At 35.1% G+C, this 72,089-nt stretch overlaps 1 protein-coding gene across 4 annotated transcripts; it reads left to right on the top strand.

The window, feature by feature from the left end:
- Positions 1 to 17,734: 17,734 nt before the first annotated feature.
- Positions 17,735 to 65,077, top strand: LOC145040349 (uncharacterized). 4 transcript variants are annotated; one of them, XM_078988294.1, is made up of 10 exons: positions 17,735 to 18,022; positions 18,201 to 18,252; positions 42,509 to 42,582; positions 50,981 to 51,049; positions 63,077 to 63,178; positions 63,437 to 63,568; positions 63,661 to 63,712; positions 63,904 to 63,977; positions 64,344 to 64,433; positions 64,907 to 65,077. In XM_078988294.1, exons 1-10 carry the CDS (start codon positions 17,892 to 17,894, stop codon positions 64,953 to 64,955), a joined length of 825 nt encoding a protein of 274 aa, XP_078844420.1. In that variant the 5' UTR covers positions 17,735 to 17,891; the 3' UTR covers positions 64,956 to 65,077. The 4 variants fall into 4 exon arrangements, with proteins under 4 accessions (XP_078844420.1, XP_078844422.1, XP_078844427.1 ...); XM_078988296.1 differs by lacking the exon at positions 50,981 to 51,049 and having other exon boundaries at positions 17,738 to 18,022; XM_078988301.1 differs by lacking the exons at positions 50,981 to 51,049; positions 63,077 to 63,178 and having other exon boundaries at positions 17,738 to 18,022.
- The last annotated feature ends 7,012 nt before the right edge of the window (positions 65,078 to 72,089 follow it).

Below are 72,089 nucleotides of genomic sequence, written 5' to 3'. Positions count from 1 at the left end.
TAATAAAAGGATTATCACTTAGAATTTCATTTCATTTTCTTTAAATTTCACCACATCTCCATCAAAATCCATAGAAAGTGTTTCATTATAAATATTTATTCTTGTTTTTGTAGTTTTCATGAATGCCTTCCTAAGATGATTATGTTTTTAACAAAAACATACACATTTACGATGTCCAAAATATAAAAATCAGCAAGAAAAATTAGTTCATTCAATGTCCTCCAATACACCTTTTCGGTATACTGTCCAGTGGCGAACCAACTAAATGATTTTCCCGGTCTTTTTCAATGTTCCCAACTTTAAATTTTCAAATGCAAATAAGGTATGGATATTGAATGAAGCACCTAAGTCAAACATGGATTATTAAAAATCAAGGCTTCTTAATTTATAAGGAATCGAGAAAATTGTCAGATCCTTGCACTTTGGGTTAAGCCTTTTTGTAAAATAGAAGAAATGTTTTCACTAGCTTTTATTGTTTCATTAGCTTTTAGCTTTTTCTTTGAAACACATATTTCTTTTTAAAACATAGCATAACAATGTGTTTGCTTAATAATATCTAGTAAACGAATATTTATCTCTACCTTCACGAAAGGTGTTAATGATTTCGTCATTCTCTCGTCCACGCTTTGTCCTCTTCAGTCGTGGTGGGAATTATGGAACTGGTTTGTACTCCTTGAAAATCGGTTTCACTAGTCTTGGAGTTTTTTTTTCTTCCACCATTTTAGCTTCTTTCTTACCAAAAATCTCTTCCCCAAGTTGTTCTTCAACCACACATTCTTCTTTTTCTTTTTCATCTTTTTCCTTTTATGCATCTGGTTTGCTTGGACCTTCACAAAAATTTCCACTCCACAAGGTAATCATGCTCACATTATGCTTTGGATTGGGTTCTATCTGAGCAGTTAGTTTCCCTTGAGACTCCAGTCGACCCACGGAAGTGGCAACTTGAGACATCTGTTGCTCCATATTTTAGATACTTCCTCTAGCTTCCTTATGGAACACTTGAGTGGTGGTGGCCAAAAATTTTACTATGTCTTCCAATGCCAAACTATTGTTGATTCAAAATTTTATTTTAAAACCGTTCTTGCTAATAATTTTTCTAGTGCAAACTATGATACTTTGGTTGTTGAAGTTGATTCTGGTGAAAATCCATCTACTGAAAACCCAACGAGTGCTAAAATTGTTGTCTTTGTTGATAATTACCATTCTGATAATAATTTGGAGGTTGGTTACAAATTTTCTATTGGTAACCTCCTACAACTTTCTCTAAAGAAACATCTTCTTGTAGTAGTAGACACATGTCAGTGAGATGTCCAATATTCAGAAAGATTTTGCATTGTTTCTTCGCAGCTACAACTCTTTTTTATTTTGTTAGCAGTAAAATAGCTTTTGTCAATTTAGAAATATGAGCTTCTAAATGGCGTGAGCTAATTTCTTTTACACCCCTTGGCTAGTCAATATACCACTCTTCTTCGTTATCGGAATGTTTTGATAAATAGCCAGCTTTTCTATCAGATCCTAAATTTATGTCGGTGTCATGTCGCTAAAGACCTGCTACGTGTTGTGGGCATCGATAAAGTGGGTCTTTTATGTGCTCCCAATACATGTGAGAAGTTTATTTTAGTCCTTCGTTTTTACCAAGGATCTCACAACGAAGGTTCTAAAATCGTGTTAATGCAAACTACTTTTCTAGAAACAATTTCTCGAGTTAAATCCACATGGTTATAGATACTGATGGGAGTTCATACAACCATTCTCTTGCTGCATCTTGAAGTGTAATAAGGAATTCCCTTAGATTAATTCCTTGAAGTGTTGCTTCATTCATGAGCAAACCACGTGAACTTCCTTGAGGAATTTATATGGGTCTTCATTTTCGAGGCCTCTGAAACTAGAAAGGAAGTGTATCAGCCCAGATTTCAGTTCAAAAATTTTGAGCTTCACAAAAGTTATTGCAAAGAAGTTGCTGAGTAACCTCTATGTGGCCCTCAATCATATAATTTTCTCTTTTCCTATCAAACCCCCGGCTGAGGTAGTGGAACATGTCAGGTTGTGCTACTAAGTTCATGGATCACAGGTAAACTAAATAGATAACACAAGTACAACAATAAACAAAATAACAATCGTGTTCCATCTTTATATTTGAATACAAGGTTTTTACAGATAAGAACAATACATGAAATGTCATAACAGATAGGCATATAATACTACAACAAGTAAACTAAGTCACCTACAATCTTATTCGTCTTAAATGTCTATTTAGTGGTTTCCTGATAATGCATGTAGTTTTAAGGGTCAACACAAGGTTAGTGAGAGTTACAGGCGTTCTGCTAATAGCAGTAATACTTTTAAAAAGTCAAACAAGTATTTTCTTTATATGCATAACAATATTTAAATTGTGTATGCAAAGAGTATTTGAAAGGCACAATGTATCTTTTTATAAGTAAATCCACACTTAAAACTATGTCTGCATGGAATCTTTGAAAGCTAAATTGTATGTTTGTATAAATAATTCATACTTAAAACTGTATTTGTAAGAATTCTTGAATACACTTGAAAACCAAGTTGTACTATGACATAACTAATTCCATACTTAAAATAGTTTTAAAACCAACTAAGCCCATGGTTTGTATTGAGATAGAGAAAGAGAGAGATAGAGAGAAATTCCAATTAATGTATATAGTGACTCCTATAACCGGGTTATGTGTCTGAATGTAACCTCGACAACACTTCATTAGATGTTGTAGTAAAAACTGTAGACACTTATCACTATCTTCGATTAATTGGTCGAGGTTGTAGCTAGCAATCGTAGGTGGGGACGTTAACCCAGTATAGATCTATATATATGTATCTCGCTCCGAAGATTTACGATTATAGTAGTATGGGTATGCTAAGTGTTTAGACTCAGCTAATGAATTTCATTGTATAAAGTTTATAAAATCCCTTAATTGAAGTGTGTGGATAGCTCTCAGCCCTAACGTAATTGTTGTTAAGTCACTAGGCATAATGAATTTCATTGTATAAAGTTTATAAAATCTGGGTATGCTTGGTATGTATGTAAACGTTTAATGGACTCTCTTTTTTAAGAGGTACGATCCAAATTAATGAACATATGTACATGTATAAAATTTATGTATTTAAACATATATATATATATATATATATATATATATATATATATATAATATTATATATATATATATATATATATATATATATATATATATATATAGTAATAGCTTGAATTCTTGAAATAACACAAAGTTTTATGACATGGTTCTTATAATATACAATGTCACATAAAAATCATATTTTTTTGTATAATGTAGCATTTGTTGTATGGACTAGTTATTTTACGATAAAATAGCCATAATAATTATACAAAAAAATTTATACTAGTTTATTGGTAACAATATGTTACATTGTTAAATAACATTTTTTATAAACTAGGATTATTGTATTTTCTCACAAAAGGATAATTTGTTTGAACAAATGAAGTATACAGACACATGTATTCCCCCCCCCCCCCCCCCCCCCCAATAATTAAAAAAAAAATAAAAAGGAGCTATAAGCACTCACCCTTGAAGAGTGAGTTTGATTTGTACAAAATCAGTTTATTTTTAGAAGCTTGACATTAGAAACTGTAAAAACCATAATTCTCGTAATGAATTTAAACTATTAGGGTCTATTTGGTAATTTAATTAACCATGTTAGGACTGATATGGTTAAAATAAATTAAGGATGGGACTGAAATGGTTTAAATGGGATTTAAGTTTAGGAATCAAAGTTGAAAGGAAATTAGGGATTTTTTTATACCCATGTTTTCTTTTGATCAAGTAAAGCTGGAACGAACGAAAGTAGTCTAACTCGTATGAAAGGAAAATTCAAAGGAACAATCAGCGGGCAAGCAGGAAGCATGAACGATCGTCGGAAGGGAACGGAAGCAGACAACACGCCTCCGTATGTACACATGAAAAGCAGACCCAAGGAGAAGTTTTCAGCCCAATAAGGCCTAAAGAGAAGTTTTCGGCCCAATAAGGCCCAAGGAGAAGTTTTCAGCCTAATAGGGTGGTGGGCTGAGGATTCTTCGACAAAGACCCAAAATGGATAAGGCTTAGCTATTAGATCAAGTTTTGAGCTTGTACGAGGCTATTTCAACTTGATGCTCAATGTATGTACGCATGAATTCAAATAACATTGTTGTTTGAATTTCGATAATTTGATGTTATAAAGTTAGATAGGGGAAATGGTTTTGTACGTGAATCACCCTCTCAACCCTAATTTTACTAGTTGTGACATCATCCCCCAGTTAGAGGGAATTTCGTCCCGAAATTCTTTCTAGAATAGCCTTCAAGACTAGGGAAAAGATGTGGATACTTTTGCATCATCTAGTCCTCGCGCTTCCAGGTGAACTCCGGTCCTCTTTTGGTGCTCCATCGAACCTTCACGATGGGAATACGGCTTTATTTCATTCATTTCACGTCACTATCCATAATTTCAACTGGTTCCTTGACAAAATGGAGATCTTCATTCACCTCAATTTCGTCAAGCATGAAAATAGATTTTTGTCATATAGGTATTTCTTCTAGTTTGACACAAGAAACACCGTGTGTACGTTGTTGAGCTCTAGCGGTAGCTGCAGCTTGTAAGCTACCGGACCGATCCTGGCAAGGATCTCGAATGGTCCGATGTATCTTGGATTCAACTTTTCACGCTTTCCAAAGCATATCATCCCTTTCCAGGGAGAAACCTTTATCAATATGTCATCACCGATTTGAAATTCTAGAGGCTTCCGTCATTTGTCAACATAGCTATTTTGTCGGTCTCGGGACGCCTAGAGTCATTCCCTAATCTGAACAAACTTTTCAGTTGTTTCCCAGATAATTTCAGAACCTGTGAAAGTGGTTTTGGGTACTAGCCCCTTTGCTAGTTGTATGTCTCTTACCTCCGCCCAACAGAGAGGTGATTAACATTTTCATCCATAAAGGGACTCAAAAGGAGCGACCTTGATGCTTGTGTGATAGCTATTGTTGTATGAGAATTCAATTAGTGACAAGTGGACATCCCATGCCTTGCCGAAGTCTATCACACACGCCCTTAGCATATCCTTCAATGTTCGGATGGTCCTCTCACTTTGCTCATTTGTATGGGGATTATAAGTCGTGCTCATATCGGGTTGGGTTCCCAACAACCTCTGTAGCGACTGCCAAAACCGAGAGGTATACCTAATATCTCTCTCCGAGATAATAGATATTGACACGCCATGTAATCTCAAAACCTCCTTTATGTAGATCCGGGTCAGCCTTTCCATCTCATGTGTTTCCTTTATTGGCAGGAAATGGGTTGATTTGGTTAATCGATTGACAATCACCCAAATGACATCCAGCCCGTCTACCCTCTTGGGTAACTTAGTTATAAAATCCATCATTATCCTCTCCCATTTCCACTCAGGTATTTCGGGTTGGTACAATAGACTCGACGGCTTCTGATACTCTACCATTACTTTGGCGCAAGTCAGTCACTTGCTCATATTCGGCCACCAATAACATTGTTTGGGATCCAGGTACATTTTATCAGAACCCAGATGGACGGAGTATCTTGTCTTGTGGGCCTCATTCAGGACCACATCTCTCAAAACTGCGAACTTAAGGATCCAGATCCGATCCATGAGGTAGTAGGCTCCATCATCCTTGATTATGAGGTTCTTATCCATTAGTTGTATGGCTTGGTTTGCGATGTTTTTTGGTTTCAAGGCTTCTAGCTGAGCCTCCGTGATTTATGAAGACAAGTCGGAATGGATGGTCAACATTAGTGTTCTCACTCGGCGACCCGGGTATTCTTTTTTGCTTAGGGCATCGGCCACCACATTGGCCTTGCCTGGATGATACTGGATCTCGCATTCCTAGTCATTCAGTAGCACAGCATATCGCTGCTGCCTCATTTTTAGTTCTTTTTGGTTTAGGATATGTTGGAGGCTTTTGTGGTCTGTGAAAATGGTTCACTTCGTCCAGTAGAGGTAGTACCTCCAAATATTTAGAGCGAAGACCATAGCTCCCAGCTCAAGATCATGAGTGGTATAGTTCACCTCATGGGTCATCAGTTGTCTCCTTTGCATGACTAACAATCTGATCTGGTACACAGCATATGATTGTCTGCTCACCCGATGTAAGGAGTATTCTGGAAGTCTTTGATTGTTGGGGCATATCAGGATGCGGAAAACACGCTCTAGTTCAATTAAAATTTAACACTCAAAGATTGTCTATAGATCTTGCTGCCCAATTTAGGTGGACAACAATATCCCAGGTCGTTGTTAGTTGAATGGTCCTAAAGATTTAATATCTAGGAACTTAGGATCACTTTGTCTTACAATTATTAGTATGTCCTAAAATTGTCACAATTTTTCGTGTTTAAGTGGACCACAATATCGACGATCGACCAAACAAATATGTGAATATGAAAGGTACTGACAAGTGGATTAAGGTTGTCTAACAACTTTGATCCCATCATCTTAAGAAAATTTCAGTAAATCTTGAGATAAATTTTTGTCCGTGTTTACTTTTATTTTTATTTTTATTTTTAATTTTTTTTTTATAATTGTCAAAATTTTATTTTTAAATATTTTAATTCTTAAATTTTAGAAATTAGTTTATTTTAGTTTTAGTTTATTTTTATTTTTATTTTAATGTCCTCAAAATGTTTTATTTTTTAAAGTTTAATCGAAATTTGGACTGGGTTTTTACACTGTGTGGGAGACAGGTAAATGTTAAGGGAGTATAAAAGGAAGAGTTTACTGGTATAAACCCTTTTCCTCTCCCACTTCTCCCTTTTAACAGCAGTAAGCCTCTTCCCTCTCTCTACTCTCTCTCCTCGAAAATTTTTAGAACATTTTTTCTGCGAAATCAACTGATTCACTTCAAAGTTGCGCCAAAACTGACTGGGGAAAAGCTACTTGTTCAACGATTCGACTTAAACTGGAGGAGTAATCGAAGTTTTAATGTTCGTCGGCGTTTACGGTTTTGGGAGGGTTTACAGTTTGGGGAGATTCAAGAACCATAAACCTGTTCTGGCCTTACGACCGTAAACGCATGTTGGTCTTACGACCGTAAACTCAGTTTACAGTCCGTTGACCAACTTTGACCATAAACCCCATTTTGTCACACTTTGACCGTAAACTCTTTATTTGACCAATTTTGACCATAAAAACTGTTTATCTGAGGAAACTTAAAACTTTAAATTGATAAATACTGGGTTTTCTTACTTGGCCTGTTTAGTGCAGATCAATGGCAAATCTCAAGTTTGTGGACATGCACAATCTGGCCATTGTTTTGGATGATCCTCCGGTCGCTCATGTAGAATTCAAATCAATGATCTACCAACTGATAGAGTGCTACTTGTCTTGTGCTATCACAGTGAATCCCATCATCTATCAGAACATTATTTTGGAATTTTGGCAAACGGCTAGGATGTCAAAGGTCAATGGAGAAATGTCAATCGAAGCTGTGGTTAAGGGCTGCAAGATCATAATAATGGAGCAGTACATCAAAGATACTTTCCTGGTTAATGACGAATCCAATTTTCCCACTGAAATTGGAATTGATGATGTACAACGGATCCTTGAGAGGATGGGATACGAGGGTACCTACCCTCCCACGGAGAAAAAGCTCCTGCCTCCATACTGGCGATTTTTAGCTCACGTGTTCATAAGCTGCATCTCAGGCAGGACATCAGGAGCTGACGAGATCTCTCTCAAAAACACAGGGTTGATTATCTCCTTGGCTGCTGGCATTAAATTCAACTTCTCGAAGTTCATTCTTGATGAGTTCTTGATGAACATTAATGCCATGACCCGGGGAACCAGAGATGCATTCTTGTTATATCAAAGGTTCATTCAAGCGTTCATCGACGATCAATTTCCATAGTTGGTCAAGGATGGTGACAAGTTGGACATAAAATCCTTGGGTCCTCACACTGTCGGTCTCATCAAATAGAATCAGAAGGGCAAGGTTGTTTTTCAAGGTTTACATCCCCTGGTGAAGTTTGGGAATTTTGCTGAACTTGATGAATCCTATGAGTCTCATGAAGTATCTGATGATGCATCATCTGAGCCCATTTCATCTGAAAGGGTTGTGTCGGATGATTTCATTACCATTTCAGATCATGATGCCAATGAAACTACTGCTGCAAATGCCTATGTTGCTGAGGAACACAAATTGCAATCGGTACAGGTCCAAGGGGATTACAATGTGGGGTCGAGAGCTGAGACTGAATTGTATGAGGATCTCGACCTTACAGGATTCGATAATGATGATATTCCCTTGAACTTCGGCGGTAATTAAGACTTTATGATCGGAGAAAGCCTCGACAAGCTGCTTGGTAATGTCGATGAAGTTGCTCATCTGGCAACAGAGACAAGGGAAGAAGAAGATGTTTTTGAAGCTACTTCCACTACGACCAATCCATCGGCAGAAATAGAAACTCCTATTGTGACAGTATCAGGGATTCCTCCCCCTTGATGTTGTCTTACCTACATCTGAGCCAGTGGAAAGTGATCACACCACTACTCAAGCCTTTCCTCCTCCAAGTAAAAGACGTAGACTCATCCTTAGACAGGCCACTCAAAGTGCTACAACTCCGCCAACAACTACACCTGCCATAGTCTCTTCTGAAGCCGTCAATGAAGGTCCTAGTACCTTCTTTGAAGCTGGTGGCCCTTCATTCCCAACAAGTTTCTCTCCTCCCGGAATAGAAGATGATGCTGCCTCGGTCAGGCTAGCTAGGATTTAGGCAGAAGAGCAATTTTCTACACCACTCCCATGTGACAAAGGAATTTTTGTTAGGGATGATAGCTCAGGATAAGAGATTCCTTTAGTTCTTGGACTCCAAAAATAGATCGGTGTTCTGAATCAGAAAAACATTGATCTTGATCAAAGAAATATTGAGCTGACTATCAAGGTTGCAGACCTTCAGACTAAAAACATAAAGCTCAGTATTCAAGTGGCCAAACTTAATGAGGATAAAGTTCTGAAGGCAAAGCAAGTTACAGATCTTCAGACATACTTTGGCCTATTTACCGCTAGCTACTACGAGTTGAAGAAAAATTTGGAAGAAAAACTTGGCGATGAATTCAAGTCATCCGTTGACGAACCGCAGATTTATCTTCCTAACCAAGATGTTCCCATTGTTCCTAAGCCTACCAGAACTACCATCATCGAAGACCGTTTTGAAATAGAACCCGCTCAAGCTCCAAGTGCAGCTACATTGAAACGAGCTAAATTGGACAATTCCTCTGACATAGGTCAATTGCTATTTATAAGGAGCGTGGATCATAAGGCACCCTGGGATAGTCTGCATATCACTGTTACGGATTTGAGCGTGCATCGTTTCAAAGACAGGTATGACGATAGGTCAGGAATCATTTCGTGGGGATTCCATGAAACCATGAACATGTTTATGGTAAGGAGAAAGAGCGGCAATAAAGAATTATACAAGGACGCTCACGACTTTCATTCTTTTACTAAGGTTGATCTCATTGAGTTGTCCAATGCTCCTTTCTCAAATCCATCAGGCAATCCTAGGGCAAGTCAGTTCAAATCCTTTTTGGAAGATCAAGTGGCCAAGGGCTTTCCGTCAATGAAGACTACAGAGTCTTTTATCAAGGTTCACAAAAAGGTTATTGATCCCAAAACAAGTCAGCCACTTCCTTCAGTGAGGTGGCCAAGAACTGCCCAAGTTAAGCACATCCCCGTTCTCCAAAATTACTCAGATGGTTCTCTCGCATCCATGCAATATTGGGTGTATGATGAATCTACAGATGCCGTTGTCATTAAGCTTAAAGAAGATTGCATCCGTCTGTATGACAAAAGGGATTTGCTTCAATTTGGCAAACGGGACATACATTATCTCGCGGCTCATCAGATTGTGGTGGCTGAGGATATTTTTGAACCCGCTGCAAAAGAATACACTTCAATGGTGGCTACAATTATCGAGAAGAAGATATGGAACGAAGCGATGGGAAAGTCTGATGTACTGGTGGTCAGCAACTGAGTCCAAGCTAGCACCAAACCAAGGGGGAGATTTAAGAGTCCAGTTAATGGTTTTGTCTAGGCTTTCAGTGTATATTGTTTTGGAAAGATTCTGTAATGTAGTTTATGAGTTGTATATATCTTTAGTTCATTTTGTGTCTTCACGACCGTAAACCCTTTTTATGGTAGAAAACTTAGCTTACGGTCAAAGTCAAGTATAAAAAGTGGAGGTGTTGGTTGTTTGTAGTTGTTGATGCCAGTGAGTCTGCAGAGCAGTCTATCGAGTTGTACCTGACGATTTGTTGAAATATAATCATGTGCAAGCTTGATTTCTTTTCATCTCATTCTCATTTCTATGATTGTTTACTGCTTGATTACTGGTGAAGATCCTGATTAGGACCTTACACCGCTCCACGTACCATGCTACATCTCGTTTCATGCAGGGCCACCAATAGTCCATGCGAAGATCCCTATACATCTTTGTCGCCCCAAGATGAATGGAGAATCGAGATTTGTGCTCCTCTTCCATCAGAACCTAATGCACACCCCCGTGGTATGGCACCCACACCCTACGGTGTAGTATCAATAACCCTCGGATGTCATAGTCGAAGGAGGAAAGTTGCCCCACAATCCGCTCGATCTTATGATGTTCCTCCTTCATGGCCTCCTATTGGGCCTCCTGAATCCACTGCAAAATCGGAGTCACCACTGTCATCCTCAGACAGATATCCCTGATCGGTGCTGCCTTGCGGCTAAGCGCATCAGCCACCACATTGGCCTTTCTCGGATGGTAAAGGATCTCGCAATCGTAATCCTTTACCACATCAAGCCACCGACGCTGCCTCATATTCAGATTTGGCTGGTCCATGAGATACCTCAGGTTCTTGTGGACCGTGTAAATCATACAACGAACCCCATATAGGTAATGACAGTAAATATTGAGGGCAAACACAATAGCCCCCCAGCTCCAAATCATGTTTCGGGTAATTCCCCTCGTGAGGCTTCAGCTACTTTGAAGCATAAGCAATGACATGCCCTCTGTGCATCAATACTACGCCCCAAACCCGAGATGGATGCATCACAGCACACGACAAAATCATCTATGCCCTCTGGCAGGGCTAAGATTGGCGCCTCGCACAATCTCTGTCTTAATGTCTCGTATGCAGCCTGCTGCTCAGGCCCCCAACGAAAGACCACAACCTTCCTTGTTAGCCTGGTCAGGGGCACGGCTATCTTGGATGAATCTCCGATAGTATCCGGCTAATCCTAGGAAACTTCGAATCTCAGATGGAGACCTCGGAACCTCCCATCTTATCACGGCCTCCACTTTGGCCGGATCTACCGAAATCCCGTTTTGGTTGACAAGGTGCCCAAAAAACTGCACCTCGTGCAACCAAAACTCACACTTGGATAACTTAGCATACAAGTTCTCCCTTCTCAAAGTCTCCAGAACCTCTTGCAGATGCTCCTCATGATCCTCCTACATCTTGGAATAGACCAAGATGTCATCGATGAAAACTATCACGGACCGATCCAACATCGGTCTACACACGCGGTTCATGAAATCCCTGAATGCGGCGGGAGCATTGGTTAGCCCGAAAGGCATCACCACGAACTCATAGTGGCCATAGCGTGTCCAAAATGTCTTCTTCTGTACATCCTCCTCTCTGACCCTCATCTGATGATATCCTGGGTGCAGATCAATCTTGGAGAACCAAGATGCTCCCTGTAACTGGTCAAAGAGGTCATCAATCCTCGGGAGTGGGTAACGGTTCTTCACTGTTACCTTATTTAACTCCCAATAATCTATACACATCCGAAGCGACCCGTCCTTCTTCTTCACAAACAAAATCGAGGCTCCCCAGGGTGAACTGCTCGGTCTAATGAATCCCTTGTCTAACAGTTCCTATAGCTATGTAGACAACTCCTGCATCTCAAGAGGAGCCAACGGATACGGTGCCTTAGCTATTGGAGCCGCACCAGGGACCAGGTTGATTGTGAATTCCACCTGCCTCTCTGGAGGTACCCCGGGCAACTCCTCGGGGAATACATCCTCAAACTCCCGTACTACGAGCACATCGCCCACCGTCGCCCTACCCGCCTCCCGGGTATCCATAATATAGGCGACATAACCCACACAACCCTGTTGAAGGTAGAGCTTAGCCCTCGCTGTTGAACATAAAGTTGGTCCTCGTTGTGGCCTTTCGCCCTGAACCACTAGCTCTCCCCCACTAGGGGTCCTAATCCGCACTGACTGCTGCGCGCAGTCGATCACTGTCCCATTCGGGCTCATCCAGTCTATACCAATAATGACCTTGTTCCCCCGCAAAGGTATGGGAACCAAGTCCACCAGGTAACGTTCCTCGAACAGCCTCAAAACACAATCTCGGTAGACCTCTGATGCTCGTACCGACCGGTCGTCCGCAATCTTGACCTCTAGAGAGCAATCCAACATGCCTAAAGACTCCGGAAACTTCTTGCTAAGCGCAAGAGAGACAAATGATCGAGTGGAACCCGAATCAAACAACACCTGAACTAGGATACCGTTCACATGGAACGATCCTAAGCAAGGCACATAATATATCAAAATCATAGCGACATAACATAAAAGCATAAAATAAGAAATCATACCCGTCACCACATCGGGTGCAGCGCGTGCCTCCTTGGCTGTCAGCTGAAATGCACGGCTCTGAACCACCGGAGCCTTTAACTTGGCCTTCCGGCCATCCACAACCCATGTTGTTGCTGGAGTCGGTGCCACCACCGGCGTCGCTGCTACTGGTGTCAATCTAGGGCAATTGGTCTTTTTATGGCCCATCTGATTGCAATGAAAGCAGATCAAGTCAGATATCTGAATCGCAAGAGTAGGGACAGTACAATCTCTGCCAAAATGTCCAACCTTACCACACTTATAGCAGCCTGAACCTTAACCAGTGTGACAAGCCCTCGTGTAACCAACCACATTTTCCACAGCGGTCCCGCCCTGACTGACCTTTCGGCCTACCATCAGATCCCTTAGGCTTCTTCCCCGAAGCCCCCATCGTCAGCCCCTCCGCTATCTTCCTCTTCCGGATGTGCTCCAGATCAATCTCCCTTTCCCTAGCCCTAAAAATCATGGAATCCAGGGTAGGGCAAGCTGAGAAACTGACATGCACTCGGATCTCAACTCATAGCATGTCGTGGTAATGGGCCCTCTTCATGTCCTCATCACCCGCATACTGGGCCACCAGCAATGCCCTCTCCCGAAACATGGCGGTGATCTCCGCCACAGTCTCCGTAGTCTGTATCATATCCAAGAACTCCATGGACAGCTGCCGAATCTCCACAGCTGGCACAAACTCCGCCCTGAATCTGGTCACAATGTCTGACTAGGTCATAGCCTCAACAGCCGAGGCTCCCAGAGAGTCACCAACCGACTCCCACCAATCTCTAGCGCTGTCTCTCAAACATCCTGCAGCGAAACGGACCTTCGACCCTTACGGGCAAAAGCTCGTTAGCTGCACAGACTCGATGTTTGTGACCATCTCCTAGCAGCAATGGGGTCCTTCACCCCATGGAAATCTGGCGCACCACTCCCTCTGAAGTCCTTAAAGGAAAGTGTGTGTGGCCCCGACTGGATGGTCGCCAAGTTACTCCTGAACGCCCTGAGGCGATCCTCCATCAGCTCAATGATCCCTCCCTTGATTGACCCGAAGATAACCGACATCGCATCAAGGATACCCCTCGTGATCTCGGACGTGATGACCTCGCGTAACCCATCATCCACATGCTCGGATCCTGTGCTCAATCCCGATCCTGACCCGGATCCTGAACCCCCTGCTCCATGTCGCGTGACCACCATTTTGAAAATAAACATATGATTGTCAGGGTCACATATACCTTTTAGAGGTCTCACACACTTTCCAAGTTTCCAGGTTCCATCTAGGCCCTCCTTGATTCGAGTACGGATCCTCTGCTTTCAGTAGTATAGGCCCATACTTCCACATCTACCCGTACTTTCCTCAAGGATTGCTTTGAATTCGCCAAGTCCCTTTTACCGATACCCTTTCCACTGACCTCATCCTAGGCTTCCTTAGGGCACTCTCTGACGTACTCTCCGCCATCAGCTGCACTAGGAGTCCCCACCACCTCCCCTAACTAGCTTGCGGATACTACTACATATCCGCTCCTTAGTTAGTTAGAGCTGGCCCGAACCCCCATATCACAAAGCAAGTAGCATTCGTGCATTGAGTAACAAAAACAGGAATAACCTACACAGGTCATCCTACTGCTGACTAAACAGCCCTAGCATACAGCTCATATAACAGGCATATAAGGCATCCTCCCTAGACCCTTAGCCCTAACTAGCATGAAATTCTCATAATCATAAATTAAGCACACAAGGCGTCCTCCTAGACCCTTAGTCCTATTCTAGCATGCAGTTTTTTGAATCAAAACCATATAACATAACATAATAAGTATGCGTATCTTGGGGAAAACTTACTTGAGCCCTGCCGGTCGCACACATCACACACTTTGTCTTTCCTAGAATTTCTCAATTTACATTTTAGAAAACCATTTTTCTTGTAAAAATATTTTAGTCCCATAGTTTGAGTCCAGACACCCTCGAGAGTGTGTTTGAACCACTCAAACCAGGGCTCTGATACCAACTTGTAACATCCGAAAATTCAAGCCCGAAAATTTCATTTTTAAGGTAACAATTCCATGAACATTTTTACCAAAATATTGTCAAATAAACAACACGTCACAAAATCATATTGTTGTGTCCCAAACCATAACGTCAAAAGTAATAAAAATTAGAGTACAATCCCAAAAACTCATTGAGGAAACCATGAGTGTGTGTGTGATGGGATGCTACACCATCGACTCCTTCCCCTTTGACGAAGAGGTACCTGAAACCAAAACCAAAACTGTAAGCACAAAGCTTAGTGAGTTCCCCCATCGTACCACATACCATACAACATCGTCGGCATCTTTCAACTGGTAACCTTCATCGGTATCTTTCAACCGGTAACCATCATCGGTATCTTTCAACCGTTACTCAACATCGGTATCTTTCAACCGGTATCCGTCATCGGTATCTTTCAACCGGTAACTGTGGACTATTCCACACCCTACCACTAGCATACGATCAACAGATATAAACATACAGTCAGGCATATCCGGGTACTGACCTACCCTTGGGTCCTAAGGACCACTGTTAGGGAAACTAATCCCTATTATACACATAACATATCATCTAGATAAATCTCACAACCAACGCATAACCAGACCAAGATAACTATCACAAAGACCATTATCTTCTAAATACCCCTTTTTGGTGGGCCGGCATTGTGGCCTTAGACCCACCCCTACTGGAAGGTAACTCACCTCAATGTCGTGCAGTATTTGAATTATCCTCGGCGGACAAGTCGACTCCCTTCGACTCCTCGATCCCTACACGACAACCTTCACGTCAACACACAACAAGTACAACCCAAAACAGGGTTAGTCAAAGTCAACCTCAAGTTAACCCGACTCGCCTAATTGGGTTGTCAACTCGCCAAGTCCCTCACCCTTTACTCGTCCTCATCCATAACCCGACTCGTCGAGTTGGGCCGTCAACTCGACGAGTTCCTCTCTCATATGAACATCGCATGAAAGTCATTTGACTCGCCGAGTTGATGAACAAATCGTCGAGTTCATCTTCATGAACCTCAAGTTAACCCGACTCGCCTAATTGCCTTGGACTCGCCGAGTCCCATGAACTCCAGGTCTAAAATCACGTCCAATGCATTAGGTAACTCTTTTTGTCCGGTTACAAACCTTCTAACACTCAACTAGGTTCCTTTGACCCTCAACAGATATGGGCTCAAAGCCTCGGACTCGTCGAGTCCAAGAACGGACTCGCCGAGTTGGTCACGTCCGCACTCTAAATCTTTCATTTTTGATGTACAACCTTTGATCAAAAGATAGATCCAAGCTTTTACAATCGATCTAGTACGTAAAGTTACAAACTTTACGTGCTTGCATGGGACTTTGAGCTCAAAAAGATGTAAAACACGCTCTTAAGATGCATGAGGCCTTTCATGGGTGCAAAAGCCACTCAAATCTGCCAAGTGACCCCTTAAATGATGTGATTCAAAAGCTTGAACCCCCAACCATGTTTGCAAACATGGTTGGCCACCAAAAATGGCTTATAAAAGCCCTAAATATCCCCAAATAAGGTTATAGCTTTTTACCTTCAATGAGCCGTAGAAAGTGCACAAATCCGGGTTCCCTTGGTCTCTACTTTCTTCCTCAATCTTTTCTCCTTCCTTCTTAAGACCACAAGCACCAAAATCGACCAACAAGGCTTAGATTGCTTCAATAACGTCTAGGGCTTCAATGAGGGGTGTTTTGGGAGCATAAGGGACGTTTTGGGTTGACATAACATTGTTTAAATAGGGTGCAAACCCTTGGATTAGGGTTTTTGTCCAGACAGCGTCTACTCGCCGAGTAGACGGCTTAAACCCTACGTCCCATTCTGCTTCTACTCGGCGAGTTGGTCCTTCAACTCGTCGAGTCCAAGGCGAAAAATGCAAAATACTTAGATAAATAATAAAAAAATGCGTACCAAGAACCAGGTGCTGCAGTGTAGTAACCCGGGTCGGCCGTATTCTTCTCTAAGGTGAACAGAACTCCTGAACCGGTGAGAGGTAGTGTTGTAGGGTTAGAGAAGTCGATGAAATCAGTGGTGGTATTTGAGGAAGAAGAGGCGGGGGGTCGACTGTTAAACATTCGAGAGTATAAGTCGGTAGAGAAGGCGGTGGAGTCGATGTTTTGGAAGGATTTCATTAGACCGAAAATAGTGAAACAATAAATTGAAACGTGTGTTAATGATGAAGACCAAATTAGAGGAGATTCCAAAAAAAAGTACCCAACAAACAAAAAAGAAAAAAAGATATCCAGCCGATCACAGTGAAGCATTGTTCACAAAAGGGACTTCGGATATATATATATATATATATATATATATATATATATATATATATATATATATATATATATATATATATATATAAATAAACGAGTAAACGTTAACATACAAACGAATGATGTAAACGAAAAACATATAAAAAATCAACATTAAATAATTATACTAGACGATTGGTAGTTTTCAGAGTTTATTTATATTTTAATTTGTTTGTTTGAACCAAAAAGTCATTAAAATATTATATAGTATAAATGAGTAAAAAAAACATTAAATAACATATTCAGATAAGTATCAAAAATATTAAAAGATTAGTAATCCACAAAAACAAAGATAAATAAATAAACCTAAGAATAAATAATAATATGATTGTATATAATTTAGCTAAATGATTTAAAAAAAAACTAACAATTAATTTATAAATAATCTATATTAATTCTATTAAATAGAAAACGATATATATATATATATATATATATATATATATATATATATATATATATATATATATATATATATATATATATATATATATATATATATATATATATATATATATATATATATATATATGAAATGATAAGATGGTCTTTTTATATAAAGCAACCACATTCGGTTCAATAAACCATATAATGTTTAAACTTACGGATAAAAACTACGAAAATGACCAAACTGACCATTTCTCTAATTTACTCCAAAATAAATACATAATTTTTTTATAAAGTAATATAAGTAAAATAATCGTACAAAAAGATAAGCATTTCGTATGTCTGAAATCTCCACCATAGGTAGAGATGATAGCTACAGTTTCCATTATAAAGCCTGGCTATGAAACCCACATAAAATAAACAATTAACTGCTTTATCATTCATCATACTATAAAAAGTTTACGTGCTTGCAACACATATATTGGAGCATTAATAATGACGACAACAGCAGCCGTGGGAGTGGCGGTGAGGGCGTTGTTGATCGTATTGTTTTGTGTGATGGTAGCTGTGTTTGTTAACCTATTCGCCATTGATGGTTTTATTTCTTGTTTTGACTTCAGCGCCAGGTAATTACGAGCGTAACCTATTTGCCATCTATCTCAATTAACGTTTTATTTTTGTGGTAAGAATTTTGAATCATATGTATATGGAAGAGATTTTCAAGATAGAAGTAAACGGTTGATGTTTTTGCTTCTTTAATTTTGAGTTTCCCGTGTAGTAATGTTTTTGTGAAATTTATTGCAGGTGGGGGGTGGCAATCCTGATGGAGTTTTCCGTATATCCTGTTGTTATGGGCGTAAGGATGTTAATCATTTATTAATTATTATGAGTTTCAGTCGTTGCTTTTTGCGCTTACGACTTTTTATGTGGAATTAATCAAAGGAACATAGAAAATGATAATAGACATTATTAAATTGAAAAATAATAGAGAAAATTATATATTTAGTCAATTTTTTTAACTTCGTTGTAAAAAATAGCAAAAAAAATTAAAATAAAATAAAAAACAAAAATAAAAAAGGAAAAAAATTAAATTATAAAATTAGTCATCAAAATCACAGATGTATGAGCTGTCTAAGATTTTGGCATTTGATCTACGAAGGTACAAATTTTTAAAATGTGGGCGTGCATTGAAGGTTGTACTTTCGCAGATGGAACATCAGAGAAAATCCCAGATTAACTTAGTTCATATGTGATTAAGTTCATCTGCGATTTCCTTTGATGTTTCGTCTGCGATTTTGAGCATACTTTTTTTAATTTTTTAAAATTTTGAATTTTTTTTTAAATTTTAACTACAAAAATGATAAGGTTTCACTGTTACATGAAATCCTCAATAGCTATCGATTATCGCGTCCAAAGAAAGTCCTTCCAACAAAAACCTTGCAAAATAAAAGCTAAAAAATATTAGGTATTTAAATCCTTAAAAGTCAAAATCACAGATCAACTAATAAAATCAAAGATGGAGTGGGTCCATCTACGAACATACAACTGTCAAAGCACGTCCACGCTTTAAACACTTGTATATTCGCAGATCAAATGCCGAAATTGCAGATGACTCTAATCCATCTGCGATTTTAGTGGCTAATATTTTAATTTGTTGTTGTTTTTTTTTTTTTTTGCTATTTTTTACAACGTAATTAAAAAATGGCTAAATTTGTAATTTTCGCAAAAATAATATCTTTTACACTAAAGTACATAGCTATTCCGAAATTTAGAGGGCATTTAGTAAATTCTAACGTTTAACAAAACACTCTGCTTTGAACAAAAAAGTTCTTTAGGTACTACAAACGATTAACATTTAATTTGAACAAATCGTTTAAAATCTAAAGGTATCTCACGTAGCATTTAACAAAACGTTATCAACTATCAGTTATCCGCTGTTTACTACTCGTTGTCATCTAGTTTTGTCTAACACACCTTTAATCTCTCTCTCTCTCTCTCTCTATATATATATATATATATATATATATATATATATATATATATATATATATATATATATATATATATATATATATATATATACATATATACACACACACACACACACAATTGAGTTATTGTGCGAACCAAAAAAAAAACGTAAGAACTTGCAAACTCATAATCTACTTATCTTTTTCAAAACCAAGAAGGATCAATCTTCTCTAAATGGTGTGTCTAAGTCTTATATATGTTAAAAAAATTAACAATTTTTTTTAATTATTTTAAAATTTTACATGTATGTACAATCAATAGTCATATGGACAACTGATAATGACAATCAACAATTATATAGATTATGGATAATAATATTTGTCGTTTCCAAAAAAATATAGACTATGGATATGCACACAATGAGCACTCATAACTGTTGATTGTGCACATTCTAACAATTATACACTATTGAGTTATTGTGCGAACAAAAAAATGTAAGAACTTTCAAATTCATAATCTACTTATATTTTTTCAAAACCAAAAAACATCAACCTTCTCCAAATGGTGTGTCTAAGCCTTATCTATGCTAAAAAATTGACGATTTTTTTATTTATTTTGGAAATTTACATGTATGCACAATTAGTAGTTATATGGACAACTGATAATGACAATCAACATTTATATAGACTACGAATATGCACACAATGAGCACTCATAACTGTTGATTATGCACATTCGCAATCTTATACACTACTATCTGTGTATAAATCCACATTTCCGAAAAATTTCGTCAATTTTTTTGAACCTAAATATAACTTAGACGCATATTTGGAGAAGTTTGTTGTTTTTTATTTTGAAATATGATGAGTTGATTATGTGTTTACATGTTTTCACCAATCTCTTAGTTCTCAAAAGAATATATATATATATATATATATATATATATATATATATATATATATATATATATATATATATATATATATATATATATATATATTTTAAATTTTGTATGTTTGGTTCTTATATTTTTCATTTCTATTCATATCGAATTTGAAATTACTATTTTAGTTTTATTATAATTCTTTAATATATTTTTATTTAGAAATTATGTTAAAACATACGTATCTATAAATTATAATAAATATAAAAATACTTCAATGATATTTATTTGAAACCTCTAAAATCTTTTATATCTTTTTTAATTAATAAATTAATCTCAAATATTTTTCTAACTTTAATGTTCACTTTTCACTTTCGAACATAAATACTTATTTAATTTATGTAAGTTGTATGTAAAATACGATCTTGCTACCATATTAACTATTAATATTATTTGTTAATTAAACTATAACATTTAACATAACATGTCTACTATCTATTATATTATAATAGATGATATTATTTTTACATCATATCCACTTAAAGACTACATAACTCAAGAACTTTCAATTATTATTTTAAACAAGGAAGACACACACCTATTAAACCATATTATTAAAAGGATAATAACCTCAAAAGATAAAACTACTCATTTAAAAAACTATTTGTTTTGTTCACCATATGACTTGTACCCTTAAATTTTTAAAAAGGAAGCATTTTAAACCCTTAACTTCAAACCCTTTGGTACTTTGAACCCTTTGGTACTTCCAACTAATTAACTGTGATTAGTTTAATTCTTTTTTGCAAATTGAACTCATTTGTAATTTTAAATTCAGGACTCTTTTCAGTTTTCAATATAAAATATACTTAAATTATTGATTTCTTCCATCATATTAACTATAAATGTACACAAGTACTTAACTTCCAACTAATTAACAATTATTAATTTTATTTTAAAATATCAAAATTATTTTAAATTTTATATTTAGTATTAACTATTCAATTTCAAAATAAAATATACTTAAAATTATTGATTTATGTCAAATAAACTTACAATTGATCAAAATACCTTTTTTTAAAAGAGTTACAAAATCAAAATATACAATTAAATGTAAAACCTAAATTGAAATGTAAAATTGAAGAAAATATTAACCAAATTTTATTTTTTATAATAATGAAATTTATTTAAGTAATATATTTCGAGTTATTTAATAATAACATTAGTTAAAATAAAAAAATATAGAAATAATATTACGTTTTTTATAAATGATGATTGATATTTGAAATAATAATCATAACCGAAACTAAAAAATGTCAAATATTTTGTTTTTTGATTATTAAACTAACAATATTAAAAAATAATATCGGTTCAAAACTTATATTTAGTTTTATTTGTACACAACCCGAGGCTAGAGACTATTCAAATGATATGGGTATAAAAGATACATTTAAACTAATTAAATTTAATAATAATCGAAATACTTATAAACCAAAATTTTAATTTAACTTTTCAGTACTTAACCTTGTAAAAAAGCTGATTAAGATCACATAGATTTACTATATTATTATCTTATCATATATTTAAGATAATAATTATGCTTTTTATCAACTTAATAATAAAATTATTATTTCATGATAACAAAAAAAAATTTATATATATATATATATATATATATATATATATATATATATATATATATATATATATATATATATATATTATTTGATACCATTCTAATTTTGTGAGATCGTAAGATTAAATCTAAAAATAATTTTAAAATGCAAAATAAAATGAAAAATCCAAAAATTCTTTTTTTAATTCGGAACTTTATTTAACTAAAAAAATAAAAATAATAAATAAATTACTGTTTTTCTTTTTGAAAAATATATCAAATATTCTAATAGAATATTACACTGTACATATTTTAATATGATTTTTAGAATGTTTAGAATATTCTACTTGATTTTCCAGATATGCAGAATATTCTAAATATTCTACTAAAATATGTAAAAAAAAATGTATTTTTTTTTTGTATTTATTTTTTTTTGTATTTATTTTTTTTTGTATTTTTTTATTATTTTTTTTTTTGGAAAATATATATTCCAAAAGTAATACTGGGAAAAAAATTCGAAAATTTTCAATTATTTTACATTTTAAAAATGTTTTTGTTTTATCTAATAAATGAGTGGTTAGAATTGCATCTCACGGTCTTATAAAATTAAGACGGCCGTCTCACATGTACTTAACCATATGCCATGAATGTAACACACATATTCATATAGTTGTTTATCTAAATAAAGTAATCCTACCCTTAATACCTACTCGTCCTTCATCTTATTCAAAATTTCTAGAATCAAGTTATGTGGCGGTGGCGTTCACTTATTCCTGCTACTACCTCCCCTTCCCCTGTTGATCAAATCATTTGAACGTGTTATTAGAACCAAACAACATGTTGTTGCCATCTGATTGTTTAGAAATTGAAGATGTGGTAAATGAAAAACTTTCAAATCATACCTATTCATTTTCTTAGTTCTCTAAATGGCAAATGGAAAACCAATAAACGGAACGGAAGGAGTGGGGATATTGATTTTTGGTTAGCTGTGAATGGAGGTATAGGTGTTGATATGTATGTGTATATTTTATGTATTTAATTAATTGATGGGCTTATGGCCCATAGTATGTGTTAGGTCCTTTGTATAGTATACTTTATATTGCCTTGATAATGAGAAGACGCATATGAATAATTCCCTAAGATAACATGATATTAGAGTAGGTAACTTAAAACTATCTTTTCTAAATAATCTCATTCACAACACCTTCTTACATCGGTTCCTTAAAGTCGCCACCCGGAAAAAAAACATTCTTTATCCATTCTTTCTTCATGACTACTGAAAAACCCTCTAAGAAACCCTATGACATCACTAACATAAAGTCATACATACCTCTAATATGTGATTTAGACTGTAACGACTGCATTTTAAGAATGTAGGCTCATGAGTATGATGAAATTTAGAAACCCTATTCTACTACAACAAGGACGCGAAGATGATTTTACTAGACAACGAGTTGTGGAATATCGTTATTGGTGACTTTTTGATTTCCATGTATTGCACCAAGATTAAAACAATTGACAATTTTGTTGAAAATATTAATGTCATCGTCCTGGAGAAAAATTCAGTATGATGGTATACGTTGTCGTACCCCTCATATGCAATCGTTCGGTCATTTCCTTTAGCGCCTCTCACTAGTGCCGATCATTAGGAGCCTCGTCTAGGTTGTTTAGGCTACTGGCTTCACCCATAGGTCCTAGCACCACTGTTTGGTCTAATTATCAGCTTAGTGCCTATATAACTTACGCCTACCCACTCATAATTCTCAGGCGACATCATGGGATAACCCACTTCAGTGATTCCATGGACATTACCTTCGATAAAGGGTCCAAATCAACCAACCAGTCTCACTAAAATGTTTAATGCCATGACATTACAAGACCCAGACTTTAACATGTGGTACATACATTCGAAGTCACTTCTCATCTACATGCTTATACATGTATACACACATCCCTTAGTAATAAAGTGCTTAATTCCTTCAGTTTAGTTGTACTGTCACCACGTTCAAAATTGCATCTTTGTCTCTGTATATCGCACTCTTACCTTAATTCTAGCCCATGTTACACCCAACATAATCAAAATTTTTATTTATGTTAGACATTTTACTCGTGGTAGCAGATGTACTATATAATTTGATGAATTTGGTTTTTCTATGACGGACTATCGGACTTGTCAAACTCTACTCTTATGTGATAGTATGAGTGTATTGTGTACAATCACTTCTCAAGTCATGCATCATGTTTTTCAATTTTTGTCTTCTCATAATTTAATTTTATGGCTACATATCCATTTCAAATTATTCATTTCTATGTTAAGACTTCAACAATATGTTGGTGTTTTAATGTATTATGTGGTGCTTCTTGATCAATATTCTCATTTTGTTTGGGTACCTTTTAGGGTAGAAATATGATGTGTTTTCAAAATGTGCTCATTTTCAAAAATATGTTAGAAAACAATTTAACGTCATATTCAAACTTTTCAATGTGATAACGGTTTCGAAATCACTCAACTCTAAACCTTTTGTAGCACCAACGGAATTCACCCGTGTTTTTTTGTGCCTATATACATTTAAAAAAAAAGGAAAATCCAAATACATCTTTAAAACCATCAATAATACAATTAGTAACCTATTATTTCATCCTTACTTACCTCTACCTATTAGCTTGAAGCCCTCATACACTCATTTATGCGTTTTTAGTTGCTTCTACTTCCTTACCTTCCTACGTCTCACAAACTAGCCCCCCCAAAGCACACATGACATTTTCCTTGGCTACGTCCCACACCATCGAGGGTACTATTGCCTCAACCTAGCAACAAAAAATAATATAATTTCCCATCATGTTAATTTTGATAACACCATCCTCTGTTTTAGCTCCATGTACCTTCAGTTATCCCTTCAAACTTCTATTATCTCTTTTGGTTCTCACCCCAACCCTAGTCTTATTAAAACGTAACCGTCTGATGATCCACCCTCATCATCGTCAATTGTATAACTCATTATCCCCTCGTTGATGTTGCTTCCCTTATCCACTATGGCAACCCCTTCCTTTACACCTACTTTAAAAAATCAATATCATGTTCATTCCTTCTCTCACCTTATGACAACTATATCACATAATGAGATCCTGAGACTGATCAAAAAGCTAAATCTCCACATATATTCTTCATATCTGGTCCCCCATTCGTATACTAAAAAATCTCATGAACCATATTGGCTTAACACTATGCAAGATGAATACACAACACTTACTTCTAATGAAACATGGGTTCTTGTTCCACCTCCAACTAATGCTTGTAGGGTTGTTATTCATAAAGTTAGTTTTAGCAACATAAGATTTAACAATATAAGACTTAAAAAATTAGAATAAAGATAAACCAAGTTTATACCCACCAAGGATCTTCTTGCAAAGTTTGGAAAGAAAACAAGCACCAAACATTTGTACACTTTGAATGCTCAAGGGGAGGCTTGGAATTTGATGGAAAATGCGGAAACTTTAAGACACCAACAAGTTGTCAACTTGATTTAAGATGTTAGTCTTGTAAGAAACTCATAACATTTAATCTTGAAGTTCATAACCAAAGTATGAACATCAAGAGAGTATAAAAGCAAGTAATATCTTCAAGAGGATGAACAAAATGGAAAGAGTATGCATACTCTCACAACTCATGGTTTTGTGTCCAAAAGAATAGCAAGAATGAAAGTCTGATGAAGCTAGTATTTATAGCATGAAGAAAAATTCTATAAGTCCTTAACCATTTAGCAGTTTAGACAAACATGTATCCCATGCTTGTAAGACTAGCCATGCTTTCATCTCTTTTTATTAAACAATCATGAAAGCCATGCTTTTATTTAAATAATCAATAGGCATGTCTTCTTTTTGTAATACTTTAATCCCATACTTCTAAAGTATGTTGCCTAGATTAAAATAAGCTAGAAACCATACCTTTCTTTCTTCTTCCTCAGTTTCGTAATTAAGAAGTCAAAAGAGAACAAAAACTTTATATTTTATAAACCAAGTTTATAAAGTATAAACTTTAAGTTTTTGGTACAAGAAAAAAGAATTTATCTAGTCCAAAATGTTGTGCGTGATTTATTAATTCATACCATATGAATTATGTAATGTTACATACTAATGAAAATTATTATTTCTTAGAAATAAATAATTCCCAATTTAATTATAAGAGTTTATTGAAAATTTATTAAAAACAATTTCTAATAAATAATCAGTTAGACTAAACTGCATAAATGGTCACTGTGGGTTGCTCAAAATTGCCACTTTGGTCCAAAAAGGTTTGGACTAGCACCAGCGGTCCAAAACTTTCATTTTGTTGCGTTTTTAGTCCAATATGTTCTGATTTTTTTTCAAAATGATGGATTTGTCTCTATTAATATGGTTTTCTCTTTTTTATTATTTGTTTCTAATTTTTAAATTAGAAAAAAACAAGAAAATAATATATATATATATATATATATATATATATATATATATATATATATATATATATATATATCTCGTTTTCTTCTTCCCCACTATTACCACATCGTCGCCTACCTGCCATTCTTGCTGGATAACACCGCCAACCACCATATCATTTTCACCAGAAACACTGTCGGCCATCTTTCCAGCCACCAAACAGATCAGAAGATGAAGCAACAAACAAATATTTCTTTATTTTAGGGTTTCAAGATCAGATGAGCTACATATCGGGGTTACAACACTACCTCAATCTCTCGTTCTCTGATGTGTCGCTAACGTTTGAAACATCGTGTTCATCGAACCAGTAAAGTAGATCTGGTTCTGTTCATTAATTGTTTACCAAGAGAAGAGAGGAAAAGGCCACAGTGGAGGGAGGTCTGATGCCACATCCATGATCTTCTCGATCTATCTATCTCTCTCACCATTATCGGAACATTCTTTTCGCCTAATTAGTTCATCACTAAAACCCCCCTTTTGCCTAAAAAAAACCATTGCCACAAACTCTATTTCTTTCTCCGACCAAGACATCTGTTTTTTGTAGATCTGGAGCACCACCACTATGAACCTGGAACCACAAGCCGCCGCCGAAACTAGGGTTTTCATAGCCACCGCTACTAGGGTTTCCGACAGTCATTTAGGAGGGAGGACGACGAGATGATGGTGTTCCAGAAGGTACAGGTGATGCGAAGGGAGATGGGATGTTGATCCAGCGGACAATAAATAGGGGTGGTTGGAACTCTCTCTACTAGAACGAGTCACCGGAAGCTAGTGGTGGTGGTGGTATTTTCGTTTTCTGAAAATCATGAAGGTGGAGATGGTTTTGTGAAGAGAGAGAAAAATAAGGGTAGGGGTGGTCTCCGGTGAGTAGGATAAGCCGACAGGTGGTGGCAGTCCGGTAGATGACAGTGATCCATCAAATGGTGGTGGTCCGACAACGGTGGTCGGCAGGAGGTGGTGGTTCGTCAGCAATGGAGAGAGAGAGAGAGAGAGAGGGAGAGAGAGAGAGAGATGGTATGTGAGCGAGGTAGGATATGATTGTATATATTTTTATTTACTTTTAAATAAAACATTAAATTAAATAAAAAAAGAAATAAAAAAGGAAATTAATAAGGGCAAATCTGTCATTTGAAAAAAAAAAGCAAATTTGACCAAACTCACAACAAAACGAAATGTTTGGACCTCTGGTGCTAGTCCAAACCTTTTTGGACCAAAGTGGCAATTTTGAGCTAACCACAGGGACCATTTGTGCAGTTTAGTCAATCAATTATATTAAGTTGTTGTTAGTGTGACCAATTAGCATCACATGTTAATTAGCAATATCACTTTAATATGATTATTGAGCATACTAGATCTTTCAATACTAATGTGGTTATTTTAATTTAGTTGTTTTAAAAGAAGCATAATGGATATGGATATCTAGCTCAATACAAGGCTTGGATAATAGCCATTGGAAAAAATCAATGTCCCTACATTGACTATGATTAGATGTTTAGCCATGTGGTCAAATAGGATACCATTCGTACAGCTCTCAACGTTATCATCTCGCAAAATTGGCAGATCTTTCAGCTTGATGTCAAGAATTTCTTTCCTCATGGTCATTTATAGGAACAGTTTACATAAAACAACCTCCATGATTTTGGGGACCCCAACCATCTAGATCATGTGTGCCTGCTTTAGCGGCGCCTATATGGCCTCAAACATGCCCCTAAAATCTAGTTTTAGTGATTTTCTCACTTTATAATGCATCATGGCTTCACACATAGAAAATGTAACTCTTCTTTATGCATATATTACCATGGTGCTAACATGGATTGTCTATTAATATATGTGGTGATATCATTCTTACTATACCATCGACCAAGTTACTCCGTTAGATCGCGTCAACCTTGGCCACCAAGCTCTTCAGGACTGATCTATGTGAGCCACCTTATTTACAAAGTATTGTTGTCTCCAAAGCTCATTATAACATGTTTTTGCATCAAAAAATATGTTTAAGATATTATTTAGTGTGCTGACATGCTTAATTACAAACTGACATGCACCCCAACTGATATTTCAACCACGCTTGACAGCTCTGGCCTACCTATTATGGACCCACTTTGTTTTGTAGTACCACAAGTGATATCTAATATCTAACGTTCACCAAACTAGATGTTACACATGCAATGTATCATATATATGTGGAACAAGAACCCACATATGCAGTGTATCATATATTTTTACACATGCATGACCCACAAAAACCACACTATATTCCTCTCAACCAGACACTTTGATACATTTATGATACCCCCACATAGTTCATCTCACTATTAAAACATGTGGTTATTGTTTATTTATTAGACACCCACATAGTTCATCTCTTTATTGAAATATCTGGTTATTATGTGTTTATTGGTCACAATATTTACTTCTTAATCCAAACGGAAAGAACCATAGCTTAGTCTAGTGTCGAATCCAGGTATTGCGAAGTTTCTAATAAAGTTGTAGAGACATGTTCCCTTCCCAACCTACTTTGGGAGCTTCAAAAACATCTCCATTCCACTATACTTGTCTATTACGATAATGTTAGTGCGGTACACTTATCGAACAATCCTATGGAACATCAGCACAACAAGCACATCGAGATTGACATAAATTTCAGTCGCGATTAAGTTGCAATGGGTTAGATCTGTGTGTTACATGTTACTTCGACTTCTTAATATGCTAATATCTTCACTAAGGGCATCTCTTACTTATTATTTCTCAAAATTTTCATCCAACTTGAGTGTTCACACACCTAATGACGTTCAAACTAATGAGAGTTGTTGAAGTGTACATGTGCTTGTATTTGAAGTAATTAATTAATTGATTGAATTTTCATTAATAATGAGGATATACAAACTAATAATTTCATAAGATAGTAGTAGGTAGACGTATAGGGTCGCATGGGAGAGAGGCAGTTCTGGAGGTATAGAGAGGTGAGTGTTGTTTAAGTTTTTCACCTTTTGCACCATTAATTTTTGTTAGAGCTTTTTTTTTGTAATTTTTCACATTTTACAACTAGTCAAAACCCAATGGAAGATACCTATTGTTGGTCTGGAATTGAAGAAACCATTGTTGATTGTTCTAGTGGATGTAATCTTGTTCACAATCTGGCTTATGCACTATTTATTTTGTTTGAGCTTTTATTGGAATCAATAAAACCCACAGATGATATCTATTTCCTGGTCTAGAAAAAACAATGTTGATTCAATTATTAGTACTCCTTAAATCGTATCAGAGAGATGTGTAAAAAAGCATGTTACCATAGCACGGGGACAAAAAGTTATGAAATACAAACCTAAAAACATTTCTTGGGTTTGTTCGCTACGATCCGATTCCCTCGCTCCTAATTTTGACGATGAATAGAAAAACTAAAGAAAATTTGATGGTGGTGGTGATCGTCATGTTTCTTGGATAAACTAAGAAATTTTTTTGATATGATTGTTGAGGTAATGATTTTCTTTTTATGGTGATATAGATAAAACAATGAATTTAATAGTCACCTCTAGCATGCGAAATGCCTCTTTTTTTAGATGATATAAAAATAATTTTGTAAGTAAAAGGATTAACCGATCAAACATGATGAACAAAAATTATCCTTTGATATGGTGAATACTCCTATTTCTCTCTCTTGTTTGACCTTAATATCTAGTAAATATATGTCAAATTCATTTTTAACATCTCGTTGTTGTTATCAACATTATGACATTTTAACATTTTTCAAGTCATAAGAGAGAACCATGTTTGTGGGCGGGATCATAATCAATGATGAGGCAAGTTTTATTGAATGGATCTCCATCAATAGGAATGGTTTTCGTTCTTTTCAATTCTTTGCTGATTTGGGTGATTGGAAATAGGCCATGGGTAGGTTTATTGTTTGTGCTTCCTGATAAATTTCATGGTACGTAATTTCATCATACTGAATTCCAAAGAGGCAACACCTTTTAAATACAAAAGATAATGAAAAAAGCTAGAAATCAGGAAGCATAAAAGGAAAATATCGATCTATATCTAGAACAGATAAGAGAATCTTTTAAATCCAATACTCCCCCTCAAGCTGGAGCATGAGGATTATAAGCGCCCATCTTGTCAAGTAGAAAATGAAAATGTTCAGTCCCTAATGCTTTAGTGAGGAGATCAACAATCTGTATGTGTAGGCGATAGGAAGAGGTTCAATCTCATGCGACTCTACTCTTTCACAAAAAAAAAAACAGTCCATCTCAACATGTTTTGTCCTTTCCATGAAAGACCGGATTGTTAGAAATATGGCATGCAACTTAGTTATCACAAAATAAGGGAGTTGGATTGGTAGAATGAACGTCCAGCTCACTTAGAAGCCATCGAACACAAAGCATTTCACTGATAGTAGACGTCATTGACCTGTATTGTACTTCAGTAGAAAAGTGAGAGATGGGCGATTGTTTTTTTTTGTTTTCCAAGAAATAGGGGAATTTACAAGTAAAGGAGGTATCCAGTCCTAGACTTTCACGTGAAGGGACATCCAAGCCTGTCCAAGTCACAGTATCCGATGAGATGATAACCTCCCTCATGTGGGAAAAGGACACCTTATCATGTTGTACCCTTCAAATAATGAAGAACCTTATGTGCAACATCCGGGTGGGGTCATTGATGGGCATCAACAAATTGACTCAGTAAATTAATACATTTACTGAGTATGTGATGTCAGTTCGTGTGGATTTCAAGTAGAGTAGTCTTCCAACTATGCAATGATACTAACCAACATCAACCCCTGGTTCCTTTTCACCTTTGTCAAGCTTCAAATTTTGTTTGATTGGAAACAAGCTCGGTTTGCATCCTTGTAATCCACAATCTTCTAGTATATTGAGTATGTTTTGATATTGATTCAAAACTAGTCCCTCGGGAGTGCGAGTGAAATCTATCCCAAGAAAGTATTTGAGGTTTCCTAGGTCCTTGATGCTGAATTTTTTATCCAACTCATCCTTTATGGATTGCATTTTCTGATTTTCATTTCCAACCAAAACGACATCATCAATGTGGATGAGTGCGTAAACAATATTTTTTCCTAGCTCGTATATAAAAAGATAATAGTTTACATGGGATTGTTTGAAACTAAGGTTGATTAAGGCATTAGAAAACTTCTGGAACCAGTTGTGTGAAGCTTGCTTTAGACCATATAAGGACTTTCATAAACGATAAACTCTAGTCTCTCCTTCCTTTTTTAATCCTTGAGGAATCTTCATGTAGATCTCTTTATTAAGATCACAAGCAAGAAAGCGTTGTTGACATCTAGTTGGTGGATATCCTAATTCCTTTTTACTACCACAACTAGGAGAGTTCTGACAGTGTCAAGATTTGCAACCAGTGCAAACGTGTCGTGATATTCCACACCATCTATTTGAGTGAACCTTTTGGCAACGAGACGAGCCTTGTATCTCTCCAGTTTTTCATTAGGTTTATACTTCGCTTTGTATACCTATTTCGAGTCAATAACATGTTTTCTTGTAGGAAGGTCTTCTAAAGTCCATTTCCGTTCTTTCTCAAAGGCTTGAATCTCCTTTTTCATCGCTTCTTTCCACTTGTCACTTTTAATGGCTTGATAAAAGGCCCTTGGGTCATCGTTAGAGTCAATGGCCATAAGGTAAGCCCTATCAGAATCAGAAAACTTTTGATATGAGACAAAATTGGATAAGGGATGTACCATGGAGGTTGCTTGACTTGGTGGAGCTTGTGCATGGTCTATCGAAGTGGGGAGTTGAACGTGATAATTGAAAAAGTGTTTTGGTTGGCTTTTGTTTATTTTCTCATGAGTTGTCGCGATTGGTTCTTGGGTGATACCATGTGGTCCTGTTTGGTATGTTGGTCACCTTCGACAGCGTCTAGATTGGTAGTAGACCTATTGGTTTCTAAAGGAGATATCTCTTTATCGAGATTTTGAATTGGTATTATCATTTCATCATGATCATGAACATCAACAGGCTGCGTATCATGATGGTCCCACGTATTCTAGTCATTATTGTGATGAGATGGCCTAAAGACTTTTGATGGATTGTCATCATTGGATGCATCGACTTTCTTGAGGAAATGGAAATGAATTTCATGGAACCTGACATCACGAGAAACAATAACCTTTTCTCTTTTCATATCAAAGATTTTGTAACCTTTGATCACTTGAGGATAACCTATGAACACGTTAGGCCTCCCACTTGCTTCAAAATTCTCTCCTTTTGTTTCATTACTTTTAAAATAGACTAAACACCCAAAAAAATTCATGTGCTCATTGTCCAAATCTTGTTTAAAAATAACTTTAAAAGGACTTTTGTTTCTTAAAACCTTAGAAGGTATTCTATATATAATATAGGCAGCATCTACGACACACTCACCCCAAAATCGTTTTAGTAAGTTTCCCTCACCCTAAAATCTTTTTAGTAAGTTTGCCTCAAATCTAAGGGCACGTACGGTTTCAAGAACTATGCTTTCTTTCAACAACCCTATTTTGTTGCAGGGTGTGAGGACAGGTGGTCTCAAGTAAGATTCCTTCCTTGTTATAGAAATGGATCATATCTTGATTGGTGAATTCCCCTTCGTTGTCACTTCTAATTTTCCTAACTTCTTTTCCAAATTGAGTTTTTATTAAGTTGTAGAAGTTAATAAGATATTTTCCAATTTCATCTTTGTGTTTGAGTAGAAAGACCAAAACACCCCTACTGAAGTCATCAACGATTGTTAAGAAATAGTTGGCTCCAAAAATAGAGTAAAAACAATACATTCCCTAAACATGACAATGTAATAATTCAAAATAATCAAGGGTCTTAATCTCACTGAATTAAAAAGGCATCCTATTATGATTGTCTTTGGAACAAGAATCACAATTATAATCAGATGGAACATTCTTAAGGAAATCGATTTGATTCATTTTATCACCAAAAGAGTAACCAAGCCTTTTATGCCAAATATCCATGGTTGCCATGCAATCCTTCTTCTCGGTTCCAAACATCGCCGTTCGATAAAGACCTTTTCTGCACCCACTCACACCAATCAAGCTCCTCGTGTGCACTTTCTACATTACACAAAATTCAGGAAAAAAAAGGTTGTAGTCGAACGAAGTCCTTTACTTAGACGACTAAATGAAAGAAGGTTACAATATGAAGAACATTTTTAGTTACAGCACCCTCTTGTAAGGTACATTCACCCTTACCTTTGATAGATATCAATTCTCTATTAGGAATAACAACATGAGTCTTATTCTTAGTTTGGACCACATTTTCAAGAATCTCAACATTGTGTGTAATGTGTATGGTGGATCCAGAATCGATTCCCCAATTTTCTTCAAGGTCACTTTTACGTTTCATGAAGGCGGTGGAAGTTTGATTACCCTCCGTGGTCTTTGATTTGCCTCCAAAATGCTTCAAGATGGTCTCATATTGTTCATTAGTCAAGCCAAGAACTGGACACATACCGAATTCAACACAAGCAACATTAGGTTTGGCATGATCTCGCCTTTTGTTTCCTAGCCACCAACTAGGATAACCAAATCCCTTGAAATAGCCTTTCCGATTATAACCATCCTTTCCACAAAAGTTTCAATTTTCTTGTGGCTCGCTGCATTTGTTGTCTTTGGTATAGCGTACGTTGTGTTGTTGATTAGGTTTACCTTCTTTTCGAGTTTGTGTGAAGGTTTTGAAAGCAACATATTTAGTCGTGGGTTTTATCTATCTGGATATAATTCTCTATTGCTCATCTTATGCAATAAGATGGTAGGCATTCCCCAAAATTGGAATAGGGTGCATGGAAAAGACTTGTGTTCGGATGACTGAGAATTCACTATTGAGTCCCATAAGGAACTCATATAGTTTTTGCTTCTCTCTAAGCTCCACCATTTTTCTTTCAATGTTGCATGTACAACCATGATTTGTACAACATGGAATTGCGAGTATTGATTGCATCTCATCCCAAATGCGTTGTAGCTTCGTGTAATAAGTGGATATCGTGGCCCCTACTTGGCTTGTTCTTATGATAATTTGTTTTGGTTCATATGCCTTAGGGTAATTTCCTTCCCAAAACATTCTAGAAGGCCGTTCAAGATTTCATTGGCAGTTCTTGCATACTTCGCACTACTTCGGATATTCGTTTCTATGTCTATTGTAACCCAAATTTTCACTATAGCATCACAATGCATCCATGTCATGTTGTCCGCATCAACCTTTTCTGGTCGTTTTATAGATCCATAAAAAAAACCGACTTTGCTTTTGGCAAAGAGGAAGTTCATCATCTCTTGTGACTACTCGATGTAATTTTTATCAGTTAAGGCATTTTTGACTTGTATTTGCTTTGAGTAATCTGATGGAAGTATGTAGAGCGGTGAGATTGCATCGGACCCATTGTCTTCTTTGACCCTTGGCTAGATCCTATTTCGTCGCCGACCATGGAAAGGGATGACAATTTTCAATGCTTTTAGGTTAGACCTGCTTTGATACCATGATAAATTTCATGGTATGTAATTTCATGATATTGAACTCCAAAGAGGCAAAGCCTTTTAAATACAAGAGATAACGAACAAATCTATATCTTAGCAAACAAAAAAGAAAAATAGAAATCTATATCTAGAACAAATAAGAGAATCTTTTAAATACAATACTTCCAACACTAAAAATCATATCATTTCAATCGACTAATTCGTCCGACATCCTATCTTTCAATATGTGACGCGCCCATCACATCCTCTTGAATCATCTCCAATTGGTGTTGGAATTAAGGATCAAATTTTATGCATATTAAAGGAAAATTTTAGTGCACCGAAAATGGTTATATTTGTAGGAAGTGGAGAGAACAATATTTACACCTAAAGCTTAAGTTTTTACACTTAAAAATAAAAGAATGGTTAAAACTTGATTTATCACAAAGCTTGAAAACTACTTTTATATATATATATATATAACCTAACTTTGATACATTTAAAATGGTAAAGGAATTGACCAAAGAATTCTCGAAATATTAAAGTAGAAAACACATCTCAAGAAAATCAGGGAAAGTGTTAAGTGATATATAATAATAAAAACAAGAAAGATATATAGATATCTTCATGTACATCCCGACACGAGAGCGAGATACAAATGGGTTGTGGATAGGAAACCAACCTCTTTTTTACTCAGAAGTTATTCAACCATTTTTTATAAGAATATGTAAACTTGAAACAATATTCGATTTAATTTCACATTCTCACCTTTAAATCAGACCAAACATGGTATGTCTCGCATCAAGCATATTTCTCATTTCTTCATGCTTCACATGTACTGAGGATTTTGTAAAAGTGGTTGATCATTGATGCTTAAAGTTGACATATTCCACTATGATTTTTCCTTGCTCAACACATTCATGTATTAAGTGAGAGTGAATGTCGATGTGCTTGCTTCTACTATGAAACATAAGATTATATGTCAAAGAAAATGATGAACTATTGTCAACATACAAAGTGAGTTGTGTGATTTTGGGTCTATTAAGCTCCTTTATGAGATTCCTAAGCCAAATGGCTTGATATGTCGTTGTCGTGGCTGCGATAAACTTAAAGCACCGATCTTTTGCTTTTGAGATTGCCACGTAACTGCATTCCCTCCAAGAAAAAAAATGATGCCACTTGTACTTTCTACGAATCGTGTCACCTCCAGAATCAGTGAACGCAAAATATGTTTTACTATTTGGAAATGCAACATAGTTGGGTTTTTTTTTATGAAATGGATTGAAATTCCAACCACATATGATAACTTCGTTTTACTTTGGGTCAACTCAAATAATCCACCACTCTCATATATTCAGTTGGGTTGACATTTTCATCATCTTCATCCTTCTTGATCTTTAAGTCGATTCCATTAGTGAAGTTACCGGGTTGCAATCTTGTAATATGAATTCCTGTAAAATTGTTTTTGCATACACTGTTTATTGCAAAGCTCCTCCGTGCATCCTTTGTAACACCTCAACTCTAAGGTAGTAAGAATGTAAATCGGAGTCACTATTTTTAAATTATTTTTTGATTTTTTGATTGAATTTGACAATGTCTTCAATGTTTTATCTAGTAATGATCAAGTCGTCAACATAGACACTAACAATGAGAATTTTATTATTTAGTTTCCTTTTGTAAACCGCCATGTTTTGTGAACATTTTTGAAAAACTAATCCCTTTAAAGATTTTTTATAAGGCGGTGTTCCATGCTCAAGGAGCTTAAAATAAACCATAAAGATATCTACAGAGCTATAACACCTTGTAACTATTTACTTTGTCAAGATATCCTTTCTATTGGGTGACATAGATCTCATCCTAGAGATGTCCATTGAGATAATCCTACTTGACATCAAGATGGTGGACAACCCACTCGCGTTGAGCCGCTAAAGAAGAATGAGCCTTATAGTGTTAAGTCGTTCCAGTAGTGCAAAAAACTTCATTAAATTTGACTCCTTTTTATGCACCAAACCTTTTGTGAGGAGTCCAACTTTATGTTTCATCATTTTCCCAAATTGTATTTTTTTCAGTTTAAAGACCCATCTTAAGTTGATTGCTTTGTGTTTGGATGAAAAATTGGTAATTTGCCACGTCTTGTTTTTCTCAGTTGCATTTAACTCCATTTGCATAGCCTCCTACCACACTTTAGATTATATGGATTGAAATCATCAAAAATTATCTAACTTCAAGGAACACATTTTCGACTTCTTCATAGGTATCGACTAGACATAGAATTCCTTAAGGACTAACCTTGATTGAAGGGATTTCTATGTGGATTAATGATAAAGAAATATGGGCTGAAATAAGGGTATTAAAAGATGTTTCGAGTTGGATAGATCAAGTATAGGGATGTTTGGTTTGGAAAACTTTGATTTTGGGGTTATCTGCTTGTTCGTGTTGCCTCTGAGGTTGTCTTGATGCTCCAGATTGACCATGGCGCTATCATATTTGATTATTACAATTTTTTTAGGAATCACAATATTTTCTTCCTTGTTTTATAACAATTCCATCTTTTTTCCAACAAAACAATATCACTATTAACACGCAATTTCCAATTTCCGGATCAAATAATTGCTTCCCTTTAGTTCAATCTTCTAACCCAAAATACAACTTTTTTTTGCTTTAGTCTTTAAGTTTCTTTAAATGAGAACCTAAAAATTTGGCAAAGACACCAAAATGAAAAACCTTTAAATGGTCAAGGTTTTTTTTCCTAAGCAAACTTTATAAGGTGTTCTTTTAGAAAGTTATTTTATAGGTAATTGGTTGAGAATATAAATTGTATGTCTAATGACTTCTTCCCAAAACTTACAGGCTACATTTCTTCTTTTATGAAGACTCCTCATAATGTCCATAGTGATAATATTTCACATTTCGACAACTTCAACTTGTTGAGGCGAATGTGGTGTCATAAGATGCATTTCTAAGGTAAAGTCCATCCTCGATCCGTACGAAGTGTCTAACTTCACAATCCATACTTTTCTGTATCATCAACTTGAACCGTTTGAAAGTACCCAAGGTTTCAAACTTCATGGATAACATATAAATCCCCATCCACTGACTAAATCATCTAGTAAAAGAATGAAATAATTTCTTCCTCCATTAGAGGTGGGTGTAATCGAAACAAATAAGTTTGCATAGACAAGTTGCAGAGGTTTTTGTGCTCAAAAACTATTTAATTTTGTAAAGGAATTTGGGATTGTTGGCAAGAACACATCCTTCAGAAACTTGGTTTGGGTATTCAACCCTTGGAACAACGATTTCCATATTAATTTCTAAAAACCTTTGTTAAGATATAAAAAATAACGTAACCAAGTCTAGAATCTCATATCCAAGTTGAGTTGTCATTTATGGCTAAAAGGTAAGTTGGTCTACAAGTTCTCAAAAGAGTTTTATATAATCAGTTTGGGGATATTTAAACTCTCAAACGTAGAATTTATTTTCTATCATATAATCTCAAGTATGACCCATCAATTATGACTCGCCTTCCTTCTTCTGTTACTAAGACTACTAATAGTTTTTAAAACATTGAGTGTAATCTACTTCACTAAGAAATATTTTGCCTCTATCTTTACAGTCAAATAAAATTGATCATTTCCTAAACAACGATAGTCGAACCATCACTAAATCATACATTATCCGTAATAATGGGTGGAACATAGATTTGTGTGGCCTCTACTAATATGGTTTCTCGTGCCGTTGTTGAGATAACATACCTCAGATTCGAATCCACTTTCTCTCATTGCAAGAAGATGAACACAAATCTTCTCTTTTAGCGACATCTTGTTGGGATTGTATTGTTGTGAGATTTCCAACATTAAGCTGAGATCTTATTCTTTGTCTTGTGTGAGTTTCACCTCTTCACCATTGTTTTTTGTGGGCACTCTTTGGTATAATGACCAAAATTTTCATTGCCATGCCTATGACCTTGACCTCAACCTCAACCTTTGTGACTTTCTCTTTCCTTTGAGGTGTTTGACTAGTTTCCATCTTTGATTTGCTTGGATCATGATGTACATTCGGCATACATAAGCAACAAGGAAGTTTTGTTTCCTTTTATCTCTATAACACTGTAGTCTCTTTTCATGGATTGTTAGGACGACCCACATTGTATTGCATCGCCATGTTATTTAAATCTCCAAACTATTCGATAGATGTTACGATTTAAATTTTATCAGGATGGATCAAAGAAACTTCTTCACCACCATAATCTCCTCATCTTTTTCCTATAAATATATACTACAAATCATGATAGTATTTAATCTCATGATAAAATCATTCTTCGATTCACTGTCTTTCTTGCAGATAACTTTGAAGTGACTTCTCAAGGTGTGTAATTTAGATCTGTTTACCCGATCAACTCCCATGTGCATCGTCTTAAGTGTTTACCATGCTTCTTTAGCTGTGTCATCCTGGGCCAACAATGGAAGTACGTACATCAAAATTGCTTGGTAGATAGCTACAATGACTATACGATCTTTCCGTTTTTCCACTTTTAAGCTTTCATTTGCATCCCACACTCCTTGTTCTTACAAATTGATTTTCATCTTTATAGCCTACATCGATTAATTTAAATTCGTTAGCATCGGACATTGTAAATGACACCTCCATCCTTCCTATTTTTTGAGCATTGTCATCTTCAATATTGGCCATTCTTGGCATACACTTAGGTATACAAATTACTAAGATTTGATACCGATTTTTGAAATTATGGATACAATTGTATGCTTATTAAAAGCAAAACTTAGTGCACAAAAATAGGTTATATTTGTGTGAATTAGAGAGAAAGGTACAACCAAAGTTAAGTTTTTACTCTTATAAATGAAAAATCAGTTACAACTTGATAGATTACAAAACTTGGAAACCACTTCTATATATAGCCCAACTTTTCAAGTTTACAAAGGTTGGAAACCACTTCTATATATAGCCTAACTTTTCTATTATTAAAATGGTAAAGGACTCCACCTACGCATTCTCTAAATAGAAAAGTACAAAACATATCTCAAGAATATCTAGAAAAATGTTGGGTGGTATCTAACAAAAAAATCAAGGAAGACATGGGGATATCTTCACATCCAGATATATAAAACGGTTGGATATGAAGCTAATTTATTTTTAACTTAGAACCTATTCGACATTTTGAAGAAGTATCCAAAAACTTGAAAATATATACAGTTTTTATGTCACAATTGCATCGATAGACCCACGAATAGATCTTAAAGAATAAGGTTTCATTATGTAAAGCATGTTATGTAATTTAAATGGTATGTCGTTTTCCCTAGTTTTATAAAAATTGGGTTGTATGGGTACACTAGGCCCTTCATTATAGTCGACCATCTTAGTTGGTCTCTGATATCAATTGATATAGAAAATATGAGGAAAGGAAATATATGGAAGCCATACCAAATTGCTTATAACTAACAAGAATAATTTATGCTCTTTGGAAAAATGAATTAATCACAATTCACTACCTTCTCAAATGGTTTTAAAATCAACTCAACTTAATAAACATAGAAAATACTAAAACCCAACAACCCCTAATAGTTAACATGGACCAAAATTACAAACTTTACCAGACACAAGTGGACCGTGTCCTCTTTGACCAAACAAATATGGTGGCTTATAAACACATGAAGGACCAATAAAAGAATTCTAATATACTATTTTTTTGAAATTATGTGATGGTCCGCCGAGTGGGCTAACAAGTAGAGATGCAGCCAATATAGAACAAGAATGGGCTTGGTTCATCCATACAAAATTAAGGTTATATATATATATATATATATATATATATATATATATATATATATATATATATATATTCATTTGCGATTCTATGTATTCATTTATGGAGAAATGATAAATTTTTACTCATTTAATTTCAATTGAAGAGAAAAAGCATATTCATGTTGATTGTGCGTAAAAATTCATCATTTTTCCACAAATGAATACATAGAATCACAAATGAATATACTTGTTCTCGCGTTCTCAACCTTTTAGGTGTTCTCATTTGATCCTTTCCCTATATATATATATATATATATATATATATATATATATATATATATATATATATATATATATATATATATATATATATATAATGGCTATATTTCTATTAAATAAAAGGAATTAGGATTGTGATATGACCTATTCCATTCAAAACATGAAATTAGTAAGAGAGAACACATTATTAACTATGTCGATTAAGCTCACTTTTATATTATTTTGATGATGTAAGACAATATCGTATGCAACTTAAAACAAACAATTTAATTAACAATGCATATATAGTTATATTTTATATATTATTTGGCATATCCTAAAACAAAATCTTTGCTACGCTAGTACTAATAAGTGGAATGTCCATCTACCGAAACATACCTTTTCAGGCTTATTTTGTTGGCTTATGATTTCCTACATTTACTTTGATACTAAAATATATATAATGTATAAAGTAAAAACAATCATCTAACATATGTGATCTACATCGATTTAGAAACTCGTATCTTTTCGGGTATTGATGAACATTGAGTAAAACTAGAGCACTATTTTTCATGGTGTATATTATATCTACTATAGTCATTTACAAATAACCAATGACCCCATCTATGTGAGGTGCATGGACCGCACGTTGGAATTGGGTCTCACACCATTTATTTTGTAAGGATCTTTAAACAAAATCTATTTCTAACAAACCATAATGCACTAATGTTTTAAAAACCCGTTTGAACCGGCCGGTCAAACCGGTTGCACTGGAAATCGAGCGAGGGAGCAGTTTAACTATCATCGGTTTTACATTGATTTTTTAACCGGTCAGTTTTTAGAAAAACCCGATTAAACACGTCAAAATAATCCGGTTGAACTGGTTAAACCGAATAAAAATATATGAAAAAGAACCATTTACATAATAAACTTTCGTGATATTTTTCAAATCTATTTAGTTTTCTTTAAATAAAAACATATGGTAAATGTTATAAAATTTTTTGATGTGTGTGTATTCATCTAAACATATATGGCGTTGCGATATTATAATTTATTTTCTTTTTGACGTATATGGTTATGTGTTATTTTAATGTATTTGGACTCATATACAACTTATTTTTATATCTATTTTTAATGTTTGAACTTGGAAACATCAAATTCATAATTTATATACGTATGTATGTGTAGAAAAATAGAAAAAAACATGAAAAATATAAAAACCGGTTCACCCAGTTGTCGAACCTGCTGAAGCGGAAACATGTCACCATATCGGTTCAACTAAGAAACAGGTTTTTAAAACATTGGTTTGTACCCATTTTTACATCCATATAGCCTCCAAAAAACATTTTATACACAAAAAAACCCAAAATCTATTCTAAAGAAAACCCCAAATAGATTTCATTGACATTTTATAAAGAAAAACCCAAACCTATTTTAAAGTTTCATATATATATATATATATATATATATATATATATATATATATATATATATATATATATATATATATATATATATATATATATATATATATATATATATATATATATATATATATATATATATATATATGACGTCAGTTAGGTTTCTTTTTAGATCCGTCATTGTATACAACACAATATATTTCTACAACAATTGTTTTAATCAAATATATAAACTAACATTTTGTTTTATGTTGGTTATTTTAGTCGTGGTTTTTCTACAAAGAATCAGACTGGATCAAGACAACTATTTTCACTGGCTCGCTATTTATTTTGGGAAGGTAAATTTTTTTTTTTTCGATTATTGATTTTTTAAGTTATTTAGAATCATTTTTTGCACTTAATATAAACTAATGGACATGCATTAATTTGGGTGGATTTCATTGATTAAATGACCTTTAAACTTATGGAGGTTGGTTTTACCTCATTTTGAACATAAAAAATTTATGGAGGTTGCTGAATTAAGAAAACAGTCAGAGGCGGATTATCTGAAAGAAGAGATAGTAAATCCAAGATTGTTGAACCGGAGAAGTTTGCAAAATTGGATATCAAGCAGAAGGTTGAAATCCGGTGGCTTGTTGATGGTGATGAAAACACACGCCTTTTCCATAACACCATTAAATGCAAGAACAGAAAACATAGATTACATGGTCTAGTAATCAATGAAGTATGGAAGACAAAACCTACAAAAATCAAAAAGGAGGTTCACATATTTTTTGGTAACAAATTTCACGAAAGATGGCTGAGGAGACCAAAACTCATCAGTCGTGATTTCAAGGTGTTATCTATGACTCAAAGAGAGCTCCTTGATGCACCAATTTCCCATGAGGAAATAAAGCAAGCTATATAGGATTGTTGTGGTGACAAATCCCATGGTTTAGATGGTTACACATTCAAATTCATAAAAAATAAATGGTATGTGATGAAAGCTGATATTATTTGATTTGTATCCTACTTTAAGTCTTGTGGCATATTTGCTAATGGGTAAAACTCCTCCTTCATAACCCTCATTCCTAAAACAAAAGATCTGTTAAACCTTGGGGATTACAGACCCATAAACCTCATTGGAAGCTTGTACAAAATTATGTCCAAGATACTTGATTCAAGACTAAAACTTGTGGTGGGATCGGTGGTGGATGAAATACAATCTGCTTATATTGAAGGTAGACATATCCTAGAAGGTCCATTAATAATAAGAGAAGTGTGTTCATGAGCCAAAAAAGAAAAAGAAAAATCTTTGTATTAATGGTTGATTTTGAGAAAGCATTTGAATCATTAAACTCGAATTACTTGGATTCAATTATGGAGCAAATGGGATTCAATTGTAAGTGGTGTGGGTGGATTCAAGGTTTTCTCAAATCAGACAGAGCTTCGGTATTAGTCAATGGTTCTTCTACCGAAGAGTTTCCTATCACCAAAGGGATATAACAAGGTAACCCACTCTCATCTTTCCTTTTCATCATTGCTATGGAGGGACTTAACATTACCCTGAAAAGTGCCCATAAAATATTCATCATCCAAGGTATTACTCTACCACACAATGGACCAACTTTATCTCACTTATTTTATGATGATGCGATATTAGTGGGAAAATAGTGTGAAAACGACATAAAGAATCTGGCTAGAATTGTAAAATGCTTTTAGATTTGCTCCGGTTTGAAAGTAAACTTTCACAAGTCACGATTATTTCGCATTGGTATGATGCAATCGGAGATACAGTCAAGCACGGGTGATGGGGTGTATTCAAGGTTCATTCTCTTTTAGTTATATTGGAATACCTGTTGGTGCAAATATGGCATTAAAAAGGAGTTGGAGACCGATAATTGACAAATTACAGTCGAGGCTTTCTATTTGGAATGCTAAAATCCTATCATTAGGTGGCAGACTAACACTTATCAAGTAAGTACCAAATAGTCTTCCGACTTATTACTTCTCTCTTTTCAAGGCGCCAAATAGTATAATTGATTAACTTGAGAAAATGAGAAGGAAATTCCTTTGGAGCAGTAGTGAGTCCCACTCTTGGATTCATTGGGTTTTTATGGTCTAAAGTTGTGGCACCAAAAAAGGATGGAGGACTAGGAGTTCGATCGTTAAAAGCTCATAAACGCAACATTGATCACAAAAATGGTGGTGGAAACTCAATGCAAAGAGTGATGGTTTATGGAAAATTTGCATAAAAAGTATACATAATTTGTCATGAAAACTGGTTACTACAATAGCAAAAACATCCATATGTGGGGTGTGGAGCAACATTGCTAAAGCCATCAAAGCTCTTCATGTATTCGATATAAATTATTATGAGCTATTTACACTTGTACCTGGTTCCAATGTAACGATTCTATCTGGAGAGACCGTTAGTGTGGGTCCTTAACATTGTAGGAGAGATTTCCCAGATTATATGAATTGGAAACCACAAACTATGTTTGGTGTCTGACATAATAGTCTCATCAGGAATCTGTTGGCGTTGGAAGTCACAAATTATAGAAGATGAGGTCATGTTTGATCTGACAAATCTATGTGATATGCTTCAAGGGGTTAATACACAACCAACACAAAATGGTTTTCGATTCAATCTAAGTGCAGGTAGTCTTTATACAGCTTGTACTACGCGCAACATAATAGAGTCCAACATCAATCCTTGTACAGGTAGCAAGATATGTTAGGCAAATGTAATCCCACTAAAAATCAGATGCTTTATCCGGAGGGAAGCTCTGAACAAAATATTAGTGGTGGCAAATCTGGAAGTAAGAGGAGTCAAAGTTCAATCAAATATGTGCTCTCTCTGCAATATGGCTTAGGAGTCTATGTTGGGTATAATCTTGATATTGAATAAATAAGTATTTATGGTTTTACATTTTATGCTTTAGTGTATTATTTAGAAATAGTACACTAGTTTGACCGAACTATTTGGAGTTGAAGGAAGGGGTCATAATTGTTCCTAGTCTTTAGGTATAGTAGTATTGCTAGTTTCATGCCTCACGTGGGTGTTGGGTGTTTAGAAGGCTTTATATAGCCCTTCTCAAATATGAATAATATATGAGTTTCTTTTGTCATTATTTTTCTATACGATGCCTAGTTAATTCACTTGTGCAGAAAACTCCTTTTCTTCTTTCTATCATCACAGTTGAGTAATAAACAAACACAAGTGTTATTCTTAGTGTGAGTTTTCAGGGTCCATAATCTACATTTGGTATCAGAGCACCATGCTTGTACCTGGTTAGTAGCAAGATAGAGAGATGACCGATTGCAACCTTATGTAATCAGATCAAGAGGATGATAGCAAGCAGCAAGGCTGATCCAGTTTAATGGTCAGAAGAACGAAGCAGCAGCAGAAAATTTCTATATGTTAGCAAGCAAGAAAGCAAGTGCAAGCAGCAAGAATCATTAAGCAAGAAAGCAAGTGCAACCAACAAGAATCATTAAGCAAGAAAGCAAGTGCAAGCAGCAAGAAAGCTAGTGCAAGCAGCAAGAAAGCAGTAGCAAGAAAAGAAAGGAGTTAGCAAGAAGCAAGAAGATAAGAAGCTTGAACAAGATCAAGATCGTTGTGGAACTCAAAAAGTTTAGCAAGAAATGTCAACAAACGCAAGAACTATCCGTGAGCAAGTTCAGGTACCACTTCAGTGTCCTAAACTAACTGAAACGAACTACACTTCGTGGTCAATTATGGTTGAAACAGTGCTTAAGGCCTACGGTTTATGGGACTCGGTGGATCCCGGAGGAAATGTGGAAGCAAAGAAGAACCACACCACCAAAGCCATTATCTTTCAAACTCTACCAGAAGATATTCTGTTACAGGTCTCTAAACATGAAGATGCAAAAGATGTTTGGGAATCAATTCGGGTTCGATATTTAGGAGCCGATCGAGTCCAAAAGGCACGTTTGCAAACTCTTAGGAGTGAGTTGGAGATGCTAAAAATGAAAGAAAACGAGACAATTAATGATTTTTCGGGAAAGATAAGTGGCATAATGGCAAAATTTAAAAGTCTTGGTTCAAGCCTTGAAGAAGAAGTGGTGGTGAGAAAGCTTCTCAATTCAGCCCCAAAGAAATATTTACCAATCATTGCCTCCATCGAGCAATACTCGGAGATTGAAACCATGTCCTTTGAAGAAGCAGTGGGAAGACTCAAAGCATACGAAGAAAGACTCAAAAGCCATGATGAAAGATATGAAGAACAAGGACAACAAGGACAACTTTTATTAACCAATGATGAGCATGATGATAGGCAATATGGACGAGGAACAGGTCGGGGAAGAGGATTCGGTAGAGGTGAAAGAGGACGTGGAAGAGGCTCGGGTCGAGGTGATAAGAGTGGGCTTAGATGTTATGACTGTGGAGCATTTGGACACTTTGCAAATGAGTGCACCAAATGGAAAGACAAAGAAAATGAAGCTAATTTGATTGAAGAGGAAGAACCGGCTTTGATATGATAAAGAAATGAGTCAAGAGCATCAAGATTAAGGGGGTAAATGTTGGGTATAATCTTGATATTGAATAAATAAGTATTAATGGTTTTACATTTTATGCTTTAGTTTATTATTTAGAAATAGTACACTAGTTTGACCGAACTATTTGGAGTTGAAGGAATGGGTCATAGTTGTTTCTAGTCTTTAGGTAGAGTAGTATTGCTAGTTTCATGCCTCACGTGGGTGTTGGGTGTTTAGAAGGCTATGTATAGCCCTTCTCAAATATGAATAATATATGAGTTTCTTTTGTCATTATTTTTCTATACGATGCCTAGTTAATTCACGTGTGTAGAAAACTCCTTTTCTTCTTTCTGCCATCACAGTTGAGTAATAAACAAACACAAGTGTTATTCTTAGTGTGAGTTTTGAGTGTCCATAATCTACAGTCTAGTGATCACTTGCTGATTCAATGTGATGTTGCTATGGAGGCTCGAAAATGGATCTTAAATTGGTATGGAATTCCTAATTCTTAATTTGATGATGTTAATGACTTTCTTAACTTCACAGCAACATAGGGTAACTGCCCAAAAAAGAGAGTTAGAGTAACTGTGGTGATATATGGACTTTTATGGTTCATATGGTTAGCTAGAAACAACAAGAGGTTTAAAGGGATTCACACTAATCCTGCAGATGAGGTGATCTCACAGACCTTCTCAAGGTTAAAGTTCAGACTAAGGAGGAGAAATGTAGGTGGATAGAATAGAGGCTCTCTCCTTTTTGTTATGTTTCTTATTCTATTTCTATTTCAGACTTCTTTCTTTGTACATGTGCCCTCGTTTTAGTAACCTGCTAATTGAGTGGCTTTATGTATGTATATATATACACACACACACACATATATTTGTTGTTTCCAAAAAAAAGAATTTATTAAAACAAAAGCTAGCAAAATGCTTGAATTATAAACATTTCATGCATTCTCGAAGTGAGTAAATACACTAATTGTTCTAGATAATAAGTTCCTTTTATTCCTCTCTACGTAGTCTAAATAATATTGATCCCCCTCACCTACGAATACATTGTTGTTTATTATAGTGCTGTTGAAAATTAAATCATTTCCATATGTCTAAATTACCCTTGAAAGGGTTATTAGAACCACCATGACCCCCCACCCCCCCCTAAAAAAATTGAATGTAATACTCTTAAGGAAATCAATAACTCACACCATGCTTTTAAAAGAGAGGTTTAAATGTAACTTAAGCATTGATGACCTCAAATACGCGATACTACATTAGAAAACATAATGGAGCATTTGGAAATGCTCAATGTTTCAAAAATACTATATAAGAAAATACGCTAGAGAAATCATAATACGCTTAAGGAATCAGCCAAATGCGCTCCAATTATTATTGAATGTGCTCTTGGCCTTCATGAATACAATGCAGAAGAATGTGCTAATGGAGAATAGGCTACTATGGATGCACGAGATCTCCATAATGTACTCCAGACTTTGTTGGATGTACTTCAATCAGGGAGAATGTGCCCTTATGTAGAGTGAATGCACTCTTAGTTTCATGGAAGGTGGACATGCAAATTCTAACAAGAGTAGACCCAAAGATTGAAGATGAAGATCAAGCTCTCATTCTATTATGTTCATTACCAAATTATTATGCGGATTTTGTTGATACCATATTGTATGGTAGGACAAAAACTAATAAGAATAATGTTAATGATTATTTTCCATATAAAGATTTGAAATGAAAACTTTCTTTTAGTGATGATGTTTTCAGTTTTAGCTTTTCACAATCAGGGAAAGAATAACAGACAGAGGTGGAGGAAACAAGGGAAAATCAAGTTCCAAATCTAAGCTCTGTTTAATATTATATGTTACAACTACGAAAAAATAGGCACTATGTAAGAGATTTTCCGTAGGGAAAACAAGGGGAATTTCAAGGCTGAATTAAACAGTAATAACATTGTTATTCTTATTCAAGAGAGTTTAGAAGATGGAGACATAGGTGATAATTTGGCTATATGAATGGCTAGTTCTATATATGATTGGATCTTAGGCTCAGTTGCATCTCACCATATAACCAATAAATGTGATTGGTTTGAATATTTCAAAGACTCCAATGGAACGCTGAAAATGGGTGATGACAGGACACATTGTGTTAAGGGTGGTTGCATGGTGCTATTATAAAATGAATGATGGTATGGTTTGATAACCTAATTGGTGGTATGTTCCTGATATTTGAAATAACCTTATTTATTTATGGCCTTTAGCCAAGCATCGACTAAAGCATTCTGGTGAGGATAACTAGATAATTCGAAAGGTTCTTTTATGGTTCTGAAGGGAAAGTTGCATCTTGGAATTTATTTGTGGTATGCATCACATTTAGAGGAGCGGTGGTTGTATTTCAATTCTTATAGAAGGGTCATAGTAAGACAAAGTTATGTCATCAAAGATTGGGTCACATGAGTGAAAAGTAACTGGAAAAATAAAATTTGATGAAGCTTGCATCAAAGGGAAGCAATGTAAGTTAATGCTCATTCAGATTTATCGGTTCACTCTGTCGTGAAATCTCGTGGTGGATGCTTGTACTTTTTCACGTTCATTGATCATTACTTAAGGAAGGCGTGGGTGTATTTCTTGATGAAAAAAAAGATGAAGTGTTTGGAAAGCTCAAGGAGTGGATGAGTAGGGTTGAAAAAAGGACATTGAAACAAGTAAAGAATGTAAGAACATATAAGATTTTGGATTTGTACAATAAACAATTTGAAAACTTCTACAAAACAAAGTTATAAGGCTTCGGATTATACAACACACATTACCACAAAATGGAATAGTGGAACGAATGAACCAAACACTGATACAGTATGCAAGATGCATACAATTATTTGTTGAGTTATCAAAAAAATTATGGGTTGAAGTAGTCAATACTTCTTAGTAGTTGGTGAATAAATTTGTATCAACTATAATCAAATTAAAAACTCCTCAAAAAGTATGGCTCAGGAAACCCTCTAATAATTATGTTTTGCGGATATTTGGATCTGTAACGCCCGTAGATCCGGGCTAGTCAATTTAGAGGCAATAGGGGTCGAAAATGACTTTTCAACAAAAGATTATTTAGAATAAATAATCTTAACCAAGTTGTAGAATATGTCACAAGGTTTCCGTACATATAAAGAATGCCGAAATCCGAGTTATAACGAAGAAGTTATGGCCCGTCGAAGTTTCGCGACGGAACCGGCACGGCACCGGGAAGCGTAAATAGTGAATTTATGATGGAGGACTTTTTAGCCTTAGTGATCTAAATTAAATTCTTATAATATGTTAAACTAAGACCGTCGATAAAAAGAACGCCCAAATCTGACTTCGTATGAGGAAGTTATGATTTTTCTAAGATTCGGCTTAGCAGTATACAACCCGAAACTCGAATTTTAGTTCGAGCGGTTTTTGGATTACGCGACCTAAATGAGAGTTGAAGGTCTCATTAATAGGAACTAAACGGTAAAAAGACATACGAAAACGGAGTCCGTGTGAAGGAGTTATGAACTCTTCGCGGTCATTTAACAGTCTAAACGCCTCCTACTGTTAAATTTGAGATCGATCGAGAATTAGCCGACGAAGTCTAAACGAAAGTTGTAGATATTGATTTTACCTACGCGTGGATATAAAGAACGTCGAAAATGGAGCTCGTATGCGAAAGTTATGATTTTTCTAAGTTTGAGGGCTGATACACGATAGGGGGTGACGTGGCACCACCATAATTGGACACGTGGCACCACCAGAAGGCCACCACATGGACCAACTCGGCGAGTAGGTCCCCCCTACTAGGCGAGTAGACCAGTCAGCACCCCTATAAATAGAGGTGCTGGGTTCCCTCATTCTTCACACCTTCCTAAACTATTCTTTCTCTCTCTAGACTCTCTCTCTAGCCCCCTAACCCCCCTAAAAGCTTAGGTAAACCCCTAGCACCCGAAGGAAGCCCCGAGGCTCCCGGAGTCCCGAGAAAAAGGGTCTTTCGGCTCGGGAAACGCTGCTCCAGTGAAGCTCGGTTTTGCGAAAAACCCGCTGTAAGTGAGCTACGCCTACGCTAGTTTTAATATAGCTTCTAATTAATTATAGTAACATTATTAGAACCTGAAAATAATTATTTGGGATATTATTATGAGTTATATTGAGTGTTATTTAACGCTTATATAATAATAATAATAGTCAGACTATTAATTTGTCGTGGATATCGGTAGACTAAACCCTAGTGGTGTTGATACTAGGTTTTATCGAAGGAAAGTTGTTTTGAGAGTATCGAAGCGCTGTCGAAGTGTTGAGTCACCACATATCAGGTGAGTACATGGTCCCTTTCATCTTACACATAGATATGAAGTATTTATTATATAATTTACGTGTTGTGAGTGCATAGTCCCTTTCATCTTACACATAGATATGAAGTATTTTATATAAACTACGTGCTATGTGTGCATATTATCTAAATACTTGCTGTCTATGCTGGATGAACGTTTTATACATGTTTTAAAGGATTTAAACTGTATACTTATTTTATATATACGAATATGTTGGGTATGATGATGGGTAGATGAATGATGAGAGATAGAAGATGACGTGAGTATACATTGGCAGCTATAGACTTAGTGCTTATGGGACAAACACCGGTAGCTATGGACTTAGTACCTGTTAGACGTTGGTAGCTATGGATTTAGTACCTGTTGGGAATTGGTAGCTATGGACTTAGTACCTATTAGTTAGACGCTGGTAGCTAAGGATTTAGTACCTGTAGGAATTGGTAGCTATGGACTTAGTACCTGTTGAACATTGGTAGCTATGGACTTAGTACCTATTAGATAAAGACTGGTAGCTATGGATTTAGTACCCGATGAATAGACTATAGCAGCTATGGAATTAGTGCTTTATGAACGAACATCGGCAGCTATGGATTTAGTGCCAGTCCTATAACCCTGGAAGTAAGGGACTCTGGAATAAACGAATGCAGGATAGATGACTCTTAGGAGTAAAGAAGATAACGGGGATGGGTAATTGGGTTAATTGTTTGCTGATTGAACATAACAATTATATTATTGTGGGTTGAAAACCCTATGTACTCACCAGGTTTCCCAACCTGACCCACTCAGTTTATTTACATCACAGGTGGCGATATGAAGTGACATTACACTGAGAGATTTAAAGAGATGTAGATCACTAGTGTAAATAATTGTAAGTTCTGTTTATGCTTATGTTTATGTATTAACGATGACATCCCAAACGTTTTAAGATGAATAAAAATACGTTTCTTCGAAAATGTTTTAATAACGTATTTATCGTGTTTTTCTGGGAACAAATTCCGCAACCTTTTTATAAAATGAAGTACTCTGATTTTCATAAAGCATAAACAAAATCGGTCTTTTCTAGCCGTGATTTTGGGGATGTCACAGGATCTCCTATTTACACTCATGTTAATAATGGTAAAACTAGAGGCGATGATAATGAAGTGTATGTTTCTAGGATATGGTGTTAAAGCGAAAAGTTATCATATGTGGTGTAGAGAAGAAAGAAGGACTCTGAAATTTATTATTAGAAGAGATGTGACCTTTGACGAATATTCTATGACTAACCATAGAGGAGATAGTATAAGTCTTGTTGGGAAACATGATCAGGGTGCTAGCCTAAACATAGAGTTTGTAACATAAATCCTAGAGATAGTTTTGATAAATGTAGAAACAACAAACTGATAGAGAACATCCTAGACAAGAAGAATCCTATCAAAAACAAAACGAAAAAGAGTTTAGTGATGTTGACTTCAAGAAAGAAGATGAGGCATAAACTATAGCTAAAAGAAGACTAGTGGGGTGGAGAATATGTTGATCTTGATGAGCCTCAATCTTATATAGAGGTTGTAGAAAGTAAAGAAGAAACAAACTGGTTAATGGTAATAAACGAAGAAATAATCATTGGAGAAGAATGAAAGATGGGTACTTGTCCCATTATCAGAAGCAGAAAAAAATAGTGGGGTGAAAAGGGTATTTAATTGAAAGGAAAGTATTTCTGGAGTTGAACTAGTTAGGTTCAAAGAGAGGTTGGAGGAAAAAGGGTTGTTATAGAAAGAAAAAATTGACTATTACAATATATTCTCATATGTCATGAAACACATACGATTCAGGTTCTTTAGGCCATGGTAAGTACACTTGATAATGAGATTGAGCAACTTGATATAAAAATGCATTTATTCGTCGTAGTCTATATGAGGTAATATACATGTTTAAAAAAAAGTGTTCCTTGATTAAACATAGATCTTGTATGTTTGCTGAAGAAATCTCTTTATACTTTGAAGTAGTCTCTTGGAAAATGGTACATGAAATTTGATTTGTTTATGAATTTGTATGGATACATTTGAAAACAATTTCATAATTTTATTTACTCGAAGGAATTGTCTCAAGGTTCTTACACACACACACATACACACACACACACATATATATATATATATATATGTTGCTATACATGGATGATATTCTCTCTACAACCAAGAATATGGTTGTATTTAATATCATGAAGGCACTACTGAAAAATGGAGTTTGAGATATAGGATTTGGTAGCTAGAAAGAAGATGTTGAGGATAGAGATTCACAAGTAGAGTGAATGCGCTCCTAGGTACATGTAAGTCCCTGATCTGCTTGTATATCAATCAGATCCGTTTGATGGTGCAGAATCCCAATCAAACAGATAATACCATATCAAAATAAAAGAGAAGAAGAGAAGAATAACTTGAATCTTCAATGTATTGAATAGATTGGAATGATGCTCCTTTACATGAGATTCGTACACACACACAAACATAAGCTCCTTTTTCTCTCTGCTATTTTGTTCCTTCCTTGCACCCTTCACCCTATATATATCCATGAGAAACATGGCCTGAAAATTGGTTTACGGTCGTAAACTTGTTTACGGCCGTAAACACCTCCCTGGCCGTAAACGTGACCGTAAACTCATAAAACACTACAGAAAAATCCAATTGCCTAGAAAAGCAAAGTATAAACCATAATCTTGACCCAACAATCTCCCCCTTGGTTTATAGCTTTCTTTTCTAATTGACCCAACAAGCTCCCCCTAAAAAGTAGCTGGCTTTTCTTCTCAATCTTCATCGAGAGCTTGGCTTCAGCATTAATCTTCAAAAATTCTTCACAACTTCAAGATGAACATGGTGAATCATCAATGAATGAATTCATCTTGAGCAGTTGGGATTTTCTTCAGAATTTGACATAGAACGCACATTGGGTGAGGAGGCTTCTTGAAAAGATTTTGAAAGATAGGGCCTTCAGTTTGAGAATCTTCAGAGAGAATGTTAGAGAGAACAAATCTTCTAGATCACTTTAGCAAGTTCATAGATAGCAGTAGACTGTTTGAGGAGGCTTCAATGCAATCCGTCACATAATATTAAATTACAACTTCACCTAGCTTCTAGGGTAGAAGGATTGAATGTTGAAAGAATAATCTTCATTTCTTACTCGTTGGAATGAGAATTCTTTGATGATCACGGATGAAGCTTCGACTCAGAAAATCTCGATATAGTCTCCATGAGTCTCATCTACACATGAATTCACTTTTCAAGACAACAAAACTAAAAGAAAACTTAGAACACAATATTTTTTGGAATTTTCATATTTTCTGGAAAAATTAAAAATTAAAACCGAAAAAAAAATATTTTTGGATTTTCTAAATTTTCTGAACAAGAAATAAAAGAGAAATAACACTATTTTTGGATTTTTAATTTTTTTAATTTTTGTTTGATTTTTATTCTTAATTTTAGTTTTTTAATTTTTTTGTTTTATTTATTTATTTATTTATTTTTGAACTTTTAATTCCCCCCCCCCCCCCCCCCTAAATTTGTGCATAGAGGAAAACTAAGAACAAATTTATCAAAAACAAAAATATTTGAGATCAAAGTTGTGAGATAGTATTAACTTTGTTTATCAGTATCTTCACCTTCATGAATATATTTGGTCAATCGTCGGTATTGTGGTCAATTTAAGCATGAATGATATTGAAATTTTTTTTTTTCAAATATAACATTTAACTGACAATGACCACGGGTATTGTTGTCCACTTAAATTAAGCAGCGAGATCTACAGACAACCTCTAAATGGTTCAATTTTAGTTGCACTAGAACGTGTTCCCCACTTCCTGATATACCTTGGTTATCAACAACTTCCTAAGGACTCCTTACTTTAGGTGAATAGAGAATTATTAAGGAGGAAGTCAGATTTAGAAATAGGTGCATATGTTGTGTCCCAGGTCGGATATATTTCAATCACGCAGAGGGGACAACATATGGCTAACTAGGATAGAGGGATTGAGAGGTACAATGTTGCATATGTTGTGTCCCAAGTCGCATCTTCCGATCACGCAGAGGGGATAACATATGGCTAACAGATAGAAGTAGTTTCATAGATAAGAAGGTGTGTAGAAATAGAGTTGCATATGTTGCATTCCAAGTCGGATCTTTCGATCACACAGAGGAAGCAACATATGACCAACAGATAGAAAGCAAGCAAATAATTTCCTACAGACCTACTTTATCAGAACCCCCCAGTCGTCCTATCAGAACCAGAATTAAGGACATAAGTCCGTACATCAAGGAAAATTCAAACCACTGTTCTAGATGCGTATTAATTTAGTGTATCCTGTAGCTACCCATGTTTATCTCACTGCTCAATCTACCCGAGCGTCGTATGGTTAGTCCAAACAATCCTATCTAAATCCACACTTTCAAATCCTTCGTGCCTACCAGCACATTGATCATAGAGTCTAGAAAATTAAGATTTAGTCCTTTACACATGTTTTAGACTACCTGTTATCACTTTCTTCATATCAGTTCCCAACAATAACTACTAACGGAAAACTATTAAGAAAATGAAAAATTGTCTTTAAAACGAATCAGAGTAAGATAAACTTAGGAGTATAGAGAAGAAATGCAAATCATAATTCACCGATTGATTTTGCATCCAGAAGGTCCGAGAATAGCACGCATAATCTCAGAACATATCCGAAAATTCTTCATGTCATTAAGCACTAACCCCATTTGTGATTTCTTCCTTTCCTCCTTTCCCGAAAAAGGACACATAATCTCAAATAAAAGTCTGAATGTTGTACAATTGAGTGATGTCCGGTATCATGTTCCTTGAACAGCCACTTCCAACAAACCGAAGTATGATGATATGCCTCCATAGCTGCTCTGACACAGAGTGGGATCAGTTGGTCTTTGGAACCCAATCCATTTTGAAACTGGGTCGACCTTTGTCATCTTTGCAAGGAACATTCTCCCATGACATGTCCTGTTTATCACAAACATAAGATGTAGAAATATTAGAGTCATTAGGTGATTTGGGAGACTGAACCTTTGGAACCTATTTGTAGTTGGGTTTGACCCATTTCTTTTTCGATCCGATGGGTGCCTCGACACTTGATTTTGAACTCGAAGTCGGCTTCCGAGATGATTTTGACCTAACCGATCATGGCTTCACATGAGCATCTCTTGGATTGGACTTCTTGGCTGGCATTCCCTTCTTGCCTTTTGGATTTGGATTCTTGACCTTGGAAGTTTGATTCTTGGCCTTCTATGCGTTCCTATCACTATTGCGCGATTGTGACATGGAAGGGTTTCTTTTGAAGTATCTCCTACTTGGTGCGTTCTGCCAACCTTTGCATAGTAGGGAACGTATGCGCGATTAGGACAATCTCTGACAATGTGTCTTGGTGATCCACAGTGAAAACATGTCTTTTTCTTCACTGTGAAGTTGTTTCTTCCTGCCCCTGGTGGCGTATCATTGCCTTGTCCCTTATTGTTCCCACAAGCACAATTACAATAGACACTCTGTTTCACTGGAATTGGTGGCCTGTATTTCTCAACAGTAGGTTGATCTGAAGCCGTTGAGTTCGAAGCAACATATTTTGAGCTCCAGGAGATGTTGGTTTGTTCAATGGTGTTCTCCTTGTTCTCATCCTCTGCTACGTTACCCGCACATGAAGTTGAAGCATTAGTATTTTCAACCTAAATACCTCCTGACACAAATCCAGCTGGTTTTCCATATTGAAGAAGTGCCTCCCTGTCAATTTCTTCGTGTGTCATAGGGATGGATGTGTAGTTATGATTGGAAGGTGGAAGAACACTATCACACCATATAACTTTTTGCTGTTTATTTTTAAATTGCAAACAATGGTCTATCATGTTCGCAACTACTTCGCTTGACACATCAAATTTTCTAAAATCAAAATCTGCAGTTACAAATTTGATTTTTAATGTGTCAAGCTCAACAGTTAATTCGGCAAGTTGTTTCTTAACATAGTCATAATTTTCACATTTATTGCTATAATCTTCCTGAAGCTTCCTAAAGTCTCTGGTTTTTGCTTCTAATTCAGCCTTCAGGGGTTTTTGTCCATTCCTAAGTTGATATCCTTTGTATTTTAGGTCTTCGACTTCCCTTTTTAGCAAATCATTATGTTCACGAAGAATTTTAATCGTATCTTCACAAGATGGAGTACATGAAACTTCATTGACCGGGATGTGTGCGGAACTCATTGTTTTTCCACACTTCAAAGCGTCAAGTTCTTCAGTTACAACAACAAGACTAAGACGATTGAGATCTTTTGTCTTATTGATGACAACCACGTTTATATCCCACGATTTCGGAAGTGAATTCAGTAGCTTTTTGTTTATCTCATATTTAGTTAAGAAGATCCTAGCTATATTAATCTCGGTAGTAATTGTAGTAAGTCGCTGCAATTGAGCTTCCAGGGTTTCTCCAGGGATATAATTGAACATATTGAACTTTTGTCTTAACATATCCTGATGACTCTTTTTCATGTATTCAGTTCCCTTGTAGACCTCAAAAGCCATTAAAAAGCACAACTAGAAGCCAAAATCAGACTTAAAAAGTCAAACCAAAAAGCTAAATTTAAAAATTTGAAGGTTGAACCAGAAAGTCAAAGTCTAAAGTCAAGGTCAAACTTAAAAGTCAAAGTCAAAATTTTAAGTCAAAATTCCATTTAGAAATTTAAAAAATTAAAAGCTAAAATTTGTGGAAGCAAAAAGAATTTAAAATTGAAAGAAATTGAATTTTAGGGTTAAAAGTGTTAAATTTGCAAAAGAGGAACCGAGAGAGCGAATCTTTAAGAATTGAAAACGGAAGGAGGATATCATCTCGTAGCCTAGATGAGTTGGAAGGGGCGCCTATTGAGTTTGGAGGAGACCCGTGTTCGATCTCCGACACCCTCAATGCGTTTGTAATTTTTTAGATGGGTGTTGCTACTGAGCTGAAAGCCACCAAGCTATCCACCAAGCCGTCCACCGAGCCGTAATCCACCAAGCCGAGCCGCAGATGTTCGAGCCATAACTGCCGCCGCCCGCAAACCGCCGACCATAAACTCCGGCGACCGTAAACTCCCGCCGCAAACTCCGACGACCGTAAACTCCGGCGATTACGTGAAAAACAACGTTTTCCACCCCTTTTTGCTCCAAAACTCGATCAAAAACTCATTTTTATAAAAAAAACGTGAAGAACAAACCCCCCATAATTTGCCAAGTTCTATGAAAAAACGCAAGAATCCTTCCAAAATAAGATCAGATAAGCTCCAGATCTAACAAAATTGACTGATAAAATCCAAGCTCTGATACCACTTGTAAGTCCCTGATCTGCTTGTGTATCAATCAGATCCGTTTGATGGTGCAGAATCTCAATCAAACGGATGATTCCATATCAAAATAGAAGAGAAGAAGAGAACAATAACTTGAATATTTAATGTATTGAATAGAATGGAATGATGCTCCTTTACATGAGATTCACACACACACACATGCTCCTTTCTCTCTCTACTATTTCATTCCTTCTTCACACCCCTCACCCTATATATATATATATATATATATATATATATATATATATATATATATATATATATATATATATATATATATATGAGAAACATGGGCTAAAAATGGGTTTACGGCCATAAACCTGTTTATGGCCGTAAACACCTCCCTGGCCGTAAACCTGACCGTAAACTCATAAAACATTACAGAAAAATACAATTGCCTGTAAATGTAAAGTATAATCCATAATCTTGACCCAACAGTACATGATAGGTGGCCATGCATATTATCTCATGTTGAAGGTTCTAGAAGTAGCTATATGATGTCTTTTGAGTCTTTTACATCCAGTTGGACCAATGATTGGATGAGTGTGGCCATTAGGGTTCTGTGTATAATCTCCAATCTATAAATAGGGATTGTCAACTAGGATTTATAGTCGTCTTCAAATGTTCCTTAAAGAGTCTTTGAGAGGTTCTTTTTCTGTCTTGATTTTATTGTTAGTCTGTGTAAGATCGTGAATAAGAATATTCCCTCCTACAGTTTGAAAGTAGGTCACAATGATTGCATCACGTTAAATAATATGTATTTATATGTTTGTACTTTCTCGTTTATTCATGACAAGTAGTATCAAAGCTCTTCTCATTCCTAAGAGTCAGAGAGAGAGAGAGAGAGAAGAGGTTGATGTAAGGCAGTTAAGTATGGCTTTACAAAGCACAAGTTTACTTCCAACAAAAAGGCTGTTAACTTTTCTTGTTGATCTATTTATGTGGAATATCCTAAATATGGGTGTGTAATTTGGCTTTTCAAACATGCTTGCACCAACTGGGACACCAAGAAAGTCAATAGGGAAAGAACCAATGCCACGTTTCATCGATGAAACCATATCCTTGATGTCCAAGTTAATAAGACGAACTCCTATCACCTTGGTTTGAGAGATTGACCTTGACAACAAATGTAGGGAAAAAACATTTAAGAATCCATATAAGTTTAAAGGGACCTCCACAAATCACTAACTCCTATCACCTTGGTTTGAGAGAGGCCACACAAGTCTATGAGGAAGCCTTTACAATAGAGTACAACCCCAAATCATCACACTAAATGGGTAACGGAGTAAGTGTCCAATGGATGTATCTGAAATAGGGACCTCCACAAACCACTAAGTCCTCATTCGATTCGCGTAACCCTTTGTCAAAGGAAAAATCAGCCTCTTTCATGTGTATAGGCTGACACACCTTCAAGCGAAAGAAAAGTTTTGCAATACTCATACAAAATTGAATTAGAAACTCTATGGGTCGCCCAAATATGGAAGCAACCATCATCTCAACAATGTTGGTAGCTCTCATCTTGACAAATTCGCTAATAAAATTGGTGTCCCTAAAGACAACTCCTCCAAGAAGCTTCACGCACAATGAAGGCCTCCTGATGTCAACAGGAAATAAACATGCCTTTAGCATCTTGCCATCATATATAGGCCAACAAGAACTCGGTTTTCACATAAAAATATTTTTCCATAATTTTCTTATTGAGAACACTAGATCTAAAAAATTTCATAATTAATGGAGGGGTGCCTATAGTAACATGTGTGATCATGTCTCCTGACAAACAAAGTTACTTGCATAACTGATTTTATATATACAGAGATCTCATGTTTAAACTTCATTTTCTTATAAACTAGAGGGTGTGCGCTCGCGTTGCTAGGGGTCGGGAAATTTTTTCGTTGTTTTCTCGTGGGATAGAAGGTTTGTCCGTTAAACTAATGTTTTGCACCCTTCAAGCCTCTTTAAGGCCATGTCTATGTAAAAGTTTAAATACAAAAGAAGTTCATCAGATGAGATTTGTGTGTCAAAGTTGTTGAAAAAATACATGTACCCTAAAGAAACTAAATGTTTTTTTAATTATATCAGTTGTAGTTGCAAAAAAAATCACAAAACTAAGATTTAAAGAATATATATTCTTCTATTCTCTTCCTAACCTCATAGTCAGCCATGAGTAATCAAATTTGGTCCAATCGTCTTCATCGAATGACTCTTGGGTTTCTGATAATCTGTCAAGCTTACCAAAAATTGTTATTCTAAAGAGAATAATTTCTAATTAAGCTATAAAGTAAAACGGGCTATCCAAAAAATATTTAGGTTATTTCTAAATTATAAATGCAAATATAAAATAGCCTAAAATATTGGACATATGGGTAAATGGTCATTTACACACATTTAGATAATCTAAAAAAGAAAGTCTTTATTCATGTATGTTAAATCATTTATATTATTGGTAGTAAAGTACGTTGCGCATCTTGGTAGTAATAGTAAAGTATGTTACTATTTGATCTGATCTTAATTCAGGAGTCGGAAGCAATTTCTCTAAAATCCCAAAAAAAATGGTTTTCTCACATAAACACAACCTCCATTAAATGTGAACTTCCTATGCATCTGATCAACCATTTTTTGCATTAAATAAAATTTTTTAGAAGACATCGTGTCATTTTATCAAACATTTAGAAGACATTATAATAAGCTTCATTAGTCTACCTCTCTTAAGAAAAAAAATTCTAAGGTTTCAAACGGATACGTTTTTGGGTTGTTTGATTGCACCGACCCTAATTTTCTTCCATCTGAGCAATAACTCATTCAATTATTCTCCCTTGTCCTCTTCAAATTCTTTAAAACTTGCAAAAGAAACAAATCAAGTAAGGAGTTTTATACGAGCTTTATTTAAATCAAAGAAGCAGAAGACAATCCATTAAAAAGGGGAAGTTAGTGTTCAACCAATTCACTAAAAACGATGGTGAAAGCCACAAACAGTGGTGCTGAGAGTGAGGTAGAGTCTACCTCCTTATTTGGATGGCAGAATAGCAGGGTGGATAGAACTGTAAATGGTAGCAATTGAAGCTTTAATGAGCACGAAATAATCCACTCGTCTGTCTCTGTCCCTTTGCCCAAAAATTGTATATCAGAAAACAAACATACACCAGTAAATCGCCTCTAGTTGAACATTCGATGCCTGACTATTGTTGGTTTCCTGCCTTAGGGCGATTGTGTGAGAAGGTTTCCCAAAAACAAAAAATACTGAATCATGGTGGTCTACCAATATGATTTAAGGCCGATACATGCAACATAGGTGGTGCCCGCCTACAAACAATAAAAAACTAAGGTGATTACGTGATAATCGACCACTAAAACCGAAAGGAACTCATTAAAATTGGTAAAACCTGTATTTTTAGAAAATGTTATAACTTTGTAGACTGTGGTGGTTGCCTCCCGTTTTGCAATATAAAGAGATGGTTGGCCATCCGTGACCACAAAAACATCAGATAAGTGTGTGCATACGGATTAAAGAATAGTAACCTTGAAATGGTATGAAATCCTGGTCCATGTAGGTACAAAGCATATTAGAGAGAAACAGGATGAAAACGGAAGAGGAAGATGTTGCACATGGACCCAAGAAATTGGAAGAATAGAGAGAAGGTTTTTGGATCAAAAGGAAGCAATAACGGTGAAGGTGAGGTTATCGATGAATTGACGCGGTGATGGATTATATGTTGTCCGTACCTAATTAGAGAAGCGGGAGATAGAAGGAAGAAACAACACGTATTATTATATATGAGAAAGATATAGAATAAAAAATAAAAAAATAAAAGTGATCCAATAGGGTTAAATTAGTGTGCATTAGGAACTAAATATTAATATGTATATAAATGTTAAGTTTGTCAAAAAGACTAGCTATTATTAGATCATCTCCCACTTGTATGTGGCATCAATAACTTAAAGTTTACACAAGATGCTCTAATTGATGATCTATATATTAGTGCAAGTTTCTAATCCTGCATACTATCCATACCAATTTAAACTATAATTGGAAGCAACTTTGTAATCCTGCATGACGATGCCCCTCAACTATCCATACCAATTTAAACTATAATAATAGGAAAAATTTTGTTTGTTTGTTTGTTTGTTTTTTTTTTTTTTTCGAAAACAGCAAACCATTAAATGAAAACCTACTCGCAATATTTCAGCAAGCATCCGAGTTCAAGGTTTGTTACCGGACAAACTCAACCCTTGTAGTGTGACACTTTTTAAGAACTACAATGATTGAACCTATCACCTCCACCCGACATAGATATTAAACCCGTGCATCCACCCACCTATGTTGGACATCATTTGCACATGATGTTTGTTGTTTCTTGATCCCTTTGCAATCAAAATTTGAATCATTCTTTTTCTTATTTCTCTATCTTTTAGAAGTAATTAGTAGAAGCTTCGATTTAATATTTTTCAAGTATTAACTAAAAATAATTTTTCTTATGTTCACTGATAAGTCTGCAACTAGGCTTGTTGGAGCAAATATTTTTGTGTCCCAAACTGCCAATAACCCTAATAAACACGATAATATTTTGTTTCTCTGTTCAAGCATACATGGTAGAACTGTTACATATATTACAACCTTTGTACGTATAGTACTTGTCAGAGTTAGTCATATTTTCTTACCTTCTACACAGCCTTCTTAGCATTGGATACATCCTTCTTCAGTTCTTCAAGTTATCACGTGAAGAATCTTCGACAAATCCATTATATTTTGTGTTAGTGAGACATCATAAAAGGTAATAATAAAAGATCCATATTCCTGACCATCAAAATTTATATTCTTCGTTTTCTCTAATTATTTCTTTCTCTATGCTATCTTTTCAATTTAATTAACAAGGTAAATCACCTTTTACTTGCTTTCTTATGTTACGCTTTACATAAGTGGGTTTGACTCGTTTTCTCTTTGATTTTTATAACTGATTGCATGAACCGTATCAAACAAATTGTTACGATATTTACGATGTGTTTTCAATATATTTTAATATTTTGCTTAGGGAAAACACCTCGAGAATCCCTGTTGTAACTGTAAGAGCAATCTATTCTGCACTAGCATTTTTGACGATGGGAGCTTTAATTTACACTCTTATTAAAGATATATCTGGCTCATATGCTGATCCATTCACAAAGTACATAAACATCCTTCTATTTCAATCTTTATTTACATTTTCTCCTTCACATACAATGTAAAGTGACATTAATAATTAATAAATGAAAACAGGTGTTTTTTAGCAAATATGGCAGACCTCTATATCCATGCTGTGATGTTTGCGGTACGTCTATATATATTCAGTATATTTGACTCTCATTCGGTTGCGATTAAATTTTATAATTCATAATTCAGAATTATCCTTTTACGGATTTTGATGCATTTAAAATGAACCTAGATTTCAAAAAATAAGAATTCGGTGCTTCTTGTACCACTTTTTTTCTATAACAAGAATAATGGAATGTAGCTTTTCAGGTGTGGATAGCATACAAAGAATCAAGTTGGCTAATAGCTTCCTTATGGATAATTTCACTTTTATGTTTTGGGAGGTTAGTATTAATTATTCGATCCAAGTAAATTTCTTATTTCTCACTTGCATTGATAAAACACTTTGCTAATGAAGGCTGCTTAGGTGATATATGATAACTTATTTATCCTCGCTATGTGTCATGCTTGGTGTATCACATATGCATCTTAAGGGCATGCAAAGTATGCAGTTCTTTATGCATGCTGTAATAGATGCATATTGTGTTGCGAATGAAAATAGAACACTATATATTTGGCCTAAAGTAGTTGCAATCAATGATCTTATTTTTGATCTTACACGTTGGATATAATCATAATTTTAAATTCAATTGCATCTAATGCGGTAAATTAATATATATGGCTAATGTTTAATTTGAACCTTTTCACAGCATTACTCTATGTGTATACATAGTTAACCAATTGTTCAGCATCTCACCTGAGAAACCGGCTTCGTCTATCATTTTCAGTAGCAGTGACATGTAAGTCCCACAAGAAACTATGTTAAATATTCGTACTCTTGCATATATGTGATCACGAGAATTGTTGATGTATATTAGGATGAATTAATTTGAATTCGTATACATACGAATTAATTCCATTTCTTCCTTAATTAGCTGCATCAAGAAACTGTTTCAGTCAAAGGTGGTTTAAAATTTTTTTCTAGCTTGAGATCTAGTTCTTTTGTTGTTCAACCTAGTTGAAAGGAATTATAAAAGTATCAAAAGGTTAATTTAAAGTCATATTTTAGTAAGATTGTATATACTATGATTTTTTAGTTCTCAATGTTGTGTTTGGATAACATTCATATTGGGTTAGTCACTCAAGTGTCTATGTGAATAGGTCATTTTTTTGTTTGATTATCGAAAAACACTAACATTGCATTATATCTTATTTATTGTTGTCTCTTTTTGTATACGCATCTTGATTCTAATTTTTCTGTTTTATCTTGCAGATGCTTGCAGTCAAGTGAGCCATTATTCGCATCACATGCCAATGTATAAATATGTCTCGCTACCTACAAGTTGTTTGTTTTTCTTAATTTGTTATTAATATTGGGTCTTCTTATTTTGTTAATAATGATGTTATCTAATATTTTATCTATCAAAACAACTGTTTCTTGGAACTTTCATATCCATCACGGCTTGATTTCTCTTGTTATAATTAAGAATTGTCACAAGAAGAAAATTTTTTGGGCGTGTTCGGCACGGAAGGTTTCGGACCATTTGAGAGCTTTTAGCTTCTAGCGTTTTGAACAGAAAGCCTTTTTCGACACCACAAGCTACTAGCGTTTAGTTTAAACAAAACGCTCCAAATCCAAATGCTACTTCATGTAGTGTTTAATATAATGCTATAAGCTACAAGTTACCCACTAACAAATAATTTTGTTGAACACGTCCTTATCAGTGACCATTCTTTAGTCATGAACCGAATTCCGGTCACTAAAACATCATCTACTCATCATATATTAAGTTGTTACAAAATTTTGGTAAAACTACAAATTTAATGACTAATACTATGACGATCATCGCTAAACAGTTACTAAACCATAAAATTAAATTTAAAAAAAATTCTTTGTATGGTCATTATTGGTATTAGTTACCAAAAATAATGTTCACAACATTAAACTTAATAAGATAATGGTTAATATATTGGAGACTTAGTGATCAAAAACAATGATCAGTAAATACTTTTCGTTTTTTGCACCTCCCTAAGTGGAATGATTGTAACGATATAAAGTGGTCATTGGATATGTATGAAAGAAATTTAGTAATTATAAAATGGAAAATGACACTATAGCATAATAAAATTTTGGCTTTATCCCGAATTGGTCACTAAGGTTTATTTGTTTATTTATTTATTTTTCGCAATTGGTCCTTAAACTTTCAAACTACCTATCAATTATGCCATTTTGAGCAATGCAAGTGGATGAGTCGGTTACTTTGTTTACGTGTTAATTTGAAATAGGATTACAAATAAATTCGAAGGCCACATTAGTAATGTTATGTAAGTATCAGTGTTAATGAGAGAAAGTTAAGGTAGCTAGTCTTCGTCGTCCCTTTTCATTACTCCAAAACCTTTACACATATCTATGGTTTTCAAGTCCTATATAGAAGAAGTGAAGTAGCCGCAAGTAGTAGCAATGTTAGCCTCGAATCCCATTGGGATATGTCCTCTGGTAGAACTCAACTTTAATAGGTTGTTTATTCGCTGACCATTCTCTTATAATAATGATATGAAATTCATCTTTGCAGATCATGATTTTTCTGGTATGACACATGTAAAGTGTGCTACTTTTCTTGAACGTTTCATGAAAATAGATTGTAAGAAGTTGTACTATTGTGAGCCATGTGCTCCCCTTTTGACTGAAATTAGGCTTATTGCGAATAATGTGGATTATGCAACTTTCATTTTTAATGCAAATAGAACTAATGGCCAAATTTTCGTTTATGCGATCATGCTGATGATGGATTACAAGATTTTTTTTGAGTTTGAAAGAGAATATGATGACAATGATTCTTTTATTCATAGTGGGTTTGATGGCATAGGTGACCTTAGGGATGTGACAGTGGATTTTAATGAGGAAGTAGTGACTATGAGTAGAACATGTATTGTTGAACTATTGAATAAACTATATGCTCATGAAGAAGGGAGGGGGGCGGGGGTAGGAGGATACCAACAATGTTTTAGAAGATGAGAATGAAAGTGAACCCACAATTTAAGTTCATGCCATTTTTAATGAGTCAATAAACTGGAAGAACCGAAACACCGTACTTGGTATGAGATTTAAAGATCCAGCTCAATAAAAACTATGTTGTGTAATTATGTTATAGCAGAAGGATACCAATTTTGCTTTATTAAAAATGATAGTAAAAGGTGGTTATCGCAATGTTGCAAGGGTGAGTGTACCATTAGGTTATAGGCCTCATGGATGAGTGATGAAGAGGACTTCTAGATAAAATCTTTGAACTCATATCATAATTGTGCTAGGAACTCTAAGTGAGGTTCATTGATTTCATATGCATTGATAGGAAGTTATTATACCAAACAAATCTTACATAAACAAAAGACGAGTGTGAGAAAATAAAGTTATGAAGTTGTTAGGAAGTTTGGTATTCATGTGAGTATTGGGAAATGCAGGCTAAAAAATTTTGCTTTGCAACTAATCAATGTAGCTCTTGTGGAACATTATGCAAAGTTATAATCATATGAATAAGAGATTAGGAGATCAAATTCAGGTTCTGTTGTTAAACTTGATATCAACTGCATGCTAGATGGAAAGTCCTTTTTGTTTATAACTAAATTTGTATAAACTTGCAAATAGAAGCAAAGTCCTTTTTGGTTTGCCCTCATAACCTGAAATAACTAGAAATGATATTAGGAAAGAGATAGAGAAATAATTTGTGAATATATATTATGTGATTAATATATTAATTCGGAAAAGATAATTGAAATGTTAATTTTTTATGTGGTTAAATAGTACCCTTTAGCTCATTATTTTCATTCATACATTTACGTACAAGAATAGGAACGAAAATTATATCCTTCTCTTCGCTCTCCTCTTTATTCTATGGTTTATAGGGTTTTGGGTACAAACAATTAGAGTCATTAGATTTTTGGTGCTTGCTTTCCAAAGGTTTTCAAAAAGAATATTGGTGTGATTTTTTGTTACAATAATCAACAGACATGTAAACTCTAACACTATGTAATTTTCGATTATTATAGAGTTCCCTTAGGGTTCTTGATATTCATACATTATTGCTATCATTAGAAAAAAACATAGATCCAAATAGGTTGCATATGAACATAAGAGTTTAGTAAATTTTCGCCTCATATACAAATTTATAACCTATAAAACTCATCAGTGATATCAGAGACTAGATTGTTTTCTATTGAGTGTGGATAATAGTGAATGGATAAAATTAGGGTTTATAGAAATTAAACCCTATAGCCTTGAAATTTTGACTTTTCTAGAGTTTCTTGAAGCCCTAGCCTCCACCTTTATTTTTTATAATACCTAGGGTTCCCTTAGGGTTTTCTAATTTCCTTAATTATTGTTTAAAAAGTCTTAAAATTTGAGTAATTAAATTTGGATAACCACAAACCCTAATTTCGAAAATTATAACGGTTTTGGATAAGAATTAAATTTGAGTTATTTAATTAAGTTTTTAATAAAATATATTTATTTAATCCCTAAATGATTTAAATTAATTTAATTCAAATATAATTAAAAGATAAGGATTAAATCATAAGTGGTTGAAATTTAATTAAATTAAAAGTTTACTTTAGATAATGAATATTTAAACCTCGTGTTTTTAAAAGTTTTCAAATACACCGTATACTATATATGATTCAAATTTTAATATATATTATATGTATAAGACATGCCAGCCAACCAATAGTATGCCCTATTTACGAAGCCATGCTATAAGGGGGTATAAGGAAACGACCTATAAAATGATTAGTGAATGAGTGTCTATTCTCACTCACTGCTCCTGTAGCACCATGACTTTTTTACCTAATACGTAGTTCTTATTTTTAAAATATTTATTTAACAGAATACATTAGCCAAATTCTTATTTTAAGTTTAAAGAAAACATCACCAATGTGACGTTTATTTTCAAAAACATCATTCATCAAAATAAAGTTTTAAACAAAACAAAAAACAATTTCCAAAAAACAAGTATTATGAAAACTCCACGACATGTCCAAATGGTATCAATACTAAGACATAAACTGGAATGTAACCACCCAAATTCCCCATCTTCACCAAACAATCAAACTTTGCTAGCTGTACCAGTGCAAGGCAACAACAAGCTTTATCATCAAATACATCTCATACACGACATACCACACATACATCACATACATTACACACACCATATATATCACATACATTGAATGCTCTTCACTAAAATATCATCAGGGTCTAGCATTATTATTTATATTTTAGTATTAGATAATTAATAATGATTCTTAGCCTGGGTCCATCACTAACCCTCAAGGAGGATTCCTAATATATGGGTCCATCACTAACCCGTAAGGAAGACTCCGCATACATGGGTCCATCACTAACCCATAAGGTAGACACCCCACATGTAGGTCCATCATTAACCTGAAGGCAAAACCCATTAACTACTAAGTGATTAGGCGAACCCTACCCCACTGGGTGCATCAGTAACCCTAGGTCCATTACTAACCTAAGAGGTTAAAACATCATTCACAATTAATGTGACTGGCTCAAGCCAACACACTAATTGAGGTGCGACTCTCACTCATTACATTGCTCCTTGTTTGTTGTTTTTCACTACTTTGAAGATGCATATACAAGTACGTGTATTGTCATTCGAGAGTGGTACTTCTCATTGTTTCCCATCACTATAAACTTCTCAACCAAACATTATATTTGATCCAACACCATTACTACACCAATATCACTCCAGTCCTCGAACACCTTAGTGTTCATGAACTATATACCGAGTGGTGGTTAAGTAAAACAACTCGACGTCTCCATTTGGCTTAAGTTCTTTTCCTTTAGGTATCCTCCAACCTATAAAGCCCTCACAACTATCTGGATAAGTATACACACCTAAGTCTAGCTTGTTATCCTCTACGCCCCACTAAGTGTATTCCCATTTTTAATTAATAAATTATTAATTAATCACATAAGGATTACTCTAGAAACCTCCTTAAGTAATCATTCTAAATTTCAATTAATAATATTAGAAGACATATTACTTCCGTACTTCACATTATGTAAACATGCAACAAGGAATCACAAGTTAAGGCATTTTACATATTTATATAATCCTGCTCATATCACCACTTCATCATTAAGGCATATTATACAACTAGCATGCATTATCCTAACCAACATAGACAAGTATTAACAATATATAATTGCATGCATATATTCACACACAATCAACATAAATCTCTCCTTCTATCATGAACCTATCACACCCTAACATCCAAATAGCAACCAGAAAGTGTTGAATCAAGAAAGTGACCCTCTTAAACCTATCAATCCGATGTTGACCTCGCTACCACAATGATGTTCTTCTGCTACCGCAAACCAACAAGATGAAGCCCTCCGCAATGACCTCATCTGCTACAAAGACTTAGTTTTTAAATTATGTATTTACATTGTATTGTCCAATGTACCTTGTATGGATACTGCTTTATCAGTCATAGACTTTGTTTATTACTTGTGTATGTTCTCGGAACTCTATAAATAGAGTGCTCCGATTCTTAATGAATACACATCTCTTCTCTCATTGCTTCCTTACACTATCAGAATTCTCTCAAGATCTTTCAGAACTTATATTCATATATTCAAGATCTAACTCTAAAACTCTCCTTCGGATCAAGTCCTTGTGACTTCAATAACTTTAAACTGATCGCATCTACTAACTTGTGTTTGATTGCAAACCATGTTAAGAATTAGTTTAGTGTTTACTTGATATAACTTGCTACCATTATATATCCTTACATTTTCGCAATTACAATTCCGCATTTAATCATCTAACTATCTAACAACTGTTAACATATTATTGTTGAGCTTTATGATCCTTTGGGTTAAACTTTATTCCGCAATATATAACTTGTTCTAACATTTTTGCAAGTGTGTTTCTCAAAGGTTTTTCTCTCAACAATTGGTATCAGAGCCAAAGTAGTTGCTTTTTAAACAAAAACTTTGATTTTGAAAAGCATTCTATACCACTGAAGCTCATTTCTTTTTTTAAAAAATCAACAAAATCTTTCTCAAAAACAAGGAAATATGGAACGAGCATAATCACTAAACATTTCCAACAGTGTTCGAGGTTCGAATAGAGCTCCAATATTGGTGGCAAATGAGTATCATCACTGGTCCCAAACGATGGCACTACTAGAAAAACAACCTTTTACTACGCTCATTGGGCGTCGTAAAAGGCTCAGACGATGCACAAATGCGTGTCAAGGAAGGCCCTGTCATAAAGAGAGACGACGCGCTTTTGTGCGTTGTCTATAGACGACGCGCTTTTACAATGCTCATTTACGACGCGCAATTACGACGCATGTTTACGACATGCAATGTGTATCAAGGAAGGCCCTGTTATAAAGGAAGACGACACGCATTCGCGTGTCGTATCCTTACAACGCGCGTGTTAATGACACGCAATGCGTATCATTAAAACCCCTGTCAAGAAAGGCCATGTCATAAATGAAGATGACACACATTTTTGCGTATCGTAAATTTAAATGTTTAAAAAAAATATATTTATATATTTATTAATTTTTAAATTAAATTTACTTTTACTGTCTCAGAATAGAAATAAAATACCATATAAAAAATACAATCCATTGCATAAAATTTAATGTCGTATAATTCTATTTCTTACAATATATAAATTTGCATTCATCTAATCTACTCTATGTTGCATACTAACAATTGAAATGAAGAATGCAACACTTGCATTTGCAGCATCTTATCTCTTTCAGCTTGAACTTTCTTTTCCTCTTCTAACTCGTGAGCTATTCGCTTTCATCAACCCTGTAAACACAACATAAAATCAATTGTCATTTTCATTCTACTTTTAAATTAATTCTTATTGGGACATTCTACTTTTAAACCTACCAAATGAGAACAACTAACTAAATGAGAACAATGGCACCTTTAAAAGTAGTGTGCATCACCTTTAAAACAAGTGTACAACTGTTTCAAAACATAGTAAAAGAAATCAATTAAGAAGAAAAAAAGTGTGCATCGCCTTTAGAAATGTCAGCAGTGAAGTTAATGGATTTTGAAGAAGAAAACTTTGTTCCACTAAATGGTCTAAACCCACGTATATCAAAATTTAATGTCATCATAATGTAAGGAGCTGCAACATGAATTAACTTCATTTTAGTTTATGTCACGAAAATGAGGAGGAAGGATAGGTTGTTCACCCAAATTCATGGCAAGACAACTAGTGAAAAGGAAATCCGAGAAAGTAGTCACGATGAACATATGCTTGATCTTCCGCAGGTCCATGCCAACTAACTTCATTGGTCCCTTTCAAATGGCCTAGATCAATTTCCAAGAAACTGCATCCATGAAACAAACACTAAGAAACCATTTTCAAAAGATGTTTAGGGAAAGAGCTACATAGTGGTTG

This window comes from Lactuca saligna, chromosome 1 (assembly GCF_052625555.1).
Source record: "Lactuca saligna cultivar CGN05327 chromosome 1, ASM5262555v1, whole genome shotgun sequence".
NCBI lineage: Eukaryota > Viridiplantae > Streptophyta > Magnoliopsida > Asterales > Asteraceae > Lactuca > Lactuca saligna.
Note: the sequence above shows the minus strand (reverse complement) of the source record. Positions and strands in the feature narration are given on the sequence as shown.

Excerpts from the sequence above, each read along its gene's own strand:
- LOC145040349 (XM_078988291.1), top strand. The coding sequence starts at position 45,872 with ATGTCAACAAACGCAAGAACTATCCGTGAGCAAGTTCAGGTACCACTT.